This window comes from Staurois parvus, unplaced genomic scaffold (genome assembly GCF_062004578.1).
Source record: "Staurois parvus isolate SC_StPar_1 unplaced genomic scaffold, SC_StPar_1.0 ptg000498l, whole genome shotgun sequence".
Classification (NCBI taxonomy): domain Eukaryota; kingdom Metazoa; phylum Chordata; class Amphibia; order Anura; family Ranidae; genus Staurois; species Staurois parvus.
The window spans coordinates 1-65,713 of NW_028318294.1; the positions used below are offsets into that span (position 1 = coordinate 1).

At 42.6% G+C, this 65,713-nt stretch overlaps 1 protein-coding gene across 1 annotated transcript; it reads right to left on the reverse strand.

Annotated features, from left to right (window-relative positions):
* Nucleotides 1–2,667: 2,667 nt before the first annotated feature.
* BCO1 (beta-carotene oxygenase 1) lies at nucleotides 2,668–53,234 on the reverse strand (the record flags this gene model as incomplete). The annotated part of the gene is made up of 8 exons (XM_089689771.1): nucleotides 53,016–53,234; nucleotides 37,260–37,388; nucleotides 31,975–32,104; nucleotides 27,133–27,280; nucleotides 23,394–23,541; nucleotides 22,254–22,468; nucleotides 13,034–13,291; nucleotides 2,668–2,773 (listed from the first exon to the last, which is right to left on the reverse strand). Coding segments are annotated over exons 1-8 (1,231 nt in total), but the record flags the coding sequence as incomplete, so codon positions are not given.
* Nucleotides 53,235–65,713: the final 12,479 nt, after the last annotated feature.

Genomic DNA, 65,713 nt, shown 5'->3' on the forward strand with positions numbered 1-65,713 from the left:
ATTATTATGCCCTTTTCATTATACATCGCCACTATTCCCCCCCCCCCCCTTTGCTTGAATCTATTAAATTCACCCTCAAAGTTTGGTTAACCTGTGTGAAAACCCAGCAGTTACTGTCCGTGTGCTCTCCATTATTAAACATTTTATATAACCCGGAGCTCCCAGATAGTCTGTCATACCCACAGATGAGCCCTTGGGCAGTTAATGGGATATTTCAACTGCGCCATCTGATTAATCCTGTCTCGCGCAGGATTCGGTCATTTGAGAAGATTAGGGCATGGAAACCCAGAATACCTATATTGGCTAGATATACCTATCTACAGTTCCGTCACTTCTTCCACTCCTTGAATTCCTCTTTAACCTCCCTGGCGGTATTTCCGAGTGTAGCTCGGGGTAAAATTTCAGCACCAAAAGCGGTAACCCCGAGCTACACTCGGGCTTACCATGCGGTATTGCTCAGGGAGTCCCTGCAGCGCTTACCTTGTCCTTCGCTCCCGCGATGTGTCCCCTGCAGCATCCCCGGCCATCTCCTCCGGCCGATGCCGGCATCCGGCTTCCGTGTTCTGGTCCCTGTGACGTCGGGACGTACGGGCGCCGGAACCGGCGGCAAATTTGAAATTTTTAAAAAATGACATTTTTTTAAAAATGATTATTATATAGTAAAACATTGCTGTTTCAATGCATTTCACATACATTTTGTCCCTACTGCTTTGTCCTGTGCCCTGCCTACAATTTGACTGTTCTTTCTGCCTGGAAACTTAGAAAAGTCCATGGCGTCCAAAAAGCGTCCCTTTATGTCAAAAGTGGTTTTAGACCAGCTAGAGAACAGCGATAGTAAATTAGAACCACTTGCAGAATTGAGTGATAATGATTCGTGGGGAAATTCGTCATCAGACACTGAAAACGATTTTGCGACTTTGCTCAGCGATGTGCGAATTTGCCTCTGTATTTCAAATTTCAGTGTTTTTGGTTTGATTATATTATTGAATTAAAATTATTATTATTATATTATTATTTTTTATGATTATTCATTAAATTATAATTTATGATTTCAAATTTCAAGTTTTATCATACCCGGGATGTTTACTAGACTCTTGTTCAGACAGATTTCAGTGAGTTATTCCTAAAAATTACAGCCTACAATAAAAAACTACATATTTCTATGCAAAAAAATGGTACCGCTTTCAGCACCAAAAATTGGAAATAATCATACCGCCAGGGAGGTTAACGCTAGAACGCCCCACATATTTTGAGAGGATAGCTAAAGGTCCCTCCCAACAACATCTTATCACCTGTCTATATAAACTGCTTCTCAATAAAGACTCTCTTGTTGAGAGGCTTCACCATTATATGCAGAGATGGGAGGATGAACTCCAACGCTCAATTTCTTTAAAATGTTGGCAGGTGATATGGGATTCTGTCGCTAAGACCTGTCGTTGTGTTGTATATAAAGAAAACTTATATAAAATATTGATGTATTGGTATAAGACCCCTGTAGTGCTCCATGCGATCAACCCGAATCTATCTGACAAGTGCTGGAGATGCATGGAAGGAGTAGGCACACATTTTTTGGTTTTGTCCACAGATTGCAGGTTATTGGGCTACGGCTAGAAAGGTATTCGAACAAGTACTCAATGTTATCCTACCCCTAGACCTGCTACACTATCTTTTGGGGTTACCCTTTAGGGGTACCCCCAATCAATCTGAAATGTTGGGAGTGCATATTCTGATGGCCTCTAGAAGGGTGATACCAAGACTCTGGAATTCAGTACTAAATCATCTTTTAAGAGCGATCTGGGTGAACACACAGGTCACTTTCACTCTATTTGGGAATTATGGGATCATTCTCCCTTTGGTAGACTTCCTCCCCCCCCCCCCCCTTATATAGTCCAGATACCTTTTCAGGTAACATGCCTTTGACAAATAATGTAATCCAATGATGTGTAGGTTTATGTTGATTTATGTTTTTGAATTGCGCAGACTACCATGCTGTTTATCTATGTTCATACTTCTCCTGATTTTCTTTTCTTTTATATTAATGATTGTTTTCTCTCATTGCAACAATTACACTTAAAGTGTTGTTAGTGTAACTATGTTTTGTTTTAAAAAAAATCTCACTCTCTCATACTGGTCACTGGAGGTTCAACATGGCACCTCATGGCAAAGAACTCTCTGAGGATCTGAAAAAAAGAATTGTTTCTGTACACAATAAAATATTTGCAAAAATGTGAGGGGTGTACTCACTTCTGTGAGATACTGTATATACATACAATATCTATATATTATCTGTATTTATTATTACTTTATGGGGAGATTTACCAAAACTGAACACCTACAATTGACTTGGTTTCAGCCTCTTGCAGTCCTTGCACAGCAGAGATGAGGTAAGGTAAGACAGAAGTGCAAGGAGCCATTTAGTTGTGATAAGGAGTATGCTGATTGATAGGAGAATAATCAGATTTCCTTCCCTGCCAGACAGAACTGTTCTGTGGAAGAACTGTGTATATCTCAGGACTGGATGGACATAAATACAAATCCTTTAGCAGGGTAAAACAGCTCTATTATATGTATTTCATCTGTGGATTTAGCTGTTTGCTTGGAGTTCAGCTTTAAGCCTCTTATCCTGTTATTCAGTCAACCTTAAAACAACAACTGTGAACTGCTTACCTTCACATTTGATCTCCGGCTGGCAATATATCTCTCCTTCTTTAACTTTGACCGCTGTTGCAGTCGTTTCTGGAAGCCTTACAAGGTTCACTCCCACTTCTGCTTTCTTCAAAGTTAAACAAGAAGAATATTAATATTTATTTTAATTAACGTGTATACAAAATGCAGCAGCAAGCTGTATATCTGGACAGAGTGGCAGGATAAGCACATGACATATAGCACAGAAGAAATATAAGTACCGTATTTTTCGCTCCATAAGACGTACTTTTTTCCCCCCAAAAAAATGGGGGAAAATGTCTGTGTGTCTTATGGAGCGGCTGGCCTGGTATTTCCGCCGCCACCGTGTCAGAATACCGGGCTGGCCGCTCAGCTCTTCTCTGCAGCAGAACCTTACCTGTTCCTCGGTCCAGCGGTGTCCTCACGGTCTTCTCTCCCAGCGCAGGCATCTTTAGTGTGGGCACCCAACTGTGACAACTTGCGGCTTCACAGATGGGTGCCCACTGCGCATGCGTGAGAAGTGCTGCGCTTTGTGAATGGTCCGGCAGTCTTCTGGGACCTGTCACGTGTCCCAGAAGACGGGGAGGGAGGAAGTGGGATGGGGTGTCTGTCAAATTTGGGTACCCGCTCCTCCCCTCCCCAAAGGTCCACAGTCTCTGGTCATCCCCTGTACTGTGTTCGCAGTCTCTGGTCATCTGTAGTATATCCGCAGTCTCTGGTCATCTCCTGTACTGTGTTCGCAGTCTCTGGTCATCTCCTGTACTATGTCCGCAGTCTCTGGTCATCCCTGTACTATGTCCGCAGTCTCTGGTCATCTGTAGTATGTCTGCAGTCTCTGGTCATCTCCTGAACTATGTCCGCAGTCTCTGGTCATCTCCTGTACTATGTCCGCAGTCTCTGGTCATCCCCTGTACTATGTCCGCAGTCTCTGGTCATCTCCTGTACTATGTCCGCAGTCTCTGGTCATCTCCTGTACTATGTCCGCAGTCTCTGGTCATCTGTAGTATGTCTGCAGTCTCTGGTCATCTCCTGAACTATGTCCGCAGTCTCTGATCATCTCCTGTACTGTGTCCACAGTTTCTGGTCATCTCCTGTACTGTGTCCACAGTCTCTGGTCATCTGTAGTATATCCGCAGTCTCTGGTATCTCCTGTACTGTGTCCGCAGTCTCTGGTCATCTCCTGTACTATGTCCGCAGTCTCTGGTCATCTCCTGTACTGTGTCCACAGTCTCTGGTCATCTGTAGTATATCCGCAGTCTCTGGTCATCTCCTGTACTGTGTCCGCAGTCTCTGGTCATCTCCTGTACTATGTCCGCCGTCTCTGGTTATCTCCTGTACTATGTTAATAGTCTCTGGTCTCTTGTTTTCCTCCTCTAAACCCTAGGTGCGTCTTATGGTTAGGTGTGTCTTATGGAGCGAAAAATACGGTATATGCATACGATTTGCATAGAAACCACAGAATACAAATATTCTAATACAAAATGTATATACTATCAACAGTTTGCACAGTGCTTTACAATATAAAGGGAGATAGTACCTTAACAATACAAATTGAGACAAGAGGGTTAGGAGGGTGAAAACACCCACCAGCTCTACACATACCCTGGGGACTATGATGGTGCAAGCTCTGAGCCCCATTCATTTGCTGTAGATGTGGACCATTACTAGAGGGTTTTACACTTCTCGCTAGATTGTTAATATATTTTACAAAACAAAAAAGAGCGTTAGAGTAAGCCAAACCCTGGAGTAATGCTGGAGCTAATTTTTTGGTGGACTTGCTCTTTGGGTTGGTTTACCAAAGGCAAATAGACTGTGCACTTTGCAAAGTGTAGTTGCACCCTGCAAGTGCAGTTGCACCAGAGCTTAGTAAATGAGGTGAAGCTTCACTTTGCAAAGAAAACACAGTCACATGCAGGAATAATTAAAAAAAAACAGCATTTTTGCTTGCACATGATTGGATGATGGAGGTCAGCAGAGCTTCTGCTCATTTACTAAGCACTGAAAAGTGCACAGTCTATTTGCCTTTAGTAAATCAACCTGTTTGAGTTATTCTATTAAATCCTAGGTTGCTCAAAGGTGGCTTCAGATCTGTGAAAAGGCAACGCACATAGTTACATACATAGTTAGTCTGGCTGAAAAAATACAAAAGTCCATCCAGTTCAACCATTAAATAAAAAATATATAATCCTATACCCACAGTTGATCCAGAGGAAGGCAAAAAAAAAAACAGCAAAACATGATTCAATTTGCTTCTGCTTGGAAAACAAATTCCTTCCTGATCCCATGAGAGGCAATCAGATATTCCCTGGATCAGAACAAAGGTGGCAAATTTATGGGTGAGGTGGATTGGAGACTACAAAAATAGGCTGTAGGAACATGCTATTGGATTAATCTGGCCTTTTAGGCAGGCCATAGATGAATCGAAAACCGAACGTTCTGTCGCTCAGAAAACAAAAATGGTGCATATGATTGTGCCATCAATTGCTTTGTTTTTCAAAATAACATTCAGCATGTTGGATCAGGCAATTTCAATTGCCAAGCGAAAACCGCATGTCGCAACTGGCACATTATGATCTGGAAAAACGAACGGCCAAAACGTTTTGTTCGGTTTCCGATTCTTCTATGGCCTACCTTAGTCACTATATGATTGAGCATACATGGGCAAGCAGAGCAAGCTTCAGCCTCAGAAACAGGTCAAATGCAGAAATAATAAGGAATGATTTTAATTGTTTTGAGGGAGAAAATTTTTTTTGAGAATTTGATATAATTCAATTATCATTACTATTGACTTGTATACTGTAGTATAAAAGCAGTTCAAATACAGCAGAGCAGGGAATTCTGTATTTACGAATGCATGGCAAGACCAACGAAAAACATGTTTCCACTGCTTGAGACCTTCATGATATTCAAAATGTACGCAATGCAGTTCAGATCCAAAGTGTTTTACAAATGCATGTCAGCAGCTAAAATTAAACGCCAATAATCATGGTCATAAATATGTTGGGAGATATCTGCCCAAGTCTGAATACACTGTAGCCCACCTTCATTATGTGTCTTGGCCAAGGGATACCATTGCAGTCATACTAACTTCCATATTGTAAATAAGATTGTATTTGATAACAAGTACTTTTATATGAGCAGAAGCACTTATCTTCAACTAGAGCCCAAATGACTCAACCAAGGCTGGGGTAGGAACGGCTTATGGCCACTCCTATTGACAGGTACAGTACATCAAGTCCAGAAGACTGATGCAAGAATTGGCAAGTTTTTATCAAAATGCCAAATGTATCCCCATAAAGATGATCGACTTTAATTATCCATATCTCTTGTTTCATCCACAGTGAAAGTTATAAGTCCTCATGGAAAACAACAATCACAAACGTGTGTCCAGCATTATACTGTAGATATTGCATTTATTCTTTTTTTCCGTATGACAGGAGGGGCAGTATAACTAATTTGTTTAAAATCACCTACTTTTCCAGTTCCTATAACCTTTATACAGGGGCGGACTGATCATTTGGAAACTCGGACACTGCCCGAGGGCCCAGGGTCAGTAGGGGGCCCCATGAGATGCCCTTGGTACCTTTTTTATAGGCTTTTTTGAGTTTGGGCAAAGACACAGGGGCCCGATGATCCCCTATTGCCCGGGGGCCCCATGAGTTGTCAGTCCGCCCCTGCATTTATAACATTAACACAGAAGGACAGATATAATGTACAGTATGTCACATAGTTACATAGTTAGTCTGGCTGAAAAAAGACATAAGCCCATCTAGTTCAACCATAAAAAAAAAAAAAGTTATAATCCAACACCCACAGTTGATCCAGAGGAAGGCAAAAATAACCGAGCAAAGCATGATCCAATTTGCTCCTGCTGGGAAAAAAATTCCTTCCTGATCCCCCGAGAGGCAATCGGATATTCCCTGGATCAACTTTACCTATAAATGTTAGTATCCAGTTATATTCTGTGTATCTAGGAAAGAATCCAGGACTTTTTTGAAGCAATCCACTGAGCTGGCCAGAACCAACTCTTGAGGGAGTCTATTCCACATTTTCACAGCTCTCACTGTGAAGAAACCTTTCCGTGTTTAGAGATTAAATTTATTTTCCTCCAGATGTAAAGAGTGCCCCCTTGTCCTCTGTGATGACCTCAGGGTGAATAGCTCTACACCGAGTTCACTATATGAACCACTGATGTACTGTATTTATACATGGTGATCATATCCCCCCTTATGTATTATACATGGTGATCATATCCCCCCCTTATGTATTATACATGGTGATCATATCCCCCTTATGTATTACACATGGTGATCATATCCCCCCCTTATGTATTATACATGGTGATCATATCCCCCCTTATGTATTATACATGGAGATCATATCCCCCCCTTATGTATTATACATGGTGATCATATCCCCCTTATGTATTACCCATGGTGATCATATCCCCCCTTATGTATTATACATGGTGATCATATCCCCCCTTATGTATTATACATGGTGATCATATCCCCCCCTTATGTATTATACATGGTGATCATATCCCCCCCTTATGTATTATACATGGTGATCATATCCCCCTTATGTATTACACATGGTGATCATATCCCCCCTTATGTATTATACATGGAGATCATATCCCCCTTATGTATTATACATGGTGATCATATCCCCCTTATGTATTATACATGGAGATCATATCCCCCCCTATGTATTTATACATGGTGATCATATCCCCCCCCTATGTATTATACATGGAGATCATATCCCCCCTTATGTATTATACATGATGATCATATCCCCCCTTATGTATTATACATGGAGATCATATCCCCCCCTATGTATTTATACATGGTGATCATATCCCCCCCCTATGTATTATACATGGAGATCATATCCCCCCTTATGTATTATACATGGTGATCATATCCCCCCCTTATGTATTATACATGGAGATCATATCCCCCCTTATGTATTATACATGGTGATCATATCCCCCCCCTTATGTATTATACATGGAGATCATATCCCCCCTTATGTATTATACATGGAGATCATATCCCCCTTATGTATTATACATGGTGATCATATCCCCCCTTATGTATTATACATGGTGATCATATCCCCCCCTTATGTATTATACATGGTGATCATATCCCCCCTTATGTATTATACATGGTGATCATATCCCCCCTTATGTATTATACATGGAGATCATATCCCCCCTTATGTATTATACATGGAGATCATATCCCCCCTTATGTATTATACATGATGATCATATCCCCCCTTATGTATTATACATGGAGATCATATCCCCCCTTATGTATTATACATGGAGATCATATCCCCCCTTATGTATTATACATGGAGATCATATCCCCCCTTATGTATTATACATGGTGATCATATCCCCCCTTATGTATTATGCATGGAGATCATATCCCCCTTATGTATTATACATGGTGATCATATCCCCCTTATGTATTATACATGGTGATCATATCCCCCTTATGTATTATACATGATGATCATATCCCCCCTTATGTATTATACATGGAGATCATATCCCCCCTTATGTATTTATACATGGTGATCATATCCCCCCCTATGTATTATACATGGAGATCATATCCCCCCTTATGTATTATACATGGTGATCATATCCCCCCCTTATGTATTATACATGGAGATCATATCCCCCCTTATGTATTATACATGGTGATCATATCCCCCCCCCCCTTATGTATTATACATGGAGATCATATCCCCCCTTATGTATTATACATGGAGATCATATCCCCCTTATGTATTATACATGGTGATCATATCCCCCCTTATGTATTATACATGGTGATCATATCCCCCCCTTATGTATTATACATGGTGATCATATCCCCCTTATGTATTATACATGGAGATCATATCCCCCCTTATGTATTATACATGATGATCATTTCCCCCCTTATGTATTATACATGGAGATCATATCCCCCCTTATGTATTATACATGGAGATCATATCCCCCCTTATGTATTATACATGGTGATCATATCCCCCCTTATGTATTATACATGGTGATCATATCCCCCTTATGTATTATACATGGAGATCATATCCCCCCTTATGTATTATACATGGAGATCATATCCCCCCTTATGTATTATACATGGAGATCATATCCCCCCTTATGTATTATACATGGAGATCATATCCCCCCTTATGTATTATACATGGTGATCATATCCCCCCTTAATCTCCTCTTTTCAAGAGAGAATAAATTCAGTTCCTCTAATCTTTCCTCATAGCTGATCTCCTCCATGCCTCTTATCAGTTTAGTTGCCCTTTAATCCTTTTGGCTCCTACTGATGTTGAGTGGAGTAACTGGGGTTGATTTACTAAAAGCAAATAGAATGTTCACTTTGCAAATGTAGTTACATTTTTCAAGGAGATTTGCCCCAGAGTTTGATGAATGTAGTGAAGTTTCATTCTGAAATCACATGCAAGGACAATAAAATAAAAAAAAACATTTTTGCATGCACAGGATTAGATGATGGAAGTCGGCAGAGCTTCACCTGATTCACTAGGTTCTGAGGCAAAAGCCCTTGCAAAGTGCAACTTCCCTTGCAAGATGAATAGCATTTCTGCCTTTAGTAAATAAACCCCACTGGAAACACTGACAGAGGTAAAATTTCAGGAAGAGGAACGGACAGGAGCTTGGGGATCAAATAGAATCTTTGAGCTTCACGATCAAACTCATTTGATTTATAAATTCCTATCATTGGCTTAAATAAGCAATCAAATTCCTTCTTTAAAGTTTCTAGTGCAGTATTGGAGGAGATTTTACCAATGGATATTTTTTAACTGCCCCCCCGCAGCCCTTTAGCACAAATACTGCTACAGGGTGGCAGGGCTGCACGAAATCACGTAAATATACATGATTTTGCATTTCTGGGTAGGGGCCATTGGCAGCTACGGCTGTTAATTACCGGGTCTTGGCCGGAGATTCTCTGCTGGCACCCGGCAAGCGCTGAAGAACACTGACAGAGGAGAGTTCTGTATACAGATCTATCCCCTGTCAGCTCTAGCATGCTGCTTTGTATTGCTCTGCATAGCAGAGCAATGCAAAGTAGCGTGCTTACACAGTAAAGCGCACATAGTAAAACAGCACACAGTTAACCCTTTGATTGCCCCAGATGTTAACCCCTTCCTGCCCAGTGCCATTAGTACAGTGTCAGTGCTTTTTTTTAGCACTGATCACTGTATTACTGTCACTGGGGATGTCAGTGGTAGTCAGTGTCAGTTAGTGTCACAATGCCCGCCACAGTCCCACTATAAGTCGCCGATCGCCGCCATTACTAGTATAACATTTTTTTTCTTTAAAAATTCCAGTATACCGTATTTTTCGCACCATAAGACGCACTTTTTTCCCCCCAAAAAAGGGGGGAAAATGTCAGTGCGTCTTATGGAGCGAATATGGAGCGTCCGGTCCGGTATTTCCACTGCCGCCGTGTCAGAATACCGGGCCGGCCGCTCAGCTCTACAGCGGGACCTTATAGAGATGACTGCTGACCTTTGGGGAGGGGGGGGAGGCGGGTACCTGAATTTGACAGGTACCCGCTCCCACTTTGGTGGAGTTGTTCTTTCATCTTACCCATTCCTCTATCCAGCGGCGCGGTCTTCCCGGCTTCTGTAGTGTGGGCATGACAGCCGGGTGCCAAGTGCGCATGCGCAGGAAGCGGTGCTTTTTGTGAATGGTAAGGCGGCACCTGGGACACATGACAGATCCCAGAAGCCGCCGGACCAATCACAAAGCGCAAGTGCTTCTCGCTCATGCGCACTGGGCACCCGGCTGTCATGCCGAGCGCCATTACAGAAGCCGGGAAGACAGCGCGCGGCTGGATAGAGGAACAGGTAAGATGAAAGAACAACTCCGCGGAAGTGGGAGCGGGTATCTGTCAAATTCAGGTACCCGCTCCCCCCCCTCCCCAAAGGTCAGCAGTCATCCCCTGTACTATCCACAGTCTCTGGTCATCCCTGTGCTGTCCGCAGTCTCTGGTCATCCCTGTGCTGTCCGCAGTCTCTGGTCATCCCTGTACTGTGTCCGCAGTCTCTGGTCATCCCTGTACTGTGTCCGCAGTCTCTGGTCATCCCCTGCACTGTGTCCGCAGTCTCTGGTCATCTCCTGTACTGTGTCCGCAGTCTCTGGTCATCTCCTGTACTGTGTCCGCAGTCTCTGGTCATCTCCTGTACTGTGTCCACAGTCTCTGGTCATCTCCTGTACTGTGGCCGCAGTCTCTGGTCATCCCCTGAACTGTGTCCGCAGTCTCTGGTCATCTCCTGTACTGTGTCCGCAGTCTCTGGTCATCTCCTGTACTGTGTCCGCAGTCTCTGGTCATCTCCTGTACTGTGTCCGCAGTCTCTGGTCATCTCCTGTACTGTGGCCGCAGTCTCTGGTCATCCCCTGAACTGTGTCCGCAGTCTCTGGTCATCTCCTGTACTGTGTCCGCAGTCTCTGGTCATCTCCTGTACTATGTCTGCAGTGCATTAGTTCAGAATTTTTTTTTCCTGTTTTCTGCCTCTAAAACCTAGGTGCGTCTTATGGTCAGGTGCGTCTTATGGAGCGAAAAATACGGTATATACCGCCATTTGTAGACGCTATAACTTTCATGTAAACCAATTTTTTACATGTGTTGGGAGTTTTTTTTTAACAAAGACATGTAGCAGAATACATTTTGGCCTAAAATTATGACAAAATTCGATTTTTTCACTGGACATGTTTTACAGCAAAAACTCAAAAATATTTTTTTTTTTCAAAATTGTTGTTCTTTTTTTGTTTATAGCGCAAAAAATAAAAAAACGCAGAGGTGATTAAATACCACCGAAAGAAAGCTCTATTAGTGGGGAAAAAGGACATAAATTTAATTTGGGTGCATGTTTGCATGACCGCGTCAGTAATGCAGCAGCTTATCACATAAAATGGCCTGGTCAGGAAGGGGGGGGGGGGTAATTCCTCTGGAGGGCAAGTGGTTAAAAATTCCTGTACTTTTTCAGGCAGCTAGAAGCATGGATGTTGCTGCAGCTGGTGTCACTGGAGACCCTTAATCCCTGTAGGCTGTCTATAAAAAGAATTGCCATTGGCTTAATTTGAAGTTGCAACCTTACAATATACAGTAGATGACCAAAACAGGGTCATAAAAAATCTACGGTATATTTACGATTTCACTAATTTCTTGATTTAAAAGACTTGATCCACATGCTAAGTAACTGATGCATAGTAATATGTTTTGCAGGATATTCAGGAAAAGTCCAGATGCGGGATTTATTCTTACAGCTTACTTCCTTAAAATGTACAATTCTAAGAAGAACCCGGTTCCTGCTAATCCTAGCAGGAATAAATCATAATCAAAGGAATTCTGCACCACACTTTGCTCATTAAATGTACCAGTAGGGTATGCTTATCGGCTAAACAGTGCCAAAAACAATGATTTACAGTGTACGGTAAGTAACTGAACTAATCGGATTTGGTTTACAGAAGTCACATTACTGAAACCTTATAGTGGTTGTAAACCTTTGACATGAAATAGTAACAAAGCATATCTTTCCATAGTGCGTACTTGTCTCAATCCAAAGCACTAAGTGTCATTTCTATCTGCTGCCTCATTCCTCTGCTATCTGTACGAGTCACTTCTGAATGGTTTTTCTGACACAAGAGGTGAAAAAGGTGACAGGGGAGGGAGCTCCAGAACACAGCCTGTGACTGATAGCCTCAGCTTTGTTCTTGTTGTTCTTCCCTCCAATTAGCTCTCACTGAGCTCTGGGAGTGAAAATTCAGCCCCCTAGACTCTGCTTTCTGAAACCCCAGACAAACTGTATAAATTCTGCACTTTGAATGACTGTAGTGAAGAAATGGCTGCAGATGGCCTCTCCTCAGTTTTAATTCTCTAGTGCAGTCCCACCAATGATATCTTAGCAGTATAATTGCATATCTGATGCTATCCGATATACTGTTCCTTCCAATATTGATGACCACACATAAACAAAAATGAACAATTGAAGTATGGTGTTGTTAAAAATATGTTAGCCAAAATGGTAGCAATAAATGCTTTGCAAGGACTTGTAGCAGAATTAGGTGGCATGAAAGACCCTAATTTTTGTGGCTCCACTGCCCTGGTTTTTGTTATAACTGCAGAAATCCTACTGACATGCCTCTGACGCATGTTGTGAGTAGTGTAGATATCATTCCCCAGCCTCACCTCAGCAGATAGGGTTCAGGAAAGTACCTTATTACCCAATGAAATAACAAGCTGTATTAATAAGGGTTCAGCCATATAATCGCACAAGCCAAAAAAGATGAACATAAACTGACCTTGACACACTGAAGAGGTATAACAAACCGTTTGCAGGCTGGTATTGAGGTCATTGCAGTCTCCGGGTTAAGGTTCTTTTTTATATTGGCCATATAAAACATGTCATATAAACTATTGTCCTTGTATGCCACAATGTCGAATACAACATGGCCATCCTCTTCATAAGCATTAACGTGATGGTAAACTACCAAAGAATCAGAATAAAACTTTTCTGCAACTGGCTTTTTGGTTCTTCTGTCAACAATGTGAAACCAAGTCTGAAAAAGAGAGGGTGAAATGTTTAAGCTGAATATTCTGGTTACATATTCATTGCAAACTATTAAAAGTATTTTTATACATCATAAACATTACTTGAATGTGTTGGTATCCGACTCCTCTAGTCCTGGTTCCTCATTTTTTTGCACTGTGGACTCAGCATGTGGCTTAATGAAGGGTTCTTGGCAGCGATGAAGGCTCTCCTTGAGCATTCCCTGAACCTCTAACATTCACTGACCCTTGGGCTACCATTCACATCTTAAAGCAGTATTAATCCCAAAACCAAAAATGTATTATATTGCAGCTTACCAATCATTAGAGGTGGTGGCTGCATCAGTTTTCATTTATTTGGCTTTTCCCCCCTCTGTTTTCACCTGGTGATCTGGCCAGTAACACACCTCCTGTATTAATGAGACACCAGTCTGGAGGAATGAGCACAAGACACAGCAGACAGCAGCATTGTCAATCTGGGGAGGGGAGTGTTAAATGTATTAGCAGATTTGAATACAAATAACACGTTGAAGACAGACTGGCTCATACTTTAAAATCAGTTTTAGCAAACATTTTTTTCTTTTTGGGATAAAGATTTTACATGAATAAATAAAAGCTGATCACTTTAATCACTCCTTCCAGTGGTAACTGGATAGTCTCATCCATCTAAGGCAGTGGTTCCCAACCTTTCTAACGCTGCGACCCCTTAATACAGTTCCTCATGTTGTGGTGACCCCCAACCATAAAATTATTTTCGTTGCTACTTCAGAACTGTAATTTTGCAGTGGGAGGAATAGTGCCACATCATTGGTGTCAGTGGGAGGAATAGTGTCCCATCATTGGTGTCAGTGGGAGGAATAGTGCCCCATCATTGGTATCAGTGGGAGGACTAGCGCCCCATCATTGGTATCAGTGGGAGGAATAGTGTCCCATCGTTGGTATCAGTGGGAGGAATAGTGCCCCATCATTGGTATCAGTGGGAGGAATAGTGCCCCATCACTGATGTCAGTGGGAGGAATAGTGTCCCATCGTTGGTATCAGTGGGAGGAATAGTGTCCCGCCATTGGTGTCAGTGGGAGGAATAGTGCCCCATCATTGGTATCAGTGGGAGGAATAGTGCCCCATCATTGGTATCAGTGGGAGGACTAGCGCCCCATCACTGATGTCAGTGGGAGCAATAGTGTCCCATCGTTGGTATCAGTGGGAGGAATAGTGCCCCATCGTTGGTGTCAGTGGGAGGAATAGTGCCCCATCATTGGTGTCAGTGGGAGGAATAGTGCCCCATCATTGGTGTCAGTGGGAGGAATAGTGCCCCATCATTGGTGTCAGTGGGAGGAATAGTGCCCCATCATTGGTATCAGTGGGAGGAATAGTGCCCCATCATTGGTGTCAGTGGGAGGAATAGTGCCCCATCATTGGTATCAGTGGGAGGAATAGTGCCTCATCATTGGTATCAGTGGGAGGAATAGTGCCCCATCATTGGTGTCAGTGGGAGGAATAGTGCCTATCATTGGTGTCAGTGGGGGGAGGAATAGTGCCCCATCGTTGGTGTCAGTGGGGGGAGGAATAGTGCCTATCATTGGTGTCAGTGGGGGGAGGAATAGTGCCCCATCGTTGGTGTCAGTGGGGGGAGGAATAGTGCCCCATCGTTGGTGTCAGTGGGGGGAGGAATAGTGCCCCATCGTTGGTGTCAGTGGGGGGAGGAATAGTGCCCCATCGTTGGTGTCAGTGGGGGGAGGAATAGTGCCCCATCGTTGGTGTCAGTGGGGGGAGGAATAGTGCCCCATCATTGGTGTCAGTGGGGGGAGGAATAGTGCCCCATCGTTGGTGTCAGTGGGGGGAGGAATAGTGCCTATCGTTGGTGTCAGTGGGGGGAGGAATAGTGCCTATCATTGGTGTCAGTAGGGGGAGGAATAGTGCCTATCATTGGTGCCAGTGGGAGGAATAGTGCCCCATCGTTGGTGTCAGTGGGAGGAATAGTGCCGCATCGTTGGTGTCAGTGGGGGGAGGAATAGTGCCTATCATTGGTGTCAGTGGGGGGAGGAATAGTGCCCCATCGTTGGTGTCAGTGGGGGGAGGAATAGTGCCCCATCGTTGGTGTCAGTGGGGGGAGGAATAGTGCCCCATCGTTGGTGTCAGTGGGGGGAGGAATAGTGCCCCATCGTTGGTGTCAGTGGGGGGAGGAATAGTGCCCCATCGTTGGTGTCAGTGGGGGGAGGAATAGTGCCCCATCGTTGGTGTCAGTGGGGGGAGGAATAGTGCCCCATCGTTGGTGTCAGTGGGAGGAATAGTGCCCCATCGTTGGTGTCAGTGGGAGGAATAGTGCCCCATCGTTGGTGTCAGTGGGAGGAATAGTGCCCCATCGTTGGTGTCAGTGGGAGGAATAGTGCCCCATCGTTGGTGTCAGTGGGGGGAGGAATAGTGCCTATCATTGGTGTCAGTGGGGGGAGGAATAGTGCCCCATCGTTGGTGTCAGTGGGGGGAGGAATAGTGCCTATCATTGGTGTCAGTGGGGGGAGGAATAGTGCCCCATCGTTGGTGTCAGTGGGGGGAGGAATAGTGCCCCATCGTTGCTATTAGTGACACAAATGATGGGGCACTATTCCTTCCACTGACACCAATGATACTTACCTTGCTGACCCCTGCTCCAGCCTGGGCTCGCTCTCTCCCTCTCCCATCTACAGCCTGCAGAATCAAAATTTGCACTTACCTGTCAGCTGTCTTCCTTCTCTGGCCTCTCTCCTCTTCACTCGGTCCTGCAGCTCCCTCGATCTTCTTCGATCTGCGCGCTCTGCCGCTCGGCTCCTCCTCTCCAAGCTCCACCTCCTCGCCGGTGATTGGCCGCCTGTGTGCCTCTCCTGAGCTACAGTCCCGGTAGCCAATCAGCGGCGAGGAGGCGGAGCTGTTGAGTGATCCTGGAGGTGTGGCCAGGTTACAGGGGCAGCATATCATCCCGCCCACAGATCGCGAGACAGAGCAGCGGTGTCTCGGTTCCTAAGACCATCGGAAATATGTTTTCCGATGGTCTTAGGCGACCCCTGGGAAATGGTCGTTCGACCCCCAAAGGGGTCGCGACCCCCAGGTTGAGAACCGCTGATCTAAGGTGATACATTCTGTTGGAGAGCTTGAGCTTCTAAAAAACTGCAGAGTTGCTGGCTGAATCAACATATGAAAATAGAAGAAAGAAAGCCCAAAAAAGGAAACAATAACAGCCATCACATCTAAGAATGCAATATAATAAACGTTTGCTTTTCATTTTAATACTGCTTTAAACGTTCCCTTTTCTTGAACTCTAACACTTTACCCAACCTTAATGAAATCTGAACACATACAGTGGGGATCGAAAGTTTGGGCACCCCAGCTAAACATTTGTATTAATGTGCATAAAGAAGCCAAGGAAAGATGGAAAATTCTCCAAAAGGCATCAAATTACAGATTAGACATTCTTATAATATGTCAACAAAAGTTAGATTTTATTTCCATCATTTACACTTTCAAAATAACAGAAAACAAAAAAATGGCGTCTGCAAAAGTTTGGGCACCCTGCAGAGTTAATATCTTGTACTGCCCCCTTTGGCAAGTATCACAGCTTGTAAACGCTTTTTGTAGCCAGCCAAGAGTCTTTCAATTCTTGTTTGAGGTATCTTTGCCCATTCTTCCTTACAAAAGTCTTCCAGTTCTTTGAGATTTCTGGGCTGTCTGTCACGCACTGCTCTTTTAAGGTCTATCCATAGATTTTCAATTATGTTGATTTCAGGAGATTGTGAAGGCCATGGCAAAACCTTCAGTTTACGCCTCTTGATGTAATCCCCCGTGGATTTCGAGGTGTGTTTAGGATCATTATCCATTTGTAGAAGCCATCCTCTCCTTAACTTCAGCTTTTTCACAGATGGCATCAAGTTACCATCCAAAATTTGCTGAGATTTTATTGAATCCATTTTTCCTTCTACTCGTGAGATGTTCCCTGTGCCACTGGCTGCAACACAACCCCAAAGCATGATTGATCCAACCCCATGCTTAACAGTTGGACAGAGGTTCTTTTCATTAAATTCTGTGCCCCTTCTTCTCCAAACGTACCTTTGCTCATTCCGGCCAAAAAGTTCAATTTTAACCTCATCGGTCCACAGAACTTGTTTCCAAAATGCATCAGGCTTGTCTATATGTTCATTTGCAAAGTTCAAACGATGATTTTTGTGGTGAGGACGTATAAGAGGTTTTCTTCTGATGACTCTTCCATGAAGACCATATTTGTACAAGTATCTCTTTATAGTGGAATAGTGTACCACAACTCCAGTGTCTGCCAGATCTTTCTGGAGGGATCGTGCAGTCAAACGTGGGCTTTGAATTGTTTTTCTCACAATCCTGCGAGCTGTTCTGTCTGATATTTTTCTTGGTCTTCCAGATCTTGCTTTAACTTCCACTGTTCCTGATGACTGCCATTTCTTAATTCCGAACAGAGGATATTGACATCTGAAAACGCTTTGCTATCTTCTTATAGCCTTCTTCAGCTTTGTGAGCGTCAACTATTTTCAGTTTCAGTTTTCTAGACAACTGCTTAGAAGAACCCATGGTGCTGATTGTTGGGGCAAGGTCAGATGAGTCTGGGCATTTAAAACCTTTGAGATTGACATCATCTGGTCTTCCCAGATGATTGAGAACAATCCATGACACTGGCAGGTCTCAGCTTTGCAAAGGGGGCAGTGCATGCTATAAATTCTGCAGGGTGCCCAAACTTTTGCAGACGCCATTTTTTTGTTTTCTGTTATTTTGAAAGTGTAAATGATGGAAATAAAATCTAACTTTTGTTGACATATTATAAAAATGTCTAATCTGTAATTTGATGCCTTTTGGAGAATTTTCCATCTTTCCTTGGCTTCTTTATGCACATTAACCTCCCTGGCGGTATTCCCGAGTGTAGCTCGGGGTAACATTTCAGTACCAAAAGCGGTAAGCCCGAGCTACACTCGGGAATACCATGCGGCACTGCTCCGGCATGTGTTCTTCACTTACCTTACCCTGCGCTTCCACGATGTGTCCCCTGCAGCGTCCCCGGCCATCTCCTCCGGCCGATGCCGGCATCCGGCTTCTGTGTCCTGTCCCTGTGACGTCGGGACGTACGGGTGCCGCCGCCGGCGGCGGCGGGAAATTTAAAAATTTTAAAAAATGTCTTTTTTTTTTTTTTACATTTTACATAGTAAAACATTGCTGTCTCAACCAATTTCACATACATATTGTCCCTAGTGCTTTGTCCTGCGCCCTGCCTGCATTTTGTCTGTTCTTTCTGCCTGGAATCTGAGAAATGTCCATGGCGTCCAAAAAGTGTCCCTTTAGGTCAAAAGCGGTTTAGATCAGCTAGAGAACAGCGATAGTAAATCAGAACCACTTGCAGAATTGAGTGATAATGATTCGTGGGGGAAATTCGTCATCAGACACTGAAAACGATTTTGCGACTGAGCTCAGCAATGTGCGAACTTGGCGCTATATTTCACATTTCAGTGTTTTTGGTTTGATTATATTATTGAATTAAATTTTTTATTATTTTTATATTATTTTTATGATTATTTATTAAATTATAATTTATGATTTTGTGTTTCAAATTTTATCATACCTGGGATGTTTACTAGACTCTTGTTCGGACAGATTTCAGTGAGTTTTTCCTAAAAATTACAGCCTACAATAAAAAAAATACATATTTCCATGCAAAAAAATGGTACCGCTTTCAGCACCAAAAATCTGAAATAATCATACCGCCAGGGAGGTTAATACAAATTTTTAGCTGGGGTGCCCAAACTTTCGATCCCCACTGTAACTGTTGACCTATTCCTGAAACATAACCCTTAATCTAAACCTGATATATAACCTTTAATCTAAAGGTAACATTTAGCCTTAACCTCCTATAGTAACAATTGACCTTAACCTCAACAGTGAACCCCCAAGACTGAACCCAAACTTCAACTCCTAACACCTTTTTCTAACCTTGACTTAGATGAAAATTTCACCTTATTAAGAAAAGAAATCCCCCCAGGCTTCCTCATGACACACAGCTGTGTCCCCCTACAAGTACTTGGGGACAAAGGTACAGCTTGTGGGTGGGTGCAGCGTGGTGGGTGCACCACAATTGCAGGTAACAAAATTTGTATTGAAGAAATGGCTCAAATGTACAAACAACCCAGTTTGAAGGCATCCATCTGGGTTCTGTGCAATAACGTAGAGTGCAATAACGCAGAGTGGAGCAGGTTCTGATGCACCAACAGCATTTGTCTCCGAAGGCGGAATGCAGCCTGGTCAGTCTGAACCCAATGGGGAGGATTCCTAGAAAGGATGTGTCCCTATCCTGTCCTTACTTGCCCAAAACCCTTCCTTACCTCTATTCACTTTCCCTGACAGACGGATGACCTGTCCCTACACTATAAACACTCACCAAACAGGACAAACCCAGGAGCTAGGGTCTCAAATAGACTCTGCCAGACCCAAGATGGCTGCCAGAGTCACATGGGTGGCCAGCATCTAAATTGATTTCTGCCCCAGTGACCCAAGAACTATAAAGGAACCATGTTCCTCTTGGCTTCCCCTCCCACTGCAATGCCACTGCGGTTGAGCACTACCCGCAGTGGAGAACGTAATACAATTCCAAAAAGAAAAAGATTAGTTATGGACTCAACCAAGGAATATGGGTTTTTTTTTTACATTCGTTATTTATAACAAGAATTTTTGTTAAGTACATAAGCAGGGAAATGCCACCTAGCCAGGAGTCGACTTAAGTACTGTGCATTCAAGTCGCATAATAAAGCAATTGTCACAACAATACCAAATTGTATCAAATATTAAATTGAGAACCTCGGCTATACGGTAAACTGTCATAACTGTACAAAATGACATAGACATCCCTTCTGCATGTACAGAAAAACAGAAACAGAAAAAAGAGGAGGAAGAAAGAAAATAAAGAACTAAAGCCAGAGGTACAAGGGTAGGGGAAGGGAATTCAAGCCACCAAATGTGTCAGGGACTCATAATCTAGAACAAGTAAAAAGCGACCAATAGACCCACCTACGGCAGAACTTGTCTTCCTGGCCAGGAACTGCAGCCATTATACTTTCCCTTGAGTGGATTTTGTCAGTTTTATTCAGGAATGTGGTTTTTTTTATAGTATCCATCAACCAAATAATTAATGGGTGGTCAGAACTAAGTAAGCGTATATTAACTATATATACAAACGTGAAAGACATACATATACATTAATATAAAACAACTCAATGAGCCTCCAGCAATTCACAGAAGCAGAATTTTTTGGATGCCATATATCCTGTAGATGAATTATAAATTATGCAATCGTTAGCCACTAATAATCCTATCCAATCTATATATTTTAGATTTGTCAGCCAGTGGGGCTCGTCTAGATGGATCCATTAAGGAAGTCCAATGCCTCTTGGGGAATACAACTTGGTGCATAACAGAAAATGGGTCTCCATATAGGACAGCAATGTGTAGTCCAGAGGAGGAATATGGATATAAAATACATAGTTCCGTGCTGAGCATCCCTCATACACTATGTGCAGATATAGGCGGTATCCCAATAAGAGATGTATATTCTTTGGGAGTCCCAAAAAAAAGCGCCAAAGCCTTTTCAGATGGATGTGATCCAGGGGAGGGAACCAAAATTGCACAAATATCCTTCACCTCCCTCAGATGTCTGGTATAAGCGTCATCCAGGGGAGGATTGAGGTAATATATGAATAACCTCCCTCACACACACAACAATGCATCCAAGAGTGTTATTCCAGATGAAATATTTCTAAGTCATTCAAGACCACATGGCAGAGGAAATAGTCCACATAGTGGCCACAGTCCCTCCATAGCGGTGTGGATATAGGTGATATGCTCTGTATTGTGGTTAAGTGAATAGTGTATAATTATCATCCCTTGGCATCCATAAGTGAATCATAATGCTCTGAGGTCAAGAGAGATAGGAAGCAGGGGCGGACTGACAACTCATGGGGCCCTCGGGCAATAGGGGATCATGGGGCCCCTGTGTCCTTGCCCAAATTCAAAAAAGCCTATGAAAAAGGTAACAGGGGCATCTCATGGGGCCCCTTACTGACCTCTGGCCCTCGGGCACTGCCCGAGTTTCCAAATGGTCAGTCCGCCCCTGATAGGAAGCCATCCTGACCGGTTTCGCCGGGAGACCCAGCTGCCTCAGAGATGGGCTTGTGTTTGTCTCGCATGCTCTGGGAAATGTCGAGAGGAGAAAATAGACTGCACCTGCCCAGTGGTGTATTTAGGTTTTGTGCTGCCCTAGGCAACACAAAAATTGGCGCACCCCCCTCCCCCCTGCAGAAAGAGCCTGACATTGACCAAGAAAACCCCTGCCCTCCACCCGAGCCTTCCCCTACCACTGCCCCCCATACACCAGCCACCAACCCCCATGGCGAGAGAGAGAAAGACACTCACCTTCACCGCTCCGGACATCCCTAGGAACTAGAGTCGGGCTGTGCATACACCATCATGAAACCCACATCACCAGGTCCCCATGCCACGTATGTCCCTGTTTCCATCCCTTCTTCCACGAGGCACTGCTGCCCCCCCTGAAAAATGTCGCCCTAGGCAAATGTCTTGTTTGCCTTGTGGTAAATACACCCCTGCACGTGCCTACACACTACACACTGGTTTGGTTGGTAAACCGTTTGATGCCGTATAGCCCAAGAAGCACTCACAACCCCAAAGAAGCTTATAGCAGCTTTAGAATATTTACTTGTTGACAAAGCTAAAGCAATGTGCCAAAAACTAGCTGATTTCCACTGAAACTGGAAAAACCCTTTATATGCTCAAATGGGAAACATAAATGCATCTGCAAATCACAGTTCATTTTTCTAACATCTAGAATCCAACAGAACATTTAGCTAAGCACAAGCATATTGCAAATGCACAATGTGGATCATGTATTCCGTATTTGTACAGTATATACAGTGGACATACCTTCTCATCCTTATTGAAGCTAATGCATGAAGCCCAGTTAACACCTCGGAAATAGGCAGTCGCAAGTTTCACGATATCCAGCTTTAAGGGCTGTTCTATGAAGATGATGTAATTCTCTGTCATCCCAAAGCTATGGTAGTAGCTGGGGCTTAGAAGATGATGGGCAGAAATGGAACACAGAACCTCAGCATCCTTCAAGGGAGACTTTTTATTATCTACAACAGAATTATATTATATAAACAGTCTTAAAGTATAACTTAAGGCAAAAAACGTGTCAGTTTTTATTGCTGTCTGTGTCCCCATTAGGGAGATTCACCCTCTCTATTTGTCCTATTTACCATAATCATTGAAAGTGAAAGTAAAAGAAAATCCCAAATTTTGGGTTGTCCCCAGAAAAGTAATAGTGGGGAAATCTTCCAATGGGGACACTAGCTGTGGTGACCTGGGAGTCCCCAATTGCCCCAACTCCCACAATGCTGCCAGCTTCCTTCCTTTCCTTCCCACAGACAGCTGCAAGCACCCAATAGGATCCTTCAGGATACAGAGTGGGGGAAGAGTCCAATGTTACATTTACCAACCCCCTCTTTTCCTGAATGAACACAATAAGTGATCAGTACTGATCACTAGCTGTGTTTATTCATAACTGAAGCATAGTAAACTGTGTAATTTTTTTTTTTTTTAGGGAGGGGCCTTGTCAGGTTGGCTGTATGGGGCCCCGTGATTTCTAAAAGCAGCTCAGGAAATGACACTTGGTACTTTGGAGAGAAGCAAGTAAACACTATAGAAATATGTGCTTTGTTCATTCAGTTCTGAGGTTTACAACCACGCCATGCTCTATCAGTCTTCTTTAGTACAGATGAATGTGGGAAGTGCAATAACTCACAGTAGCCAGAGTCATCTCTTACCACACTGCTGGCAATCATCTGGAATCAGATTACTATGGTTATACTTTGCATATCCTCAATGTTTCCAAACTAATTTTTTTATATTATTTAAGTTTGCTTGCTATAGCTTTCTATGCTTCACTGCTCTTTACAATTTAAATTAATAATAATAACAACAGATTATCCAGATGCCATTATATTGGCAGTAAGTGAATTTAATGTAAACTATTAGGTATAGCAGTTTGTTCCATCTTACCTGCAGCTACAGGAGGAATCTTAAACAACATGTATTTTGTTTTCCCTTTGTCACCAATTGATGTCCCCATATTTATTGTGTTGCCAGAACGCTCATAATGTGGATGAGATGTGGCCAAATTAACCGTCACATACTTCACATAGTCTACCTGCAAAAAAGCCAAGTTCGAAAAGTTTAAGAATAGTTTCATATGACATCTAACTATATTATCTATCTATCTATCTATCTATCTATCTATCTATCTATCTATCTATCTATCTATTTCACATTTAATAAACTGAAACTCCTGTCAAAACTACTTTTCTAACTTTGGATAAGATGAGAAGGGGTTAGAAACTTTGTTAGGTTTATATTGCTCTGTATATCCTCACTGTTGAAATTTGCCTTCATTTCCCGTCCCGGAGACATAACAGGAACTGAGATGGAATTGCCCAATAGTGAAGAGAAATACCACCTTTGACAGTTGTCACCAGAACCAGTGTCCTCATTGGAAGATTTTCACTCTACACTTTTCTTGGCAACAACTGTAAAATGTCATATTTTCATTTGCTTTTTGTCCCAGTACCAACAGTCATCAGGACAAAAACATGAGAAAGGAAATCTTTCCAAGCAGATTCTAACTCAGTGGCAGCCAACTCACTTGATATTGAGGACCTCAGCTGTGGAAATCCAGACATTTGGCGCAACTAGGAGAATGCTAAATGAAAGTAGGGAGATTTAACGAATGATGCAGCAGCCAACGATGGGGCACAGATCATATGGACTGTTTAAACAAATAGTTTTGCCATTCCATAATTGATCTACTGATCTTCCTTTAGCCAGGCATTTAAAAAAAAATTAAATACTGTGTTGCAACTTTAGCATATAATCATTCATAGTAATCATCATATTGAGATAAGGTGGTAATAGAGAACTTCTGAAAAAAAAAACAGGATAATCACTGGATACATCATTTGTAGACTTTACAGCCACATTTATTAATTTAATTTTAAAGTGGAACTTCACCCAAAAGGAGAAGCTTCGCTTTTCCACCTCCTCCACCCCCCCCCCCCCAACACTTATGGAACATTTTTTTTTGGGGGGGAACCTGGTTTTGACAGGTACCCACTCTCACTTCATGCCCAGATCACCTAGATGATCTAATCGTAAGTTCAGCCCTTCCTCCTTTGCCTGCAGCCTTTTGGGACGCATCAGTTCGCAAAAGACTATAGGACCATTAATGATGCACAGTGCGCTTCGCGCATGTGCAATGAGAAGTTGGCTGTGAAGCCACAGCTGATTTCCCTTAGTTAAGATGCCGACACCCGAAGACTGGTCAAGAATCAGCTTGTGTGAGATCGCTGGATCTCTGGACATGTGTCACATACTGTAGATGCTGACTTTTAATGTTTTGTGGGGAGACTGAAGCTCCTCTTCAAGCACTCCTGGATCATTTTGCATGTACAGTTTGGATGGAATGGGGTTGATTCAGGGGACCATTGGAAACTTGGGCACTGCCTGAGGGCCTGGGGTCAGTAGGGGGCCCCATGAGATGCCCCTGGTACCTTTTTCATAGGCTTTTTTTGAGTTTGGGCAAGGACACAGGGGCCCCATGATCCCCTATTGCCTGGGGGCCCCATGAGTTGTCAATCTGCCCCTGGGTTGATTATATAAAGGGAAACAGACTGCAAAGGCAGTTGCACTAATTTTCTCCAGAGCTTAGTGAATTTGGTGAAGTTTCAGTTTGTAAAGAATACCTAATCAGGTGCAAGGAAAATGTAAAAAACAGTATTTTGCTTGCACATGATTGGATGATGGAAATCCACACAGCTTCATCACATTCACTAAGCTCCAGGGAAAACTGTACCTGTAAAGTGCATAGTCTATTTGCCTTTGTCAATCAACCCCAATGCTTTTATGTCCTATTTGTACACCAGTATGCCTTATTTTTATTCAGATTGCACAACTTTTTTGTTATGGAAAATTAAATGATTTCTTGATTGATGCTATACCACCTTTAAGTTAAGGTGGTAATAGGGAATTTATGAAAGAACAGGAAGTTCCTTGGATCCATCATTTGTAGACTTTTCAACCACAAAGTCTAACAGTAGGTTTAGATTTGTATGATTTCATCACATTTAGTATTACTTTTATTTTTGTTTACATCACTCTTGGATTGTTTTGCATATAGAATTTGGATACAGTGTTTCAATGTCCTATTTCACCTGGGTATTTGTACACCTGTATGCTTTGTTTCTGATCTGATATTTCAGTCAGATAGCATAAAATTCCTTGTTACAGATAGTATGAATGGTTTCTATAGTAATCTGTCTAACTTCCAGTCCCCCATGGATATATGTTTCTGTTTCTAATTTGTTCATTTAGACATAAATATAGCTTGATGAAGCGTTGGGATAGGAGTCCAAAACAGAAGCCATAGTTACATTGTCTATTATTTTCTTTGGACTGATTAAACATTATTGAAATTCTGCAAATATATATATATATTATATTGCCAAAAGTACTGGGACGCCTGCCTTTACATGCACATGAACTTTAATGGACAGTCTTACTCCGTAGGGTTCAATATTGAGTTGGCCCACCCTTTGCAGCTATAACAGCTTCAACTCTTCTTTGAAGGCTGTCCACAAGGTTTAGGAGTGTGTCTATGGGAAGGTTTGACTATTCTTCCAGAAGCGCATTTGTGAGGTCAGGCACTGATGTCGGACAAGAAGTCCTGGCTCACAGTCTCCGCTCTAATTCATTTGCAAAGGTGTGCTGTTGGGTTGAGGTCAGGACTCTGTGCAGGCCAGTCAAGTTCCTCCACCCCAAACTTGCTCATCCATGTCTTTATGGATCTTGCTTTGTGCACTGGTGCGCAGTCATGTTGGAACAGGAAGGGGCCATCCCCAAACTGTTCCCACAAAGTTGGGAGCATAAAATTGTACAAAATGTCTTGGTATGCTGACGCCTTAAGAGTTCCCTTCACTGTAACTAAGGGGCCAAGCCCAACCCATTAAAAGCAACCCCACACCATAACCCCCCCTCCACCAAACTTTACACTTGGCACAATGTAGTCAGGCAAGTATCGTTCTCCTGGCAATCGCCAAACCCAGACATGTCCATCGGATCGCCAGACAGAGAAGTGTGGTTGGTCACTCCAGAGAACACGTCTTCACTGATGTAGAGTGCAGTGGATGCGTTCTTTACACCACTGCATCCGACGCTTTGCATTGGACTTGGTGATGTAAGACATGGATGTAGCTGCTTGGCCATGGAAACCCATTCCATGAAGTTCTCTACACACTGTTGAAGGCCACATGACGTTTGGAGGTCTGCAGACAGTTGGCAACTTCTGTGCACTTCAGCATGCGCTAACCCCACTCTGTCATTTTATGTGGCCTGCTGTTGTTCCCAGTTGCTTCTACTTTGTCATGAAGCATCAAAAACACATCAAAACATGGCAAAAACACTACATGCTTTTCTGCAGCATTTCCATTGAAGTCTATAGAAACAAAAACGCAACTTTTTGCATTAAAAAAAGTCTCTCTCTCCTCTCTCTCTCCCTTTCTCCCTCTCTCTCTCTCTCTCTCTCTCTCTCCCTCTCTCACTCTCTCTCTCTCTCCCCTTCTACACGATGTACTCTAAACTGAAACCTTACATCATTATATACTGAGAAGGCAGTTAGTTAAGAGCTGGTTAATAAAATATGTACAGTATATTTTAAGCTAGCTACAAAGTAGATATTAGATGTAATTACCTTGTCTAGGGTATCCAGAGTCTGTGGATCAATTTTTCTGATAAAGTTGGTTTCAGAGGAAGCATAATAATCATCTCCAAACTTTATGATGTTGATCAAGCAATTATCAGTGAACTCAGGCACCACATGTGACAGGTACGTGAAGGCTCTGTCATGTAAGTAATAAAGCATTAAAGTGGAAAGTGATGGACTTAGATTACCAGTCATATAGTCACTAATGAATAGATCAATTATAACTGAAACTTACAGTATACCAATGTTGTACTAAAAGCTTCCATGCTAATGCTACTGATGGCTATAAGGTGCTATAAGGTGACAAATCCTCAATATATACACCATGGTGTGAATGAAGCCTTAGGGGTTATTATTATTATACAGGATTTATATAGCGCCGACAGTTCGCTCAGCGCTTTACATTAAGGTGGGAGACAGTACACGAGACAGTACAGTAACAATACGATTCAATACACGAGGGGTTCGAGGGCCCTGCTCCTTGGAGTTTACAATCTAGGAGGGAGGGGATAGTGGTACAGGAGGAAATAGCTGTGGGGGATGGAATGGTAGGAAGAGTGGAGGAGTTCAGTAATTAGCTGAGGGCGGGGTAGGCTTCCCTGAAGAGATAGGTTTTCAGAGTGCGTCTAAAGGTGAGCAGAGCAGGTAATAGTCTGATGGATTGGGGTAGGGAGTTCCAGAGGATGGGGAAGCCCTGGAGAAGTCCTAGAGATGGGCATGGGAGGAGGAGACCAGGGAGCTTGAGAGTAGGAGGTCTTGTGAGGAGCGGAGAGTAGGTTTTGGGTGGTATTTGGAGACAAGATCGGTGATGTAGTTTGGGGCAGTATTATGAACAGCTTTATACGTCAGTGTTAGGGTTTTGAATTTTATCCGTTGGGCAATCGGAAGTCAGTGGAGGGATTGGCAGAGGGGGGTGGCAGATACGGAGCGGTTATTAAGGTGGATGAGTCTGGCCGCAGCATTCAAGATAGACTGTAGCGGGGATAGCCTGCGGTGAGGTAAGCCGATGAGGAGGGAGTTACAATAGTCAAGGCGTGATATAATGAGGGAGTGAATGAGTTGCTTAGTGGTTTCCGAGGTTAGGAACGGTCATATTTTGATGATGTTGCGAAGGTGAAGTCTACATGAGTTTGTCAGTGATTGGACCTGGGGCTGGAAGGACAGATTGGAGTCTAGGATGACACCTAGTACTCTGGCTTGAGGGGAGGGACTGATGGTAGTGTTGTTGGTCTTGATGGAGAAGTCAGGGGGGGGCAGGCTGGGGGGAAAACTAGGAGCTCAGTTTTGGAAAGATTTAGTTTGAGGAAGTGGAGTGACATCCAGTCCAATATGTCGCTCAGTAGGCTTGTGATACGGGCGGATATTGAGGGGGTATTTATTTTGTTTACCCCTCTACTATTTTCAGTTAAAAATGTTTCAATGTTGGGTACACAAACCACTCTTTTTGTTTGAATGCTAATATAATCTTCAACTGCTATGGATTTGAAATGATTTTCCTTCTTGACTGACCCAGAATTGGAACCCTCTAATAAAATTTAATTGTGAGACGGGAAGCAGTTGTGATATAATGAGGGGTCAAAGAGTGCAGCTGGCTCTGGGAACAAGCCGGTCCTGATGATGTCACGTTGTCGAAACGCTTTGGGCGGAGCTACGTACGTCACTTCCTGCTTTCGTATGCCGGCATGGAACACAAGTGGGATTCCGGTTTTATGGTTTCTTAAAGCGACGACTATTTTTTAACAGTTTAAGTACAATACTTGGTACGATACATTTAAATAAACGGTATTATACTATTGGAGCTTCCCTCTCTTGATGTTATATGAGGTAGTCAACAAAGATTCCCAATGTCTGGTAAACTGGTAAATTTCAACCATATACTGTAGCTATAGATAATGCTCTGCTTTGGGCCTTGGAAATGGGTACCTCTAATTAGTTATGTGTGAGTATATGAGTTTGTATGTTAATCTGTTTTATATTCTGCATATTTTTATTCCTGTTCAAAAGCACAACACCGTTAATATCAGTAAACATATTTCTGGTTTATACTCTTGTTCTTTGTGCCTATTTCCTTAGAACTAACTGCAAAACCTTAAAGAGTAACTCCACTTTTATTGGGAAAAAAATCCCCTCTGGGTGATCATTGTGCATTGCATGGATTTTAACAGACAGATTGATACGTTTTCTGGCTTTGCTGCATTATAATCAGCCATTGTTAATGAGAAAGGTTGCAGTGTCTGCATTCCTTTAGGGCCGGATCACAGCATACCCGCACATGAATCACGCAGGAACACGCTGTGCAGTCCTATGCAATTCACATGCAGTTCTGTGCAGTGTGATTTCAGCCCATTCATTTTGAATGGGCTAAAATCGCACTGCACTGCACCAAAAGTAGGGAATGCACTATTTCTTAAAATGCACTGCAACCAGGTTGTATGATACAAAAGTAACATTGCGTTTGCGACCTGCGTTTGGAGTGTCATTAACTTATTATTACTTTTTTTTTTTTAATGGTTGAACTGGATGCACTTTTGTCTTTTTTTCAGCCAGACTAAATATGTAACTATGTAAATTAGTGTCTGTAGAGGACCCAAGGGCTGCACAAAAAGTACCAAAGGGCCACAATTGGCCCCTGGGCTGCAGGTTGGGCACCAGGGCTCTAAATGCTCTGCTACAGTATCTGCACAGCTGGAGGATACAGCAGCCTAGATCACCGAGTTCACTATATGAACCACTGATGTATTTATACATGTTGATCATATCCCCCCTTATGTATTATACATGGAGATCATATCCCCCCCTTATGTATTATACATGGGGATCATATCCCCCTTATGTATTATACATGTTGATCATATCCCCCCTTATGTATTATACATGGAGATCATATCCCCCCTTATGTATTATACATGGTGATCATATCCCCCCTTATGTATTATACATGGAGATCATATCCCCCTTATGTATTATGCATGGAGATCATATCCCCCCTTATGTATTATACATGGAGATCATATCCCCCCTTATGTATTATACATGGAGATCATATCCCCCCTTATGTATTATACATGGAGATCATATCCCCCCTTATGTATTATACATGGTGATCATATCCCCCCTTATGTATTATACATGGAGATCATATCCCCCCTTATGTATTATACATGGTGATCATATCCCCCCTTATGTATTATACATGGAGATCATATCCCCCCTTATGTATTATACATGGTGATCATATCCCCCCTTATGTATTATACATGGAGATCATATCCCCCTTATGTATTATGCATGGAGATCATATCCCCCCTTATGTATTATACATGGAGATCATATCCCCCCTTATGTATTATACATGGAGATCATATCTCCCTTATGTATTATACATGGAGATCATATCCCCCCTTATGTATTATACATGGAGATCATATCCCCCCCTTATGTATTATACATGGAGATCATATCCCCCCTTATGTATTATACATGGAGATCATATCCCCCCTTATGTATTATACATGGTGATCATATCCCCCCTTATGTATTATACATGGAGATCATATCCCCCCTTATGTATTATACATGGAGATCATATCCCCCCCTTATGTATTATACATGGTGATCATATCCCCCCTTATGTATTATACATGGAGATCATATCCCCCCTTAATCTCCTCCTCTCAAGAGAGAATAAATGCAGTTCCTTTAATCTTTCCTCATAGCTGATCTCCTCTCTGCCTCTTATCAGTTTGGTTGCTCTTCCCTGTACTTTCTCCAGTTTGTGTTTCCCTATTGTCCTGTTATAGTAGTGATTTCTAGCAGCCTCATGGAATATGTCTCTAGTCCATGACTGTTTTCTGAAGCATGTCCCTAGTCTCCATCAGCTTCTACAGCATGTCACAATTTCTGACAGTCTCCTTCACTATGTCCGCTGTCTCTGAGCATCTCTTGTATCATGTCTGCAATCTCTGACCATCTCTAGTATCATGTCCATCATCTTTGACTAGATCCTATTGTGTGACATCTGTCTCTGAAAATGAATATTCACTGAATTTTACATGCGGCCTTTTGGTCATGTCACGGGCCTCATTTGAGGCCCCCCATGTCAAGAAAGTTAACTGCCACTGATTTAGAGATACTATGTGGTCATTACAGCCGTCATATGCTCTGATATGTACTGTCAGTCCCGTATTCATTAAGGGCTCATTCACACAGCCCTTACCTTTTCTTTTTCAGCTACCACTGAGCTGTGTTTAGGTAGTCCATAGAAAGTGAATGGGTACTCATTAGCTATACAGACTCACCTGCACAGTTGAGTTTGACAGGTACACAGGGTACCCAAATGTGGTTGTATTTACCTTCTACTTTTACAGGGTGTGTCATGTTTCACATGACTGTCATATGCCTTTAAGTGTTTTCTATATTTTGTCTGTGCTCCTCCCTTTCCTTTGGTTTAGTTAATGCTGTACAGATAGCCCACCCCCTTCCCAATAATGCATTTCAGCAAGCCTCATGTCTCATGAAGCAGAGCACATTATGATCTTTTGACCTATCAGATGGTTATTGTTGTAAGATTCTCTCAGTTTATGGAATAAACTTCACAAGATCTACAAGATGTCTTCTGGATTGAGTCACTGCCTGTGCCATTCAACTAAGACTAGAGTTATCGCTATCTCATCACAACTGAAAGTTACAGAGATCACACTTTCAATGCTTAGTTTGGAGAAACAGAACAGGGTGGGCTTAGTTTCTTAAGCTCCAGGTACTGATGGGATTCCTTAAATATAGATGCATTCTTGAGGATGAGAAGAAAAGAAGTGAAGGCTTAAAACTTACTTAGCGAATATATTTTTGCAGGGGTCTGGATAAGCCATGGTGCCAAATTCTGACACCACTATTCTCTTGGCCTCCATGTTGGAAGTATAGGTGTCACTACGTAGGAATTTACTTCTGTAGTATACTTCACCTGAAAACAAACAAAAACCATTGAACAATTAATGTGTCAGTCGTATTTATCAGGACAAAATGTATGCTCTGCATCTCCCAGCTGTGAATCAGGAGCCCCTACATATGTATTCATTTTGCAACCATTATATATTGAGGGGGGGGGTTTACTAAAATTGGTGCATCCAGAATCTGGTGAGCTGTGCATTGTAGCCAATTAGCTTCTAAATCCAGTTTGTTTAATTAGGTTTTGGCAATAAAACCTGGAAACTGATTGGTTTCTATGCACACCTGCACCATATTTGCACCATGCAGTTTTAGTAAACAACCCCCCATTGTTTTCTGTGAGCTGGTCAGTGGTGCTTTGGTTAACTATTTTGGTTCAGTCAAATAAATAAAGACAAAGACAAAATGTGTTTTTTTGTTTCTAGCTGAAAAAAACAAATTGCATTTTTCAGTTTGGGCACTGTGAAAATTCTGCCCTGTAGCTTGAAATGGTTGTAAAGGCTCAAGTTTATTTTTACCTTCATATATTCTATGCATGAAGGTAAAAAACCTGCAGTGTGCAGCAGCCCCCCAGCCCCCCTAATACCTACCTGAGCTCCATCGTGATCCAGAGATGTGCACAAGAGCCTCAGCTCTCTGTGGACTCTCCCTTCTCATTGGCTGAGACAGCAGCAGGAGCCATTGGCTCCCACTGCTGTCAATCACAGCCAGTTAGCCAAAGAGGAGAGAGAGGAGACTGGGCTGAGCTGCGGCTCTGTGTGTGAATGGAGACACAGGGCAGTGGCTCAGAAGTGAGCCTGCTTGGGTGCCCCCATAGCAAGCTGCTTGCCTCTGGAGGCACTAGGCAGGAGGGCCAGAAGCACCAGCGGGGAACCAGAGAAGAGGGGGTTCGATGCTGCTCTATGCAAAACTATTACACAGAGCAGGTAAGTATAACATAAATAATAAAAAATATATAGTGCAGTGCTGTAAACCAAGTATATACCAAATAAGAGAGCATAAAGTTCATAAATTCTTCATGAGCGTGAAAAGATTGCAGAAAACTTGACGTGAAAATCTCCTCTATGTAAAATAGGTGACTGGAACCGTATAGATAAAATGCGCACTCACCGACCGCGCATTAAATATGCGCATGTATATGACCATCTATCCAGGTAATCAGCCAGACACACAGACCTACGGATCATCCCTCCCAGGTGGATCATCAACCTTGGGGGTAGTAGTATGCAGAAAGGTCTAGAGAGCACTCACAACCAGTGCATGAAGATGGATGAGCTCCCTCTCCTGGACACAAGATGCACTAGGAACCAGCTGCTGTAGATCTGAAACCCTCAGAGAGAGGGTCAAAACAGAGAGGGAGTGCCAATAGTGTAGTAGGTTCAAGCTGTGTTTCTATGCATGTACCCCTGGTTGTTACTTTCTGCTTGTGACCAAATAAATCAGCTTGAACCTACTACACTATTGGCACTCCCTCTCTGTTTTGACCCTCTCTCTGAGGGTTTCAGATCTACAGCAGCTGGTTCCTAGTGCATCTTGTGTCCAGGAGAGGGAGCTCATCCATCTTCATGCACTGGTTGTGAGTGCTCTCTGGACCTTTCTGCATACTACTACACCCAAGGTTGATGATCCACCTGGGAGGGATGATCCGTAGGTCTGTGTGTCTAGCTGATTACATGGATAGATGGTCATATACATGCGCATATTTAATGCGCGGTCAGTGAGTGCGCATTTTATCTATACAGTTCCAGTCACCTATTTTACATAGAGGAGATTTTAACGTCAAGTTTTCTGCAATCTTTTCACGCTCATGAAGAATTTAGGAACTTTATGCTCTCTTATTTGGTATATACTTGGTTTACAGCACTGCACTATATATTTTTTATTATTTATGTTATAAGGTCTGGTGATTCCTTGGAGTGTTCTAGCAGCTGATTGTGTGAGCGCTCGCTATATCTGTTTCTACGTAAGTATAACATGTTTGTTATTTTTCTAAAAATTGCCTTTAATATCACTTTAAAGCTAAACTCTGAGCAGATATGAAAGATATACAGTAAAGGAGTTCTGTTTTCATACTAACAGTGTAAATAACTGAATTTAGTATTAGCTTCTTGCATTCCCTATGAGCTCAGAATAGGGTACAAGGAAGCAGCACAAGAAGCCAGTCAGCTGTGCTGCAGTCCCAGGAACATGCTGATAGAAGGAAAGGGCAGAGTGACAAAGGGATGAGCTCATCAGTCTGCTTCTTCATTATTCATTCATAGGGTAGAGGTTGGGAGAAGAAATGCAATACTGAACTGCAGCAGAGAAAAATCAGGTCTTCTTTTCTTCCAGAATTGACTGTGTGGTATGGTAAAGCTATGTAAATCCCAGGACTGGTTGGACAGAAATACTCCTTTGGCAGGTAAGAAAAAGCTTCCTTCATATCTCTATTTAGCTGGGTTTTTTTTGGAGCTTTAAATTTCCCAGAACAGTGAGCATTTATAGCAATATATCAAGAGTGACGTATGCACCAAATCTTACTCAGAGCGAACTCTGTAGTAGGAAGGTAGCCAGGGAGGGGAGCATGGAGTGGTAAGTATACTATGCTGGGGTAGGTGGATTTGGTGAAAATGCTGACACTTTGCCATGAATAAAGCAATAATTAGATCAATTTGAAAAAAAAAGGAAAATGTGCATATGGGCACGGCAATCTACTGAGCAATACATAAGATCCTTAGCAGAATTGGCAACTAGCTAAACTGTCTCATGTTCACCCTTCCGCTTTTTGCTACTTTATAAATTGGTCTGATCAGCTGCTATTGTTGGTTTGTTGGACTTGGTGCAGAAATGCTCTGAGGGTGTGGAGAGGGCTGAGTCCTCAGTTGATGCATTGCTATACGGTATATTACTCACAGTTTAAAACTGTATAACTCTTTAAAGTTTAACTAAAGGCAAAACTTTTATTTTATTTTGGATAGAGTGGAGAGGAATTGGAACACTTGTTTCCATTGTTGTTTGTGGCCCTAAGGGGATTCATCCTCTCTATGGGGATGATTGACTAAAAGTAAATTGAATGTTCAGTTTGTAAGGGAAGTTGCACTGTGTAAGGCCGGCCATACATGGGTTGATTTCCAAACAATTTTTCATTCGAAAATCGGACCTAAGAATAATCGACCGATTTTCGCTCTATTAGTGGGGCAATGGCACCGGGCGATTTTCGTGGTTCCTCCCCATTTCGATTATCGGGCATATTGGAAAATTCATGAAAAATTACCAATTTTCAAAATCATTGGTGGCACCATCGAATTACAGAACGAACAACGTTTTTGATTTTCGATCGAAAAATCGTTCGGAATTCGACCCATGTATGGCCTGCTTAAATTTTCCCCAGAGCTTAGTGAATGAGAGGAAGTACTGCTGATGTACATTATCCAATCATGCACAAGCAAAAATGCAGTTTTCTATTCTTGGGTGAGTGGGTAAGTGAAATTTCACAATCACTCTGAGGAATTTCCCTTGCACAGTGCAAACTGCCATCTGCTATACAAGTGAACAGCCTATACGCCTTTAGTAAATCAACTGCTATTTGTTCTGTTTACTGTTCTTACCCAGAATGAAAGTGAAAGAAAATCACAAATTTTGGATTGTCACTAGAACAGTAATAGAGTTCCATTGTGCATAATGCTCTCCAGATAATGACGGCAGCTCATACCATGTTAGACCTCAACGGCTATGCAATGGATTGTTCTATTTGTTTTAATTGTTTCCTTTTTTTTTTCTTTGTAATCTTTGTAATGATAAAACTTATAAATAAAGAATGCAAAAAAAAAAATAGTAATAGAGGGGAACTCTTCCAATGGGGACACTAATTCTGGTGGCCCTGGTGAAAATCAGGAACTGTCTTATTTTGGAGGGATTTCCCATTTTCTGCTTTGGCTATAGGACAGAAAGTGAATGTAAATTTCCCCGATGGGACACAGATGGCAAAAATAAAACTGCCAGGGATTATAACCTTTCCTTACTATATCCAAAATGAAAAAAAGTTTTGCCTATAGCTCTACTTTAACCCCCCTGGCGGTATTCCCGAGTGTGGCTCGGGGTAAAGTTTCAGTACCACAAGCGGTAACCCCGAGCTACACTCGGGAATACCATGCGGCGCTGCTCCGGGATCCCTCGGTTACTTACCTTGTCCTGCGCTCCCGCAATGTCCCTCCTGCAGTGTCCCCGGCAATGTCCTCTGGTGGATGCCGGCATCTGTCATCTGGGTTCTGTCCCCTGCGAGCGTCGGGACGTACGGGGGGGATGGAACGGCGGGAAATTTAAAAAATTACATATTGTGACATTCACTCAATACACTAAAATCACATAGTAAAACATTACTGTATCAAACCATTTCACATACATTTTGTCCCGAGTGCTTTGTCCAGCGCCCTGCCTGCATTTTTACCGTTCTTTCTGCCTGGAAACTGAGAAATGTCCATGGCGTCCAAAAACGTCCCTTTACTTCAAAATCGGTTTTAGACCAGCTAGAGAACAGCGATAGTAAATCAGAACCACTTGCAGAATTGAGTGATAATGATTCGTGGGGAAATTTGTCATCAGACACTGAAAACGATTTTGCGACTTTGCTCAGTGATGTGCGAACTTGGCGCTATATTTCAAATTTCAGTGTTTTTGGTTTGAATATATTATTGAATTAAATTTATTATTATTATATTAATATTATTTATGATTATTTATTAAATTATAATTTATGATTTCGTGTTTCACATTTTAACATACCCGGGATGTTTACTAGACTCTTGTTCGGACGGATTTCAGTGAGTTATTCCTAAAAATTACAGCCTACAATAAAAAAAGACATATTTCCATGCAAAAAAAGTACCGCTTTGAGCACAGAAATATGGACATAATCAGACCGCTAGGGAGGTTAAGGGATTGCACCTTACAGAGGTGCCTTGATATGGCAGTGTGGCTTTACATGTACTTGCAAATTGTATGCAAAAAAAGTCTGTTAGTCTTCATATGTCCTCCATGACAGATTGCCTTTAAATTAGTGGGTTCTTTAGGGATAGCACTCGCCAGAGTTGGAAACATATGAGTCTGAACTTAAAGATGAAATATAACCTCTTTGCTTGTAAAAAAAAAAAAAAAACACTGTCTTGTGTATATGGAGAGTAACACAAACTTACCATTTTTAAATGTAAAACTATGCAGTAAAGATAACCCATCAAACCAGTGATTGTAGGACATCTCCCCAACAGTGTGTAGTCCTGGACCATTGCGAAGAAGAGTTCCTTGCAGCCAGTTTGGTATGTGACCTGTAGAACAAAGACAAAAGATCATGTACGAGGATAAGTGTGGTCAAGATTAACTAGATAGGAAAATGCGTAAGGTCTGAGAGCTAAGATTTCTTTAGGTTCATCCTGTGTGTAGTACCAAATCTAGCCAAGTGAAAAAAACTAGACTTTTTTGTTGTTCTGGTTTAGAATCTGAAACATTATAATTATGTTACACAGTTTGCTGTTTAACCTTTCTATGGAAGTTATTTTTGTGGTTTGAGCATCAGTTTCGGAGTAAAGTACTCTTAGTTCCATCAGCTGAATGCTGAGTGTGTCTACTTACATTCAGTATGTTTATGACCTAACAAGTGATTCTACTACATGGAGTTAGAGCAAGCAGGCTGAATACCAACTACTTGTCTATGTGGCTTTAGAAGCAAAACAATAGGGTTGATTTACTAAAGACAAATAGACTGTGCACTTTGCAAAGTGCAGTTGCACTCTGCAAATGCAGTTGCCCCACAGCTTAGTAAATTAAGTAATGCTTCACTTTGAAAAAAATGCCCAATCATGTGCAAAGAAAATTAAAAAACAGCATTTTTGCTTGCACATGATTGGATGATGGAAGTCAGCAGAGCTGCTGCTCATTCACCAAGCCCTGGAACAACTGCTCTTGCAGAACGTAAGTGCACTTTGCAAAGTGCACAGTCTATTTGCCTTTAGTAAATGAACCCAGCTGCATCATGTGTATCACAAGTTCTCAGCTAAAGGTCCATACATTCCCTGGGTTTGCAGGTTAAGGTTCCTTTCACATGCTCAATCCAATCAGATCACATTTTCAGGTGGACTTGATTGGGCCCTCCATTCAGCCCTATGGACCAGTGGGAGTAAACAGACTTGTGTCCAATTACACCCGCCCACCTCCAATCCGATCTGCTTAAAAAAATGGAAGTGGATCCTTTCCCCCCTAATGTATGTGGATTGGATCAGAGGGCAGTAGGGTGTAAATGAACAATGAAGTCTGTTTACTCTCGGTTGCCCACAGAGCAGAGTGGGCTCTGCCTGTGCATAAACTGAGCAGACAGGGACCTGTCATCCACCTGCTTCTGCTTGTTAAATTATATTTATCATAACATTTTAGAAATGTACATATTAAAAAAATCTGAGTACCATTCTTTGATGGCCACATAACTTACAATGCACTTGTGTGCCTTCTGAGAACCCAGTGGCAGCGTGGCCCAGGTCCAAGATGACAACCCCAAATTGCCCCACCACATCCCTGTCCCCCAACTGCTGTCTCTCTTCCCCCTTCTACTTCCTGTTCATCTTACTTTATTTCTATCACTTCTGTTGTTCTTTTCCATACATATGGCTGTTGCATTCGACAACCCTCAACCCCATTGCTTAGTATTTCATATTCCCTTGATATACCATCCTCTACTATTCTGGAAAGCTCACCCTTATCCCCTCTGTTAAGGAGCATATGTTTAACTTGATCCATGGAAAAGTGCCCCCTCATACTCCTGTGATTCTGACATAATGATTTTTTGATACTACATCACGTGTCAAACAGTGATTTTCATGACATGGGAGTTTATTGGAGCATAATATGCTTGGACAATCTGAGCATTAGAGTATTGTTTTGTTTTACAGAAGATGTTCAAGACTTACCAAGAGCCACTTGCAGTTCTTTTGTGCAAGCCCACAACCTCTCTCACAATACCATAGATCAGTGGTCTGCAAACTGAGGCCCTGGGGCCGGATACGGCCCTTTGCTTGCCTTTATCTGGCCCTTGAGGCATTATGCCTGCCACTGACGCCAACAATGGGGCAGAACTCCTGCCACCAATAATGGGCACAATTCTATCCACAGATATTGTCGATGGGGCACTATTCTCCCACTGACACCATCTACTGTATTTCTCCCCCTAACACCAAAGAGGGGGTATTTTTTGCTCACACTAGGCACAGTCTGGCCTCCCTAAAGTCTGAAGGACAGTCTTGGCCATGGATATTACCCAGCCCTGTTCCTATCCTTGTTTTTTTTTAATGATGTCTCTTGAACGGCCCTGATACAGATGGGTCTCTATATATTTTTTATTATAGCCCATTGACTAATGACCTGAGCTGCCTGGCACTGTCTGTTCCTGTTTTTGTCTAACTTTTATAGCCTTGACCTTTCCAATGTAGGGTTGTATTGTTTTGGACCATTACAATATTAATAAAATTTTGTTAAGTATTTTAATAAAAATGCATTGAAACAGAAAATGGATGGGAGAGAGAGCTATATCAGCATTAGCATAACTATTAGTATACACCCATAATGCATAAGGTCTTCAGTGATGACAAAAAGGGCTCAATGGTCTTCCAGGTCAGGAGTTGGGCATGTGGCTAACAACAATATTTTCTAAAAAATATATATAATTGTTAGCCTAAGAAAGGGGTCGAGATCTTTCAGGAGACAATTAAAAACATTTAGGCCCCTTTTTCACCTCTCTAGTGTGTTGTGGTGCATTACTGTTTGAACAATAGCATATTGTGTGTTAAGGTAACCCATTCATTTTGATTTGGCTGCCAATGTATCACAATACCCATTGTATGGATAGTTCCCATTATGGTGCTTCGTGGAGCACATGCTTTGGGGTTCATTGATAAAGAGAATTCAGAATGGTACCGCAAAAAAAAGCCATGCCACCTGTACATTGCAGAAAATGCTAATATTACCATGTGTAACTATTATGCAAAGATGAGAAGACAGCCTTAGGTACAATTAGGAAGTACTTGTCATAAAAATTCTGGTTTTTGAGAGAGGGTTCTCCACACAAGGGTTCCTGGCAAGCAAAGGAAAGGCAAGAAAGCAAAGGAAATAAGAGCAAAGGCCTAAATACCTAATTAGTGGCCAGCGTCCTCACGGCTTTTGGGTTTTATGAAAGAGAGGATGCCTGATTAGTAAATTGTGCACTGAGGTGAAATTAGAGGTCATAATGTCATGCTCCAGAGATTAAGGATGGAATCCCCCTCTTTGTTCTATGATTTCCCACATTTTATATGCTCCAATTTCTGCAGTTAGCAAGCCCCGGATGTAAGTTGGATGTGAGTGTCACATCAGACATATAAGGGATGCATTTTGTTGCATAACTGTGAACATTTTACATTATTTCCTCTAATGCTTTGCTGATAGAGAAGTGTTTAGAAAAGGTTAGACCTTTTAACCTTTCTTAGGACCCCTGACCAGCTTAGAGTAAGGCAGGGCAAAAGAAATTAAGAGTCTTCTTTCTCACAAATTGTGAAATACAGCATCTGGTCATAACTTCCAACACCAAAAATTAAGGATTTTATTTCTCATCTTATGCTGAGAACACACAGGAAGTATTTTTTGTTCAATCCTGAAGGAACAAAACTTACAGAGCCTTCTACTACCACATCTGTGGTTAATGCGGAGATCTCCCCCGCTGAGCTATTGTGTTTTATTGTGTTCTCACAGGGGGACCGCCCCCCGCCAGCACACACTGATCAGCGCTCGCAGCCATTGGCTACCAGTTCTTAACGGATGCTGGTTTTCCAGCATGCTCATTCAACAGAAGCCACTCATGAGACTGGCTTCTTTCAGACGAGAAGTTGTACGCACAAGCTGAAAGTCAGATGGTTCCTGCCAAACCAACCATGTTCGGACAATTTTTGGTGTATGTGTACCCAGCTTAAGAATACTGATGTGGCAGGGGTCATGGCCTGAGTGGCATGGTGTGAAGACATCTGGGCTCTGAGCTCTGGCGGCCCTGGGCAAATTCCTCTATACAGCAGCGATGTCCAACCTCCCTGCTCTCCCCAAATTATGTCTTCCAAATACCCCACTTCCTCACACCCTCCCGGAGGCAGTGGATCGTGGGCAGGCTTCAATTATTTTTTACCCCGCACCCAGCTGGCTCCAGAGCTGCAGCCAAGATCGCGCCCGGACAGGAGGCCTCACAGCACTCCTCCCCTGCTCACAGTGGCAGCACTCCTGCACCATCAACCTCCTTGCAGGTACTGTGCCCTAGTCCCTCGTCTCCCTCCTGCTCAGTGGACAGGTCTCTCCCTCTAGAAAAGCTTGACACCACAGAAGCTGACTGGGAAAATATCAGAGCTCTACCTACTAAGCGGACATTCAACAACTCATTGCAGCTGTGGAGCTCTCATGCAAGCAGGCTATAGAAGGGATCAGAGAGGACACTGTGGTCCTGGGGAATAGATTGGAGGCTTTGGAGACTAATCATGAAGAAATTCTGCAGACTGTTACTACTTTGCAGGAGACTGTTGTACACCATGAAGATGTATTTAACTCCTTATTAGACCAATTGGATGACCATGAGAACAGGGATAGGAGGTAGAATATCCGTATTCGTGGCCTTCCTGAGGCAACCCGCATACCTGAGCTGTTGCCTATTGTGCAAGGCCTGTTTCACTAAATCTTGGGTGACTCTGCTCCTGAAATAATTGAATTAGAAAGGGTCCATAGAGCAGCCCTCCTGCCTGTTCCTTAAGCTGTGGATAAACCACTGGATATCATTTGCAAATTGCATAGATATTCTGTGAAAGAAGCGATCATGAAAGCTGCTCACAACTTGCCACGTATCGATTTTGATGGTGCCAGCATAGCCCTTTTCCCGGATTTATCCACAAGGACTATCATGCAAAGGTGTGCTGTTCTCCCTCTGCTAGACGCCCTGCGTGCAGTCAACGTACCTTATCAAGTGGATTTCCCTTTTCGCCTGATGGCTTCCCGGAATGGCAAAACCACGATTCTGCATACTAAGGATGACCTATCGCACTTCCTTACAACACTGGAACTTTTGCCAACTGATTTCCCAGACTGGAGATCGCATAGTTCCATCCCATTTCCACAAAGTCCAGATCACTGGCAACAAGCGTCTTCTAGACCCCGCAGGAGAAACCGCACAGGCCACAGAAGCCTAGACTCTGGCGCTTCTCCCCCAACATGATTTTTCCTCACCCGCATTCGTTGCTCTGACGGTTGTGGTTGGACTCAAGTGCCTTTTTCCCCTTTGCTTACTTACTGCATTTTATTTAACTATGATTGTCATTCGGTAGTTCAAACGGGAAATGCATTTGTCGACTTCATATCTGCATTGGGTCTTCTAATGTTACATTTAGTTTCATAATAGCCAGTCATGGAATCTGTTCTTATTTGCACTGCTGCTGTTTTCACTGCTTTGTATATTGTTACTGGATTTGCCAGGGGGTTGTAAAGTGGTGTTTTTGCTATGTCCCTGGTCATTTCCCCCACTTTAGGCTGGCCCCTGGCGGAGGACTTACATTCTGCGATTTTGCAGTGGGGGTGACACCCTCGGCGAGAGGTTTCTCTCCTCTTTCCGTGGGTATCATGCCTTTAGGTAGTCCACCTTTTCTCCTGCGGACCTTATTGTTTTTCTTTTTCTCTTTTTGTTTTTTTTACTGGTTTAATATGTTTTGTATCCGGGTGATTGAAGGGGTCCGAACTCATCTGTTTGATAATGCTTATTCAATGTCTTTAGTTCTGCTAATCTGGAGGAGTAGTATATTATACACACTTGGTTGTGCATCCCCTTTTATGTTGTTACGATGGCTAGCAAATTGAACATTTCGTCCTATAATGTTCGGGGGCTTTGTTCCCCACAGAAGAAGGGTTGTCTTTGGCAGGAATTGCGTCACCTGTCCCCAGATGTTATATTCTTGCAGGAGACACACTTCTCTGCCAACTCCCCATATGCCTCTTGTGACTTTTGACCAATGGTGTCATAGTACATCCCCTATTTCTAAGGCCAGGGGGGTTTCGATAGCTCCGGAAGTCCTGCCCCTTTTCTCTTTTGTCTCAGCAAATTGACCCAGAGGGCAGTTTTTTATTTCTTAAAGGTTTAATACATGGACATAAATATACCTTTGCAGCGATTTATGCCCCAAATGCCCACACTGTTAATTTCATATCTACTACCCTTAAAAAATTGATGGACTTTAGGGAAGGCGTGGTGATTCTGGGGAGTGATTTTAATATTGCCTTGGACCCTTGTCTGGACATGTCCTGTGACAAAACATCTAAAGCATGTCAAACAGCTTTTGCGAGCTCCTCACTTGGTGGACAGCTGGCAGGTGATGCATACTTAAGATAAGGACTTTTATTCTATTATTATTCGAAGACGCACAATTCCTACTCATGTCTAGATCTGCTTTTTATTGACCAGTTTTATCTGAGTAATGTGGTTTCTTCTTCAATTAGTTCCATAACAATTTCCAATCAATCTCCTGTAATGTTGTCTATTTACCCCCCAGCTGCTTACCAGACTGAAAAGGTGTGGAGACTTATTGAGAACCTGCTGCATGAGCCAGCTGTTTTCGAGGTGGTCTCTCGCTCACTAAAATCTTACTTCGAAACTAATTCCTCTGAAGACATGTCCACACAGGCGTTTTGGGAAGGTCACAAAGCTGTGATCAGAGGTGAACTGATAGCCCATGGCTCTCAGATTAAAAAAGAAATAGAGAGGGAGATTGTGGAATTGTTGGATAAAATTCATGCCCTAGAAATTAAACATAAAACACGCTTTGACCCTTCGGAAGCTCAGGCACTAGAAACCTTACGCACCACATTTTCTCAGTGCTTGGACCTTAGAGCCAGGGACAAACTTAGATTCTATGTCTAACGCTTCTATGAACATGGGAACAAATGTGGTCACCTCCTGGCTAGACAATTAAAAAAACAGCAGGCCTTACGTCATGTTCATGGCATCACAACACAGACTGAACAGGTGGAGGACACTAATGCTAACGCTGGACTGTTTGAACAGTTTTATGCCTCTCTTTACAACCTCCCTACCAACTCCCCTACTATGGATGAGGTGACTCAGACTACTACTGTGCAGCCATAATAAACACCCCAGATTGGCATATGACATCTTACATAGACATAAGATGGACGGTGGAGTAGGGCTCCCGGATGTGGTTTTATATTATAGAGCCTTGGCTCTAGTGCACATTCTAAACTGGCAGCATGATGTCCCGACTAAACTGTGGGTTTCACTAGAGAAAACAATGGTGGGGAGGAATCCAGCAGGTGCCCTTTGGATCCTGACTGCTTCCAGAGGACTATCTGACTGGACGTCACCCCTGACTCGAACCATAGTTTGGGATAGAATGAATGGGTCCAGATTATATGCTCCTGGGACATCCCCACTAGCTCCACTGGGGGGTTACCCTTGGTTCCCACCAGGAGAGGATCTTGGATTCTTTAGCTCCTGGGGAGTGGATGGAGATTTTTCCTGTGCCAAATTTACCCCTCAGGGTGCCCAACTGCCTATCCACCTCCCTGCCTATCCATGTCTTACAATCTACATATGGGACCTTCCCACTGGTGGATTGGAGGCACCTTCAACTGACTAATTTCTTAACTGGGTTGAAACCTAAGCTGCAACCTAGACATGCCCTTAGGCCATACGAATCTATGTGCACTAGACTCCCAAAACTCTAGACATTAATTATCCCAAATGTATAAACTAGTGTTGAGTATGCACTCTACATCGGTTCCGTATTACGAAAGGGAATGGGAGAAGGAACTGGGCTTGGAACTTACCTCTCCTCAGATACATAGGCATATTAAATACCTCCTCCATCAGTTCCCCGTATCCAGTCCTGTTATAAATTTCTCACTCGATGGTATAAAACCCCATCCCATTTAGCTCAGATATTCCCCACTGCCAGTGCGATCAACGTGATACCTTTCTTCACCTTTGGTGGACCTGCCCCCAAATTGCAGCCTTTTGGGATACAATCACTCCTTGGATCCAGAAACTGACATTAAGCCATATAGAAAGATCTCCCTTCTGCCTCCTCTTTCACGTGACCTCATCTTCTATGAAGTTGTATAAAAAAAGCATCACTCCCCATCTACTGAACGCAGCTAAATCTTTAATTCCTAGATTTTGGAAATAATCTGCTTGGCCAACACTTTTTGACTGGAAGAGGGAAGTAGATGCAATTATGGAAGCTGAGCAATGGGTGCACATGGTTAGGAATCAAAGGGAGAAATTTAAAGCTTTATGGCATGGATGGATGCACTATTCCTCTGAGATATCAGATGATTGATTATTTTTCTGTAGATTTGATACATTGTATACCCCTATGTTGTTGTTTATACCCACCCGGGTGTTGTTTTTTGTTTCTTGGGCAGGGGGTTTGTTTTACTCTGCCTTATTTCCCCTATCCCCTACCCTCCTGTTTCTTTGTTTGCCTGGCCAATGTGAATGTATTTGGTGACACTTTTGTAAATTTTGAAAATGTTAATAAAGATTGATTATAAAAAGAATACTGAAGTGACACCTTCCTTTAATAAGATATTAGGAAAATTTTGTTTTTATCTCCTCTGTAGTCATTGGAGCAGCTATTAATTTATTTGGGCTGTTCTGGATTTCACAGTTTCCTGGTTCGATTTTTTTTCCTGCATTCTGGAGGCTTCCAAAGCATAGAGGGTCAGGAAAGTCAAATGGGCACCGTGAATATTCATGGTGCCTCAGCCAATCCCTAGGGAGGTGTGCCCAGTAGGTGGATGTAGGGGGACATATATATTCAGAAACCTGGAACAGCCTGGGTCTGGTCCTGCTGGAGGATTTCCAAGCCTCAGAGGCTGCTGCCCCTTTGAGGCAGTCCTGCTAGAGTTGGCTGATGGTCATCAAGGTCCCAGTTGTGGCAGAGCTAGGGGGCCTATTCCTAATTTTGTCTGGAGCTGAGGATTTGGTTTGATTAACTCACTAAAGGAGTGCTTGGTGGCAGCTGGGGGATGTGCAGCTGCCCTGGGATATTGTAAGTACTGATCCAAGCTCAAGAGTCAGTGATTGTGTGTTTCTGGGGTGCCAGTTGCAGCTATTTCTGAGACTGTTTCTACTGGGTCTCCATTCTGGCCTTCCACTTTGTTTTTGATTTAAAGACTGTTCAAAGAAGTTTCATTTAGCTGAGTTTGTCCTCCTGTTACAAGTCAGTAGTTCTGGAGTATCCCATACCATCCCAATCCCTCTCCTGTTATAAGTTGTATGAGCAAATAAAATTAAAAAGATATCCCCTAGACTGTTTAATGGACCCAGAGCTAATGGACTGTTGACTGTGTGATGGGCAACCTCTGCACTGTTTGGGGAAGAACCTGTTAAACATCAGCGGCTCCTCCAGCAGTAGTGCTACACAGGGAACAGTTATACAAAGCACTCCTTTATGTTTGTGTAGCTAATAGTACATCCAGCGAATAGCAAAGATACAGCGTAATTACAGAGTGTAATGTATTACCACTTGTAAACAGCTAATTCAGATCTTTTAGCCCTCATTAGTGGCAGGCATGGAACACATGACTTCATGTTTTGGGAGTACCAAACTTAAATAGCTAATCGCTAATCAGTATTTATTAAATGATGTCAAATTATGTCAATAGGCTGGTTTTACATTAGAAATATTTGTGAAAAACAAAGATCACATGGTGGTGATTTCCTATTTATTTCAAAAGATGTCTACTTAAAATGAGTAGAAGGCAGCAGTATGTTCTGTGCTGTCCATAGTGCTGAAGCCACAATAGACTGATTATACGTTTTCAAACCTATTCAATACAATGCAAAAGATATAAAATTCACACTTTTTATCCCAACTACAGTAGTTCCTGATCCACAGCTGGCTTATTTCAGAATAGTTTGCTTAAACATTATTTAAACAGTTTCTTATATGTATTAACAAAGCATTTTTTAAAATTATATATGGGGTATTCTAGACAGTAGTACAAGTCTTTACTTGCTTACTTGTTGACAGGGAATGGTGGTAATTAAATTTTTCCAGGGGTCACTACTTTCATCACTGACCACAGTGGTAAAATAAGTACACTGCTCAAAAAAATTAAAGCAACACTTTTTTTTATCAGAGCATAGCATCAAGTTAATTAACCTCCTGAGATATTGGTCAGTTAAGAAGCAGAGGGGCTTGTTAATCAGTTTCAGCTGCTTTGGTGCAATTACTCTAGGAGAGCTGAACAGGGCCATAGAAGGTCCTTAACCCATCAGCAGGACTGGAGGAAAAGGATGAGCACTGCCAGAGCCCTACAAAATTACCTCCAGTAGGCCACTGGTGTGAATGTCTCTGACCAAACAATCAAGAACAGACTTCATGAGGGTGGCCTGAAGGCTCGACGTCCTCTAGTGGGTCCTGTGCTCGCTGCCTGGAACCATGGAGCTCAATTGGCATTTGCCAATGAACACCAGAATTGGCAGGTCCACCACTGGCGCCCTGTGCTTTTCACAGATGAGAGCAGCTTCACCCTGAGCACATGTGACAGATGTGAAGCGGTCTTGAGAAGCCGTGGAGAATGTTTTGCTGCCTGTAACATCGTCAGCATGACCGTTTTGGTGGTGGGTCAGTGATGGCCGGGGGGAGCATATCCATGGAGAGATACACAGACCTCTACAGGCTAGACAATGGCACCCTGACTGCCATTAGGTATCGGGATGAAATTCTTGGAACCATTGCCAGACCCTACGCTGGTGCAGTGGGTCCTGGGTTTCTCTTGGTACACAACAATGCCTGGCCTCATGTGGTGAGAGTATGCAGGCAGTTCCTGGAGGATGAAGGAATTGATACCATTGAATTGCCCCCACACTCGCCTGACCTAATGCCTGACCTAAATCCAATAGAACACCTCTGGGAAATCATGTTTCGGTCCATCCGATGCTGCCAGGTTGCACCTCAGACTGTCCAGGAACTCAGTGATGCTCTGGTCCAGATCTGGGAGGAAATACCCCAGGACACCATCCGTTGTCTCATTAGACAAGCACGCGGGGGCCATACAAACTACTGAGGACCATTTTGAGTTGCTGCAATGAAATATCAGAAAAATGGACTGGCCTGCTGCATCATTTTTTCACTTTGATTTTCGGGGTGTCTTTGAATTCAGTCCTCTGTAGGTTGATAATTTTCATGTCCATGAAACAATGGGGCATCCTTACATTCCTAACACATTATCCAGTCCATATCAGTATAGATATCCAGCATGAGATTTTTCCCCATTGAGATCTGATGTGTTTTCAAAGTGTTCCTTTAATTTTTTTGAGTAGTGTATAATAATCAATATGAAGAATGCCATAATGAGAGAACACTGCAAATGTTTTATAGATTTAGTGTTAACAATCCATGAAAAAGTAGTCATGACTTAAAAACACATTAAATGTTTCTGCTGAAACATTATGGGTATTAGTAATGGCTGAAACATTTCTCTTCTTGATGATTGAAGCATTACCATTACATCAGAAAACAGTGCTTGTGATAATGCAGCTTCATGTTTCATTTTCTGTGTGGCTAAGGTTCCATGTACACGGAACACTTCTGAATGATGGAAACTGACTGCTGGAAAACGTAGGTTTAAAAAACGTCTGTTTAGCCGCGTTTGCATACCGCGTTTATCAGCATTTGTGTTTAGAAGCGTTTTTAACCACTTCCTGTCCGGACACTTTTACCCCCTTCCTGTCCAGGGCAATTTTTAGCTTTCAGTGCTATCACACTTTGAATGACAATTGCGCGGTCATGCAATACTGTACCCATATGAATTTCTTACCATTTTTTTGAGACAGATAAAGCTTTATTTTGGTGGTATTAATCACCGCTGGGATTTTTATTTTTTTTACTATGTAAATGAAAAAGTCCAAAAATGTTGAAAAAAAGTGCAAATAAATACTATTTCATCATAAATCTTGGCCAAAATTTATTCCGTTATTTTTTTAGTAAAAAAAAAAAATCCAAATTAGTTTATAACCAAAAATTATAATTTTTTAACATTTTTATTTTTTTTATATTATTTTTTATTTTTATTTTTTTTTTTACATACTGTCACCCTAGCAGTACAGTGTCACCATGGTGACACTGTACTACTTGTGGGGGGTGATGAAGATTTTTTTTTTTTTTTACACTGATTGCTTTTACACCCATATAGGATGTAAAAGCAATCATTTCTCTTTCTCTCTGTCTGCATTCTTGCAGTCATTGAGAAGTACTGAGTGAGCTGTGATTGGTCACAGCTTGTCACATGGTACAAGGCTGTTGTGAATAGCCTTGTACCATGTGACCTCTGTGATCATTCACAGATTTCACACGTAGTAAGCAATGATGTCACAAGTGACATCTTGCTTACTACTTTGCATGTGATCACTGATTCGCCAATCAGTGATCACATGATCGGGACCTCGTACAGAGGTCCCGTCCGACGATCGGTGTTTCACTGTGTCCGGAGGACACAGTGGGCACCGGATCGCGGTGGTGCGCACTCCCAGGGAGCGCGCACAGCTAGAAAAGGTGGGTGCCGTTTAGGAATGGCAACCCGCTCCTGGACTGCCACCACCCTGCTGTTTATAAACAGCAGGCGGACGGCAAGAGGTTAAAGATAACCTCAGGAGACCTTCCAAAATGCCCAGAATGCTGTGACAAACAGTAACAAATTAACTATTTCAGACTTTTTGAGAGAAATAGAGAGAGCAGCATTTGTTGAGATTAGCTGTCTTTTCTTTTTTGGTGTTTGGATGTGTTCCAGCTCATTTCTGTGCAGAAATTATTGCAGCAGTGTCTAACATATTTTCTTTTATGCAAAACCTCAAAGTATGGTGTACCAGGACCATTTGCGTACTGGGAAAACACTTTACATGCATTTTTCATGATGAAAAAAGGCTCTGGACAGCATCTGGAAATGGAAGAGTTCAAAAAATTTTCCAAATATAAACACTTATAAACGCGGTTAACCACGTTTACACGCGTTTGAAGTTTAAAATGCTGATAAAATCTACTCCTGAATGCAAGTTTGGTGCATTCAAAAAAATTACTGTAAACTCAACTGCCTGTAAACGAAGATGTGTACATGGGCACATAAGAGAACATTAGGGAGAGTTCAGGGGCTGCTGAAAAAAACGCAGAAAAGCTCCTAAACGTGAGTTTATCAGCTGCAGTGTACATGGAGCCTAAGATTGTTATGTAAGAGATTTGCCCAACATACAGAGAGTCAGAGGGAGCATTGATTTATCTGTTTGTGTAACACAATACTAAAGATACATTATGCAATAACAAGGCAAAATTGTTAGGGTTTCTCCAAAAAAGGTAAGCATTAAAATAGTCATTCAAAATACTGAATTGATATGGAGTTACTTAAAGTAGTTGTAAAGTAGTAGGCTCAATGTTTTTTTACCTTCATGCATTCTGTGCTGAGCAGCCATTGCCTGGTGCAGTTCCAACGCAAAGAGAAGACAACTTGCCTTGTTTTAATGACGTAATTCCACACCACTGCGTTGCCTGAACTACATGCACTGCTTTTTTTTCAGCGCAGCAAAAAAAGCATCATAATGGCACTGCATTGAATAGATCTCTCATTTGTGTCATTTCAATATAGTGCTAACAAAAAAAAAGGAAAATCGGTACACAGTGCAATGTGCCAGGATCGGCCTGGTTTGCTTGTATGAATAAGCCTGTACCCTGAGGTTCACACATAAGTGTTTTCTGCAGCGTTCGGCAGAAACGCAGTACAGTCCATTTAACATGATTTCCTATGGGATACGGTCACATCTATGCGTTTTCACCCAGTGTGTTTTTTAGAAAGGATCAGGGACTATTTAAACGCAAAAGGTTGCATTTTTGGTTCTATGGACAATAGAAACGCTGCAGAAAAGCATGTATTGTGGTTTTGCTGCGTTTTTGCCATGTTTTTGATGTGTTTTGCATTTAAATTTGCCTAGCAACAAGAACAATAAAAAAATAAACCTCCCCAGCAAAACACATCAAAAACACGGCAAGAATGTGGCAAAAACGCAAAACCCAATGCAGAAACGGTTGAAATGCAACCTGCTGACGTGTGAACCTAGCCTTAGTCAGCGGTCACACTACTGCGATTTAAAATCCCGCCATTTGTGTGCAATTTCAGCAAGATTTCTGAAGACTTTATTACTACTTGTGAAGATTTTCAATGATTTCTTGCAATTTGCAGTGCGATTTCCATTGTATTCTATGTTTGTGAAATCTCAACAAAAATGCAGAAAATGTAATGCAAGAACTACTTTAGAAATCGTGCTGCAGAAAATCGCACATGTTAAAATGGAGTTCCACCCAAAAGGGAAAGTTCCACTTTAAGCCTTTTTCCCCCGCTCCCCATTAAGGATTGGCACCTTTGGGGAGCGGGTACCCAAATTTGTCAGGTACCCGCTCCCACATCTGCTGCAATTGCCTAAGGTGATCGGAAGCGGACGTTGTCCTCCTTCCCTGTAGTCTTCTGGGACACGTGACAGGTCCCAGAAGACTACGGGGCCATTCACAAAGCGCAGTGCTTCTCGCGCATGCGCAGTGGGCACCCAGCTGTGAAGCCGCAAGCTGTCACAGCCAGGTGCCCGCACTGAAGATGCCGGCGATGGTGAGGAACAGGTAAGACTGGCCATACACTATACAATTTTCTGTCCAATTTTTGCCCAATTTCATTTAGATTTACCTTCAACTATGTAGTGCAAGGGCCTGCCTAATTTGATACAACTGTTGTGTTGTTCAGGTTTGACCTCCTATTATATGGTTTTTGGTAAATCTATTGCAAAAATCTCAAGAAAATTGTATAATGTATGGCCAGCCTAAGTGTCTGCATTTTAAAAGTCAGCAGCTACAGTTTTTGTAGCTGCTGACATTTATTTTTTCAGGTGGAACTCCGCTTTAAGACACTAACATTCACATTCAGTAGATGCGATTTCAATTTGCAAATCGCACCTGAAATCGCACTTAGGTGTCCGTTTATGACACAGAGAATAGCTGCGATTCAAAGGATCTCAGCTATTCTCTGGTCATTCACAGTTTATGACACTCAGGAGATCATGTCAGCCCTTCACTGGAGATTGTGTTCTCCCTCCAGATTCTCCAGCCCAGAGCTGGAGAATCAGAGGGACCGCAAACTAAGCAGCAATAATTTACCTCTGCTTAGTAAACTGATCTTTTACTGTAATCTTGCAAGATTATAGTAAAATCAGCCGTTTTACAGCGTTTGTAGACCGTTCTCCAGCGTTTGGAGACCGTTCTCCCTTCGTTCGGAGAACTGCTTCATAAACTGCATTCACAGGAGAACTGTGTTCTCCGAGAATGCCGGAGAACTGAGCAGCGATCTATTACCGCTGGTTCATAAACGGACACCTTAGCAGCGATAATTTACCTCTGTTTAGTAAACTGATCTTTTACTGTAATCTCACGAGATTATAGTAAAATCAGCCGTTTTCCAGCGTTTGGAGACCGTTCTCCCTTCGTTCGGAGAACTGCTTCATAAACTGCATTCACAGGAGAACTGTGTTCTCTGAGAATGCCGGAGAACTGAGCAGCGATCTATTACCGCTGGTTCATAAACGGACACCTTAGATAGTAAGCGCCTGTTGTGAACGTACAATATGTAAAGCTTTGTGTACATTGTTGGTGCGATATAAATACCTGCAATAAAGTGTCATCACTGCACTTTGCACCGCCGTAATAAATAAACCCGACGGCAATATTTAAGGCTGTGCAAACTGTAGTAGGAAACTGAAAAATGTTACAAATGATAAAAGATAGCGATTGGAATATGTTGTTGTCCTGTGCTGCGTACAGAGAATGAGTGAGGCAGCATTGGAAGACAACAGGTCCTACCTTGTACTTCAGCTTTTATTGGTTCAGGACACTCCTGGCGGTTTTTGGAGAAGAGGACTTCTACCACAGACTCCACTCTGTTATCTGCGCTCTCCATGTCTGGTACACAGCCTCAGCTCCGCCAGCCTGACACTTCTTCCCCTCCCAGTGTATTTATAGAGATGTCTTGGTCAAAGTACAGCATGGCTGATAGTGTGTTATAACTGCTCAATGGCTGACCAGCCCCTTCACTGCCTCACTCTCCTCCTCCCTGTGTCAGGAACCAGGAGCTTATCTCTATCCTACACAGAAAAAGACTCACAGAAACAGATGCCGGCTTAACCCGTACTGTGCCAAATGTCATTCCTGTCACGGGCATGTGGTGACTACGCGTCAGCAATGTGCTGGTTTCATAGAGGATATGAGGAAAAAAGAACATCTGAATGTTACGTATACAGCAACTACCACACCTTACTAACCATTCTGTATCTGCTACCCCTCTCTGCCCCTCCACTGGCTTCCCATTGTCCAACGGATAAAATTTAAAACATTAACAATAACATATAAAGCCATTTATAACTCTGCCCCAAATTACATCACCAATCTTGTCTCCAAATATCACCCAAACTGTACTATCCGCTCCTCGCACGACCTCCTGCTCTCTAGCTCCCTTGTCTCCTCCTCCCATGCTCGTCTCCAGGACTTCTCCAGAGCTTCCTCCATCCTCTGGAACTCTCTACCCCAATTTATCAGACTATCGCCTACTCTGCTCACTTTTAGGCGATCTCTGAAAACCTATCTCTTCAGGGAAGCCTATCCTGCCCTCAGCTAATAATGGAATCTTCTATTCCTCCTACAAGTCCATCCCTCACAGTTACTACCTTTTGTACCACCAGCCCCTCCCTTCTAGATTGTAAGCTCCCAGGATCAGGCCCTCCTAACCCTCTTGTATTGAACTGTATTGTTGCTGTATTGTCTCCCTTTATATTGTAAAGCGCTGAGCAAACTATTGGCGCTATATAAATCCTGTATAATAATAATAATAATTGTCAGTGTTACCTCAGCACACAATCAGACGTCACCAAATATCACAGGAATCCAGGCCTAACTACAAATCATTGGGCCTCATAGCAAAATACTGATGGGGCCTCCAGGGCTGCTGTAAGAAACCATAGTGCCCCATACAGCCAGCCTGACAGCCCACCCTCCCCCCCAAAACAAAAGCTCCATTTACTATGCTTCAGTTATGAATGAACACAGTGAGTGATCGGTACCAATCTCTCATGATGTTTATTCAGGAAAGGAAGGGGATGGTAAATGTGACATTTTTACCAGCCCCTTCCCCACTCTCCATCTTGAAGCATCATATTGTGTGCTTGCAGCTGGAAAAGGGGAAGGAAAGGAGGGAAGCCAGCAGCACTGTAGGGGTGAGGGACACGGGGGGCCTGGCAGCAGGCAGAAATGTATGGTGCACAGGGAGGGTGGTGGGGTGGCAATTACTGGAACCGATCCCCTGTATGGCTCTCTCTGCAGCAGCTGAAAGCCAGCGGGAGGGAGAGGAGAAGAAGCCAGCTTTCAGCTGCTGCAGAGAGAGCTATATAGGGGATCGGTTCCAGTAATTGTCGGTACCAATCTCTCATTGTGTTTATTCAGGAAAGGAAGGTGCTGGTAAATGTGACATTTTTACCAGCCCCTTCCCCCACTCTCCATCCTGAAGGATCCCATTGTGTGCTTGCAGCTGGAAAGGGGGAAGGAAAGGAGGGAAGCCGGCAGCACTGTAGGGGTGAGGGACACGGGGAGCCAGGAAGCAAGCAGACATGTATGGTGCACAGGGAGGGTGGTGGGGTGGCAATTACTGGAACTGATCCCCTGTATGGCTCTCTCTATATTTACTGTAGAAGTGCTGGTGATATCAATTTGACAGGCACACGGGTGCAGGTGAGCCACCCTGAACACAGACAGTACATGTTTCCGAACATCCGCACACATGTCAGATTAGGATGAGTGATTGTGTCCATGCAGCTGCTGCTTCCCCATACACTTACATGGGCTGCCTGAATGCAGCACCTGGCTGCTCGAGCCGCATAGACACACATCCAGTTCATAGTCTATGTGAATGAAGCCTAAATCTACACTGCTAAGAAAGTAAATCTAAAAAAGTAAATCTTCTTATTGCACAGAAGGGGAATATGTTATTAGTAGAGATGCACTGATACCTTTTTTTATTGGCTAGTACGAGTACTGATACTTTTGGTCAAGTACTCGCGGATACGAAGTACCAATACTTTGCAGTGATTTCAGTAAGTGGACGCATATTGCACTGCAAAGAATAGCATGCGATCTGAACAGGAATGCGATTCCTATCTAAATCGCATGCGGTTTCCCCACTGCTTCTGTGTGTACCCAGGCTTGTCATAGCCCGTGTTCACACAAGAGCCGTGTGGGAAACCTCCCTGCAGGCATCCTGCCACGGTGCTGACCAATCAGATTCTGTCTAGTCTGAACTGTGCCTGCAGGGAGGTTTCCCCCACAGCTCCTGTGTGAACTCGGGTTATGACAAGCCTGGGTACACACTGGAGCAGTGGGGAAATCACATGTGATTTGGACAGGAATCGCATTCCTGTTCAAATCGCATGCTAATCTTTGTGGTGCAACTTGCGTCCATTAACGCAAATCGCACCGCAAAGTATCAGTTAATGTATTGGGAGTATTTTCATGAGTACGAGTACTCATTAAAATACTCGGTATTGGCACTGGTGCATTGGTATTAGCTAGGATCTTGAGGTATGATTTTAGCCCTTCTATAATGAAAATTACACAGTTTAGGGCTTATTCAAACATATTATGACAACCATTTTTCTGCAGTGGATCAATGCAAGTCTGCACTAGGACACATACAAAACAATTGTTTTCTATGTGCCCCTTTCCCACTGCAACAAAACAGTGAGCTGTGGTAAAATGCAAATGTAGCATGTTATCATAGCACACTGAAAGGCAGCACATGTCGCAGCACACCACTCTGCTTTGTATCTTTGTGACACTTCATATAAAGTAAAAAAAAAAAAAGGAAACTCTCCACATACTGCAGCCCACTGCATGCAATGCTGTGTGAAGGAGCCCTCAACCTGGCCATACACTACTACATTTTTGAAAGGCATTTACAAATATATGTAAAAATATATGTTAAAATTACTTTTTTATATGTTAAAAAAATCTGAAGAATAAAACGATCAAATTCTTCTGCTATCTGGCCAGCTTAAGGGAAAAAAAATCAGATTCCTACCACACTAAACAGTGCGTATAGACAAATACGCGATTGCTATTGTATTGTGACAGCCAGGTCAGAATCCCTACACAGAGGTAGTGTTTACCCTCAAAGAAAAAAGGAGATGCATCTGGTCAGGTTACCAGACCAATGGATGGGGAAGAGAAATCTGAGGGAGGGCTCACAGTTGAAGTTAAACTTTAACCCCTCCATTCCTCAGCAATATGTACTCAACTTTCCTTTGCCTCTTCATGGTTTCATTTGCATGCCACAAGAGAAGTGATGTTCCCATCCTTTTGGGTATGGGCGAGCAAATTATTCACTGTCCTTGTCATATCCAAGACTGGTTGGGCCTTGGAATTATGTTACCTTAGGTGTCCTTGAGCTGTCATATGGAATGGGAAGGCAGGGGGTGGGGGGGGGGGGTTCAGTAGGCCTGGGTAAGCCCCTACAAGTAATATTTCTGCCCACCCAGGTCTATTTGTACCTGCTTTTGGCAGATATGGAATGCTGTATGCAAGGAAAGGTGACTATATTATTTTTTATTTATTTGTCACAGGTGCTTATATAGCGCCGTCAATTTACTCAGCACTTTACATACATATTATGCATTTACATCAGTCCCTAACCCTCAAGGAGTGTATAATCTAAGGTCCCTAACTCACATTCATACTTACACATACTAGAGACAATTTAAACAGGAGCCAGTTAACCTACCAGCATGTCTTTGGAGTGTGGGAGGAAACCCACGCAGGCACATGCCATGCCTGTGATTGAAACCAATTACCCTAGGGCTACCAGGTAGAAGTGCTAACCACTTAGCCAATGTGATGCTCATATTCCTGGATTATGATTATGATTGGATTATAGCCAGAAGAGCCTCTTCTGCACCTAACCCTGCACACTCCAGCCTGCCATGTCTTGATATTTGTCCTTTTTCTAGCTAGGGTCTCATTAACCAATAGGAAGGACTGGAATGTGCTCCCTTTAGAGTTCAGAAGACTATGTGAGGTCGGGAATATGACAGGACAGCAATGGACAGATTTCAGGTGACCTCCAATCATTGGTTTCCAAGCTGAAGTATCAGAATAAACAATGCTAATTAGAGGGGCAATTACATTATTTTATAAGTACGACTTTTAAAATGAGATATTCAGATTTTTGATGAAGCTTGGTTCTGACTGGTTCACTTTAGAAAAATCTCACTTTGAAAGTTTATTTCATTAGTATTTTGAATGATTTTGCATTATTACGTATGCCAGACAAACTTGTAATTGGATCAATAAATATAATAAAAAATAAATAATAAAAAAAGAAAGGTCAGTTATTATTTATTTGCCAAGTGATGTAAGTTGGGTAACCTGGAGGTTATTTTCTCACATGTTTTGACTGAGATCACTGGCCTTGTTTCACTTTCAGCAAAGAATGCCTTACTTATTACAACATTAGCCCACATTAATATGAAACCATATTTTTTCCTTTGTGATCAGTAAACCATCAGTTCATGTGGCCTGGGAGCTATTTGGAATATTTGCAAGCATTGCAAAAGGAAGTGCTGTGCAAGATGATTAACGTGTTTGCGATTGAAAAGAACGTAAAAGACACACAATGACGGAAGACACTATTGAAGTCACATAGCTCCATGGTCATTAAAAAAAGAGTTGGATATATTTTATTCAGCTTCTTTTTTTTCACAGTTTCCCCCTTCCACTCCCACTGCTCAAAGAACTGGGGGCAGAGCATGCAGAAGACACTTGCTGGCTTTTGCCAGTATCAAAGTAGGAGCCCCATAAGCTGCTCTGCAGACGGCATGGCTCCTGCACCTGCCAATCAAAATATGGAGGGCTCGATGGGGCTATGGCAGCTAAATTAGACTACAGGATTACAGACATGTCATTCATAGGCAGAGAATCCTGTAGCTTCCAAATCAGCAGAAAAGATGCAAACTGACCATAATAGGACAGATCTACTTCCATACCCTCACCTGTAGTTGGCACCTTTTTTATGATCAGCACTCTCAGAAGTAACACTAAAAATGCCACCATCAAAACAAGAGACAACCAACAATGTACCATGCTTACTAAGTATCATGGCAAATTGTTCAAGTATAAAAGCTGCAGAAGCAGCACATGGATTTGGGTTCCATTCCCCCATAAAATAGCAGGAGGACAGGGGACAAATTCAGAGTCTCACTTTTTTTGAGCCAAAATTATCACCTTTACTCATGGCAGAAACAACCCAGTTGAAGCCCCATCACCTTTGTCTGGCTGCATATAGAGGAATCCATCTCTCCATGTTCCTTCTTCTGCCTCTGAATGCCTCTGAATGCCCACTTCTCCTCCTCTCCCTCCCACGGGCATTCAGTGGCTACAGGAAGAAACATGGAGAGATCCATTTCTCTATATGCAGCTGCCCCGCCACTCATTCTATCTAGGTGCACAGGGGGCCACCCGGGCCCCCTGCAGCATGGTGCCAGGTTGCAATTTATATCTAATCTACCATAATCTTACTAGTGTATGTACTTTCAAAGGCCAATACATAATCATATTGACCTGCATTAAGGAATTTTCTACTTTTGTTAGCCTAGTGTTCATATAGTATGTTCCTGTTTCCTTTCACATGACATAGCTATTCACATGAACACAGTTCCTCTATAGAAACCATGTTTATTCTCAGTGCAGAACTGACACCAAACCAGTGACCCAGGGTTGTGTGGTCATATCCACAGAAGAGGAACTAATTCACTTACAGAGTTAGAGCTCCTACAGTAGCAGAAGATGTGCAGCTTAGTGTTTGCCAAAAATAGTTTAGAGCAACCTGTCTCAATCAGTGTTCTGTGGAGCCCTGGAGTTCCTCTGGCGGTTTCTAGGGGTTCCTTCAGCAAAGAACAATTTCTGCCTCTCGGATAAGTAACTACTGAAACCAATGGTATTTTAGCTATCTGTATAGAGGGAAACTTTCCGCTTACCTTGAAATGTAAAGATAATTTTTCCCAATGATCATCATGGTAACATATAATGAGCTGTAGACACAGTCATTTTTAGCAGGGGTTCCCTGAGACCAGAAGGTTATTTCAAGGGTTCCTCCACGTTAATAAAAAATTGAAAATAGCTGGTTTAGATGCTTCTTCTAAGAAAATAATAATTTAAGTTACATGGGGGCATAAAAGGGCCTAAAAGATATGAACTGTATACAATTAAAACTATTATGTTCCCCAAAATGAAAAAATACACACAACTGCAATTTCTTCAAAATATTCTTAATATGGAAACAATTGAAAAATCAGTCTACAAGCCAGAAATTAATCAACTGATGTCAACTTTTCAGTATATCGAATGGTGCTTCATGGCTCAACCAAAAATTTAAAAATGGAAAGCAAATCCCTGATCTCTAAATCAAAGATGTAGCGTTGTGATTTCTGGAGTCAACATCAACTAAGATGCTACTTCTTTGGTTTTCACAAGTTGTTGCCTATTTCACCAGATTTACTCTGCTTTGACCACTATTTTAAACATTTTTGAATAGAGTAGAGAGGTATTAGAACCCCTGTTAGGTTTTTATTTCTGCCCATGCCACCATTAGGGATATTCACGCCCTGTATTTGTTACAATTACTGTTTGCATGAAAGTAAAAGAAAATCTCAAATTAGATTTTCAGGTATGATATGGAGCTAACCCAAGGTACTGGTTGGTATGATGTCAAAATAAAGGGATCATCTTCCCACGCAACGGAATTGATTCACTAAAGGCAAATAGACTGTGCACTTTGCAAAGTGCAGTTGAACTCTGCAAGTGTAGTTGCTCCAGAGCTTAGAAAATTAGGTAAATCCCCACTTTGCAAAGAATACCCAATCACCTGCAAGAAAATGAAAAAAACTGCATTTTGCTTGCACATGATTGGATGATGGAAGTCAACAGAGCTTCTACCCATTTACTAAGCTCTGGAGCAGGGGCGAACTGACAACTCATGGGGCCCCCAGGCAATAGGGGATCATGGGGCCCCTGTGTCCTTGCCCAAACTCAACAAAGCCTATGAAAAAGGTACCAGGGGCATCTCATGGGGCCCCCTACTGACCCCAGGCCCTCGGGCAGTGCCCGAGTTTCCAAATGGTCAGTCTGCCCCTGCTCTGGAGTAATTGCTCTTGCAGAGTGCAACTGCCCTTTGAAAAGTGCACAGTCTATTTGCCTTTAGTAAATCAAACCCAATGAAACCAGTAGATGGCACTGTGTTCTGCTCTATAAATATTGCACTGGTCTGGATGAAAGGGCGTAATTCTCTCCTGTGTTCTACATACTTGGTTTCAGACTTCTCATGCAGTGTTAAGCTGGCTAGTAAAATTTAATTTGAAAGTTTTTGTTTTAAGAACATCCGTTCAAATTTTTTTTGTTATTGGGGTCAAATTGGCATTTGTTTTTGGCCGTAGTGATGAGAAAATTCAATGGAACAAGATAGAATTTTTTTCTAAAACACATTTCTTTCCTTTCAATGATTTTTATTGAACAATTTTGAATGTAGAGAATACAAACTCGACCATTGTCTTATGCATGAAATATTACAGTAAAAGGTAACAGTCAAAAGCAGTCATAAACAAACAAAGCATAAGTGTAGTAAGTGACATTATGAATAGCACAGGGGCGGACTGACCATTTGGAAACTCGGGCACTGCCCGAGGGCCCGGGTTCAGTAGGGGGCCCCATGAGATGCCCCTGGTACCTTTTTCATAGGCTTTTTTGAGTTTGGGCAAGGACACAGGGGTCCCATGATCCCCTATTGCCCGGGGGCCCCATCAGTTGTCAGTCCGCCCCTGGAATGGCATAACAAAAGAACATAAATAAACCAGCTCTGCCATTAAATTATCGTTGAAAACAAGGAAAGGACTACATGTCTGTAGCCTATTCTCCGACAATAATAAAAAGCTTATGACATTGAAAGTGCACAAACATATAGTCCAGTCATGAGATCTCCTAGATTGTAAGCTCCTAAGATCAGGGCCCTCCTATCCCTCTTGTATTGAACTGTATTGTTGCTGTATTGTCTCCCATTATATTGTAAAGCGCTGAGCAAACTGTTGGTGCTAAGAAATCCTGTATAATAATAATTATATTAATAATAATGTACAGAATACCGTGTGGTTCGTAAAACATCCCTGCAGAAGAGTCAGAACATAAGGACCGAAAAAAGAGAGAGAGGGGAAAACAAGGGAGGATCGGAAAACAGATGTTGAAAGTGCTCAGGTTCAGATTATGGGGCCTTTGAGGTTATAATGAAGTGAAACTATCTGTTGGTAACATGGGGTGAGTGTGTCGGATCCAAGCAGTCCATGTTTTAACCTCTTCATGCCGAGCGTATGCAAATATGCGGGCTCTCAGCGGCTGGGCCTTGACACCGAGCGGCCACATATTTGTGTACCATTTGTAAACAAACATATGCTGACAGCGTGCGCGCTGCCAGCACGTGTGTCGGCTTCCCACGGAAAGGTCCCGATCTCTCCTTGCGATCGGAACCTTTTCGATTATGTGACTGCCTTGACAACCAATCGCAGCAGTCTCCTGACCCTAAACTACGCTCAGTCTCCCGGCTTCAGAAACGGCGGCAGGAAAAGCGGTTAAGGAAAGCGGTTAAGTAATGCGCAAATGCGCAACTGCAAGAAAAACAACACAAACCTGTTATATTTAGAAAAATAAATGACAGTAGGTTGACTGCCTATGCAGCCAATTATTATTATTATTATACAGGACTTTTATAGTGCCAACAGTTTGTGCAGCGCTTTACAAAATAATTAGAGAGGTGCTAACATTTTCTTACCTCTAATAGAAAAATAAAAGCTATGCTACAGACAACTCAGGCAACTTCCAATTTCAATATTATATTTCCAATGTACAGATTTCCTTTATACATTTTTGTAATATGACAACTATATATTAACATCATCCATAAACAATGCACCAGGTTCATTATCATTTGACAGATGCCCTACAGTTTCTCTAGGGGATTATGTTTATTATCTGTACAGGAGTTATCACAATTCTGCAAACCTTTATCTCTGTGCAGTTTATAACACCATTATGTTCTACAAATATTTATTGCTACAGACATGAGATAAGAAGGGTTATTGTACAGCATCACCTAATGCCTTTGTGTATATTAGATTTTGCTGACACTTACGGATCATCCATCCTATATTAGTTTAGTAAGTTTTCTTGTTAACAAAGCTCTTGAAAAAAGATGTTATGGAGTTGATTTAATAAAGGCAAATAGACTGTTCACTTTGCAAGGGAACTTTCCCCAGAGTTTACTGAATGAGGTGAAGATTTGCCTTTTTCCATCATTCCATCATCCAATCATATCCAAGCAAAAATAATTTTTTTTTTATTCCTTGCACATGATTGGGTAAATTTTGTAACATGTTTGGGTATTCGTTGCAAAGTGAAATTTAATGTAATTCATTAAGCTCTAGGGAAAATACCCTTACAAAGTGTAAAACCTAGTTGCATTTAATAGATAAACCTCAATGGTTCAGTTCTAGCTAGAGGAAATGAGGAGAGGGTTGTAGTCCAGCTCAGTAGAGCAGTCTAGGGTGACTACGCTCTCTTGGAAAGGTTGCTGGAGATGGGTCAGGAGAACATTTATTTTTATTTATTTCAGGTACTTAAATAGCGCTGTCAGTTTACGCAGCGCTTTACATATATATTGTACATTCACTTCAGTCCCTAACCCTCAAGGGGCGTACAATCTAAAGTCCCTAACTCACATTCATACATACACATACTAGGGCCAATTTAGACAGGATCTGCATGGTAGACTAAGCCAGGTCTGCCCACTGGTTCAGTCTTCAGCAGGGGCGGACTGACCATTTGGAAACTCGGCCACTGCCCGAGGGCCCGGGGTCAGTAGGGGACCCCATGAGTTTCCCCTGGTACCTTTTTCATAGGCTTTTTTGAGTTTGGGCAAGGACACAGAGGCCCCATGATCCCCTATTGCCCGGGGGCCCCATGAGTTGTCAGTCCGCCCCTGGTCTGCAGATGCATTCATTAAAGCATAAGTTCACCTTTTCAGAAAATATGAAAAGATGAACCAACACCCTACATCCTCCCTACCCTCTGATCCCCGCTGCACTTGCCTCCGTGGGTAAAACAGTCTCACCATCCACGAAACCCAGTCCAGTTCTAATTGAGCATGTGACTGCGCTGACCAATCATAACCACTCTGATGTGCCTCAGCATCCCTAGGGAAAGAAGAGAAAGAGCATCTTGTCAACATGTAAGGGGAGACCACTGGGACCTGTGGTCCTCCCTGAAGATACCAGCTGCTGGACTGTGCTGAGACCTATGGAATTTGCCGATACCTATGGACACTACCCTTGCAGGGCAGCACACAAGCCTGAGTCAGGGTTTAGGGACATAGGAAAAGAACTGTTTTGCACTTTAAACACTGTCATGTTAAGAATCTATTCCAGGGTTTCTCAACCAGGGTTACTCCAGAGGTTGCCAGGGGTTCCTTGAGCAATGAGCAATCGTTGACTCTCAGGTAAGTTCCCACTGACACCAATTATCTTTTTAGCTATCTGTAATTCTTCCCAATGACCACAAGTGTGAGGAACATTCTTACCTCTGACTATCACACTAATTTATCATGAATGGTGATATAGTCATTTTTAGCAGGGGTTCCCTGAGACCAGAAAGTTATGTCAAGGGTTCCTCTGCATTGAAATGGTTGCAAAATGATGATCTATTCAGTAAAGCTTTCAAACTTTGCTTTCTACCTGATCTGAAGTTACTAAAGGAGTGTAATACAAGTAACCGGCACCACACATAGTTTCCCACTTGGGTCAATAGCACAATGGGGTACGAAGACAGCAAGTGGTTACTAAGGGTAAGGGAAGCCAACAGTCAGTCACGCAGCCTGTCACTAAGCGTGTACCTTAGGCAGATCGGCAGCACCTAGCACCGAGGGAGATGTTGTCGAACTCCTTCTGCCAATAGTCCCTCGCCCATAGCAATAGGAGCAGACTCACACAGCAGAGGTCCCTATCCTTTGCAGAGGTACGGGAGGTCAAGAGTTAAGTCAAGAGTACATATGGAGCCCATGCTGGGTGCAAGGCTGAATTCCATTCTGCTACTGAGAGAGAGGTAGTGTAGAATGCTAGACAGCAAAGTGAAGGTGTACATTGACACAAGGACCTGAGAGTTAACTGGAGGACAGTTATGAAGCAAGTGCACATTCCTCTCTGAGATTAGAGACCCACTTTAAGGTTGAGTAGTCCCCCCCATAATCCCAGGGCATTGATGGAAACAGCACAGAGGAAAGGTACCCCATGTGTAAGAGAGAGTGACCCTGTTACAAGTGCCTAGCAAAGCCCAGAAGAACCCTCCCTGGAGGCAGTCCTCTTAGGTGACTCAGGCTTGGTGCCCAATGCGTTAATGGGAAGCATAGAGGCAAGGTCCATCATCCACCTACAATCCCATCAAATCAAAACCTAACTCCCCATTTTAACACCCCCACCCCACCTCCAGCAAAATGTTTTATATTTTTTTCTCTAACTTTTTTTTTTTTTATTTTTGTCCCCGCTGCCATACTAGCCAAGGCCAGAATGATGTGCCACTGGTCTTGCAACCTTGTGGGATAGTTACAACAGAGCTGTTGGGGGGGAAAAAGCCAGAGGGTGGGCCTAGTGCGTCATCAGAACTGTCTTCCTGCACCTGCAAGAGGCTGTCGGACTGAGATAGCAGTGCTGGACCCACTGTATCGCACCTGAACAATGGATCGAAAGGCAACGTTATATTTGCTGTGAGGGTAATAATAAATTGTGAAAAGAGCCTAGGAATACAGGGAAGTGGGGAAAAAACATAGGGATGGGATGGGGGACAGTTGTTGAGTACTGCTTTAATTGAGTCATTGGTTATATTTTAGGAAGCATGGAGTAGTTGAGATAAGCTGGGACTGTCCTGTTCAATTCTTTTCTTTATCTGCTGCGCAACATCATGGGGGGTTATTTACTAAAACCGAATTGTGCAAAATCTGGTGCAACTCTGCATAGAAACCAATCAGCTTCCAGGTTTTATTGCCAAAGCTTTACAAAACAAACTGATGTTAGAAGCTGATTGGCTACCATGCACAGCTGCACCAGAATTCTGAGTGCACCAGTTTTAGTAAATCTACCCCTGTGTGTTCTGTAGAAGCTGCTACTGTAGGTGGGCGTGCCATAGAGGATCAAAAGAAACACTGGAGGCCAGAACGAGGGTCTTCTTTTAACTAGCGGTGACTGGCATCAGGTTAATGAAAGCTTGGGTGAGTGTATTGTATGTGGGTACTGTAGGCAAAGGGGGAGTAGGGTGTCCCAGCCATTTCTGGCACTTTTTGTTTACATGTAACAATCAGTATTTTTTGCTAGAAAACATTATATATTTTTTAAAGCAGAGGAGCTAGAGAATAAATTGCAATTTTTTATGTCACA